This window comes from Heteronotia binoei, chromosome 3 (assembly GCF_032191835.1).
Source record: "Heteronotia binoei isolate CCM8104 ecotype False Entrance Well chromosome 3, APGP_CSIRO_Hbin_v1, whole genome shotgun sequence".
In the NCBI taxonomy this organism is placed as follows: Eukaryota; Metazoa; Chordata; class Lepidosauria; order Squamata; family Gekkonidae; genus Heteronotia; species Heteronotia binoei.
In genome coordinates this window covers 32,005,585-32,077,673 of record NC_083225.1, presented here as the reverse complement: position 1 = coordinate 32,077,673, position 72,089 = coordinate 32,005,585, and the positions used below count along the sequence as shown (strand labels likewise).

The following is a 72,089-nucleotide window of genomic DNA, read 5'->3' as shown; positions in this document are numbered from 1 at the left end:
GCAGGTTCTGGAATTTTAGGACCAATATCTTTTTAATGAGGGTCTAGTGCAGTTGTTTTTTTTTTAAAGAAAATGGCACACAATTTGCATAGAAAATAGTCCTTCCCTTAATCTAAAGTCCCACTAAGTATTATGTGGAATGGACAAAGGGATTTGATTTTGTACCCCCTGAAATAGGTGGCTCTCAGTGCACCTCCACTGTTTCCGATGGGGTAAATGGAAGCAGTCTACCAGGTGTTTTAAATTGGGCACACACACCCCAGGTGACTTGGTGATGTTATCAGTACAGATGGTGTTTTAAAAAGATCTTCCAGGCTGCATCTATTTTTTAACATAATCTTACAGTGAGTGCATAACAATACCATCCTTTTTAAACCTTTCTGCTGAAAACTGCATTTGTCATCCTTTCTTGTTGTGGACTGTTGTCTCCTTTCACAAGGTAAGATAGGCCTCCTTTGCAAAAACAAAAAACAAAAAAAACCTCACACCATCCTGTGTCTACAACCTTTAAAAACAGAACATTTTTTTAAAAAAAAATAGAGAACATGTCTGTGATTGCCTGAAACACATATATTCATATTGACTCACCCTGATACATTGCAAGGATCCAATTGGAAGGTAGTAATGTCATTGCCTGGGAAATTGGGACAATCAAAGAAAAAGAAAATATTCACTGGTGATGAAGATGACAACAATAAGAAGATGATATTGGATTTATATCCCACACTATACTCTGAATCTCAGAGTCTCAGAGTGATCACAATCTCCTCTACCTTCCCCTCCACAACAGACACCCTGTGAGATAGGTGAGGCTGAGAGAGCTTTTACAGCAGCTGCTCTTTCAAGGACAACTCCATTGAAATCTATGGCAGACCCAAGGCCATTCCAGCAGGTGCAAGTGGAGGAGTGGGGAATCAAACCCAGTTCTTCCAGAGAAGAGTCCACATACTTAACCACTATACCAAACTGGCAGCAAAAATAAGCCCACTATGTGGTGAATTCTATCTGTTAATTATTCAGAATATGAGTAGCATTTGTATGGCTGATATATCTTCTTAAGGGCATTTTTTTTTTCATGCGTACCAGGCCAATCACTTTGGTCCTTGACATTTTGCCATAAGAGGTAAGAATAAAATTGTGGCTGACACGGCAAAGCATGTTGAGTTGGACCAGCCCTACTTCCCTTGAATAGAATTCTTTGTAGTGATGGTGACATGCACCGATTTCTGCATGAAAGTCCCATTGTATATCATTGACTTCCATCTTGCAGTTTTGTCTTTTTTGAGACCCATGTAAGGCTAGATTCATATTAATTGAGCCTCATTATTTTATGTGCTTTTCATGTGGCTTATCAAAGGTGCTAAAGTCTAACCAAAGTTTATGAGGAATAAATACTCCAGCAATTGTGACTCCTATTTAGATAGGCTCTTCGTTCATGCCAAAGAGTGTACATAAATTCTTGCATCCTAAAAATCTACACTGTAATGTGTGACTGCAGTATTATGTTTGTATGATCTTTACCCTCCTGTTTTTCAGGGAAAGGGCACACAAATCATACTCATGTCTGACCGAAAACAGCATTACATTGTAGGTGTGTAGGACTAGGAGGACTAGGGCTGCAATTACACACACTAAATCAGGGGTGTCAAACTCATTTGTTATGAGGGCCAGATCTGACATAAATGAGACCTTGTCGGGCCAGGTTGGACCGTGTTGGACTGGGTCATGCGTGTACCGATTTAAGATTAGGTAACAGAGATATAAACTTTTTGAAGAGCACAGACAAACACAATTAAAGATGTTTTTAATAAATAAAACATGCTTAAAACATTAACACTTGTTGGTCTTAAAGGTGCTTTCTTTGTATTTCTCCCACGTAATCCAGGGAACTGGGCAAATGAAGCTCTGGCTCTTTCCCTCCCTCCCCAGGGGACCAGGAGGCAGAGGAGCCTTGACCAATGAAGAAAATAGGGGTATTGTTCTGTAGCTCATGTGTGATTGAGCAAGCCTTGCAAAGCAAGCTGAGATGCAGAAGGAAGCAAGAGAGAGGGAGAAGGAAGCAGACAAGAGCCAGTTGCTCGGGGGCCTGATAGGAGCCCTCCAGGGGCCTGATTTGGCCCCTGGGCTGCATGTTTGACACCCCTGCAGTAAATAATAAACTTTCAATCCACTGTCAATGTACTTTCCAACTCAATTTTACTGTGTGAACTGGCAAAATCTAGTTGGAAAGTGCGTTGAAAATGGATTGAAAATGCATTACTTAGTGTGTGTGATTAATTCTTAGACTGAGAAGAAGATATTTGATTTATACCCTGCCCTTCACTCTGAATCGGAGCATCTCAGAGCAGCTTACAATGCCTTTTACCTTCCTCACCCACAATAGACACCCTGTGGGGGAGGTGGGGCTGAGAGAGCTCTTACAGAAGCCGCCCTTTCAAGGAAAGCTCTACAAGAGCTATAGCTGACCCAAGGCCATTCCAGCAGCTGCAAGTGGAGGAGTGGGAAATCAAACCTGATTCTTCTAGATAAGAGTCTGTGCACTTAACCACTACCCCAAATTGTCCCAACAGAGGTGGGGATGGTGACAGGTGGTGGGGATGGATGGGCAGTGGGAGGAAGGGGTGAAGGGACCTGAAGAAAAATGTCCTGTCACTTTAACAGAGGTTTCAGCCAGGTGTGGAAATAGGCAGCTGGACCTTTTTAGGGTAAGGTAAATAGCCTCATCTGGTATACAACACCTGTATTAGATTTTTAGATTTTTATAATTTTTTATTGATTTTAACTACAAAGAAAAGAAACATAAGCAAGAATAAAGGGGAAAAAGTGGATACGAAATAGAAAAGACAGAGACAAGAAAAAATACAAATATGTCGGTTACAGTTCTACCCCCAAATGAAGTACCCAATTCTTTCTATTCGCAGGTATAAAATTCTCCCCATATATTTAAGCATCTTAATCTTTCATTATAGCTTTTTAACTAAACTATTACTTAAAATATAAGTCTAAACAGTTCTTCTTCAACTTGTAGAAATATAAGAGAAAAATCAAAACAGTCTCGACACAGAGCTGGCTGGCTAAACTTAACCATATTGGAAGCACAGACTAACTTGTTAATTTAACAATATCAACATTAGAGTGAGCATATGAAATATCATGAAGGCACAAGCAGACTTGTAAATTTAACAATATCATCCTAGAATAAACATATGAAACCAACATCCTTATCCTTAACAAGCTAAAAATAAAATATAATAGTTTATCTGTCTCAGTATGTACAGTTTCTCCAAACATACATATTAAGAGCAGATCTACTAGATAAAAAATAATTGTGTTACCTGCCCTCTTAACAATTGATCCAAATTAACTGTTTATTTATCTAACATTTTAACAAAACCTTTCCATCTTTAAGATCTCACATGACCTTTTAAAATCACATATCAGATCTTATTTAAAAAATCCATATTTAATTACCCACAGAGAAAACAACAAATCAGAGATGCTTCTTCCTAAGATAATTTCCATATCTTGATTTTTGCTACTTAGCTCAACCCTATTGAAAATACAAACTCGCTTATTAGTTTGACAATAACATCATTACAATGCGCATAAGAGACAAATATCTTTATCTATTAAATATCTTTATCTATTAAATGTAAATCTACCAAATTGGAAGATGATTATGTTATCTGCCTTCTTAAAAATATAGCCCAAAAATCTTTAAAATCATATATAAGTTCTTATTGTGAGTTCCATATCCAACTACCCACAAAATCTGCCAAATTGCAAATTAATTACATTATCTACCTTTTTAAAATTTAATTCAAATTAACTATTTATTTACTTAGAATTTTTCCCAAACTTTCTATTCCTTTAGCTCTTATATCCATATTATTCTAGAGAAAAGAACATTTTATAACCCAAATGTCACACTTTGTCTTTTAAAATCGCCTGTCAGTTCTTGTTTAAAATTTCATATCCGACTATCCACAAAGAGAGAGAGAGTTCAAGAATCCTTCTTCCTGAAAAATTTCCACATCTTGATTTGTTGGCTAAGATACACCTTCTCTCTCCTGAATGCAATCATCCCTCTTGGTAGCAGTAGAAAGAATTTCACATCATTTGTTCCTCTCAGCAAAACTTCAATCAGACTCAGTTTCCAGTCTTGTTTTTTAACTGTGCCATAAGGTTGCATTTTGGTTTTCCTTTGTTCATTTCACAGCGGATCACTCTCTCCTTCTAATTCCATGAACATCACTAAGATCTCTTTAGCACTCTGCTCATGTAGATTTAAGATTTCGCTAACTTTCAACACAAGAACTCCCATTTGTCTGCTTATCAACTCCATTAATAAACCAAGATCCTGTTTCAGAGAAGTAATACTCCGTAGTATATCTTTTTTATAAAACATTTTGCTAGGCAGTGCCATTTTTCTCTGTCAGCAAACTCAGTCTCTTAATCCAAGTTGAGAAGTAGCTTAAGGACCCAGTTAGTCCATCATTCCAAATCGCCTCCAGCTGTGATTTTGAATGTTATCATTTCAGTTGCAGTCAGATAACAGAAACAAATGTTTAAATGTTAAGGTGCTGGACTAGAACCACTGAGACCAAGGTTCAAATCTCTGCTTGCTACACAATTTCCTTAGCTGCTTTGGGTTTGCCATTCCCACTCAGCATGATCTACCTTACTGGGCTATTGTGAGGATAAACTGGAGGAGGAGAGAACCATGTACATAGCTCTGAGCTCCTTAGAGAAAGGGCGGGGTTAAAAAGGCAATAAATCAATAAACCAGTAGTCAAACACCCAAGAGTTCTGCAAAATCTTTAGATCCATGTGTCTCTGAGGCTTGATGATCCTAGCTAGTCCATCACAGCTCCAGATCTGTATACGGTAAGTAACAATACCACAAAGGTACCACAATGATATCAACATGAACTGTTAGTGTGACGGTAGCCACAGTTTAGAGCTCATTTCTTCATATGCACAGAATGGAGCCATATTAGCCAATCTTTTTTATGTAAGTGTATTTAAAAAAAAAAAGTTAATGGTGTGTGTGTGTGAAATGCATGATGTTCAGAGTGGAATATAATTATGTAAAATTCAAATCTAATCAAGAAAAATGCATTCACTAATTTGGCTGAGCTATAGGACACCTGTAATGGGTGAGAGAGTCCAAATTGCACTAAGAAAATAAACACCCATCGTGAAATCCCCAGCAACTGAATGACAGCAATTGCGTTTTAGAAGTTACCAGCATGATTTTATTCAACAGGGCTATTTCTTTGCATCTTTTTTCCCCTAAATTTGGCAATAACGGATACATAAAACAGGGTGCAAACCTATTCTAAGCACCTGGTTTCAAACAATCTGTTCCCTGATTATTTAATATATTCCCTGCCCATTCTTATTCACTCTGTGAATAAGGGCCGGGGGAAAAAAACCCTGCAGTTCTTTTTGGCCAACATGGTTTACCCCTTCTAAAATGAAAATAAAATCTCTTTTAAGAATTATACATTTATTTATCTCTTGCCTTATTCAGAAGGATCCTGTCACAGTATTTCACATGCCAGATAATATAGCAGCTCATTTCCTTTAAAAAAAAATTACATGCTGCATTTTTGAATGCTGCTTAATCTGAGCTCTTTATCCTTTTGCTTTTCCCCCCCTTACAGTCCCCTCATGTCAAACATTGATTGCTTTATAGCCACCTGTGTCTCCACTTCGCTTCCTCTCTGTCCTTTTTAAAGGCAAAGTTTGCACTTAATTGCCATATGTCAAGCTGAGAAAGACATTATTGAGTGCTTCTGCCTTTTTAATGTAGGCAGAAGCACTTATGTTTACTATGTTACAGGGACACCAAATGTTTTAACATCTAAACAAGTTACTTTTTTGGAGGTATTATTACTGTTATCTCTAACTGTCAAATCTTCTTGTAGTATGTAACACAATATGTGTGAAAGAGCACACATGTGGTTCCCGAGCTGCAGTTTGGCCATCCCTGCCCTAAACAAACCTAACCCTGAATCCTAACCAAATCCTAACCCTAGCCCAATCCTAATTCTAACCAAACCTTAACCCAAACCTAACCTAACCCTTAACACTAAAACCAAACTTAAACCTACAGTAACTCTAACACTAAAACACAACTTAACCCTAACCTAATCCTAACCCTAAACCCTAGCACTAAACTTAAACCTATACCTAGTGTAACCCAACCATAAACCCTAACCCCTAACCAAACCTAGCCCTAATTTAAGCCTAACACAAAAATTAAATCTTAACTGCAACCCAGACACTAAACCCTAACCAACCCTAACTCTAACCCTAACAGTAACCTAACTCTAGCCCTAAACCCTAATCTACCCCAGACCCTAATGCTAATGTAATCCTAACCTAAATCAATCTTAACCCTAAACCATAAACAAACCCACCCCAACTCTAACTAAAGCTAACCCTTAGTCTAACCCAAATTCTAACCTAATTATAACCCTATTTCTAACCTTGCATTAACTGGCTCTTACAAAGCTTCTCCTTTCACCCCATATCTACAAGAAAAAAATTGACTATAAAACTTCTATATTATTAGAAGGCTCTTGATGTGTCTTGCTACCCACTATTTCTGCCAAACAAAACTCACTTTGTAATCTTTAACAGAAAAGGGAGTCAGATTGTCCTGATCAGGCATAAATCCATGCAAGAGTATTCTTGCAATGCCTCATGGGAGTTATCATTATTTTGGGGGGAAGATCTAGGCAACCTCTTTTATGGCATCATGATGAAGAACAAAACTGCTGACGGTTGAGTCAACTAACAGCAAGGTGATCCAATGAGGGGGCTCGACTCATGTGTAAATGAGGAGTTGGATCAAGGAACATTCAGACAATGATGATTTGCATTGCTGATCTTGGTATTCCTGCCAACACACACACACAAATCACAGCTCATTATGTTTCTGTGGAATATCTGTTGTTACATTGAAGCCAGTATTCGCAACCTCCCATGACACATTACAGAAGAAATAAGAAGAGAATCATCAAGAATCTTACAACACGCTAAACCTTCAAAAAGCAACCTCACCCATGCAAAAAGATCTGCTCTGAAAACCCTCAACACTGACAAGGACATACTGGTTCTTGCAGCGGATAAGGGGAATGCCACAGTTATTCTCAATACAGAAGACTACCATAATAAAATTCAGGACCTTCTCAAGCCAGATACATACAGGAGACTTCGCTGCGATCCCACCACAAGAATACTTCGGAAAACAAATCTGTCCATCAAAGGCTCTTCAATACCGATTGAGGATCAACGCCTGCTCAGAAAGTCTGAAGCTCTGCCCCCCAGACTGTATGGCCTACCTAAGAGCCACAAACCCAATGTTCCTCTTCGACCAATAGTCAACGCCATCGGCTCACCTACCTACGCCATAGCCAAACACTTGACTGGCCTTCTTCAACCCCTTGTGGGCAACACCACCTCTTACATTAGGGACTCATCACATTTTTTGGAAAAAAATCAAACCCCTAAAACTCCAACCCAGCGATCTTTTAGTAAGCTTCGATGTCGTCTCATTGTTTACCATGGTTCCCGTCAAAGAAACCCTTGTTCAACTACAACACATCTTTCCTGATGACATCACTGCCCTATTCCACCACGTGCTCACCACTACCTACTTCCAATGGAACAATAACTTTTATGAACAGATCGATGGAGTTGCCATGGGAAGCCCCCTTAGCCCTGTCATCGCTAACTTTTACATGGAAACCTTCGAAGATACAGCACTAAGATCTGCCCTCCTAAAACCACGTTGCTGGCTCCGATATGTGGATGATGTTTTTGCCATCTGGAGTCATGGAGAGGCTGCTTTGAATAACTTTCTCCTTCATCTGAATTCAGTCCATCCTCGTATCCAGTTCACCGTGGAGAAAGAAAACAATGATCAACTTGCCTTTCTTGACGTCCTCATTACCAGGAAAGATGACGGAAAAATCGGCCACAATGTATTCCGGAAACCCACACACACCGATCGCTATCTAAATAAGAATTCCAATCATCATCCTCACAAAAAACGTACAGTTGTAAAAACCCTCATTCACCATGCATCACGCATCTGTGAACCAAGCCAACTCCAACAGGAACTACACCACCTCAAACAGTCACTTCAGGCCAATGGATACTCCCAACAAGAAATTAGAAGAGCCCTCCATCCCAAGAGACCATCCACACCAAATCCCGAGCCACACATAAATGTGGGTACAGCCTTCCTGCCTTACATAAAATCTGTCACCGACTGCATTGGCAGAATTCTCAAATGACATAATATTGACACAGTCTTCAAGCCCACACAACAGATCTGCCACATGCTGCGCTCGGCCAAAGATATGAGAGATCCACTTTCAACCCCTGGAGTCTACAAAATACCCTGCTCCTGTGGTGCAGTCTACATTGGGACTACCCAACGCAGTATCAACACCCGTCTAACCGAACACAAGAGACACTGTCGCTTGTTTCAGCCAGAAAAATCAGCTGTAGCTGAACATGCACTTCAAGAAGGAGACCACGTCATCCACTTTGAAAGAACTGAAGTCCTTTCTACGGTCTCACATTATCATACCCGCCTGAACAGAGAAGCTATTGAGATTTACAAACACCAGCACAATTTTAACAGAAAGGAAGAAGGCATTTTCATCCACCAATCTTGGTACCCAGCTCTGCAAAACACCCTACAGACTATAAATTGCAGAAAGTCTCAGAACAACCAGCAAATTCCACAGAACAATCAGCACAGTCAACCATCTTCCTTATCTTCAACCCCCTTCCAACCCTCCCAGCAATTAACACAGAACAATGGTCACAGTCAACAGCCAGCTTCCTTATCACTACCCTTCCACAAAGCCCCACCAAACAATGGGCACATCCACAAACCAATTGCCCTTTCATCACACCCCCTCCAGCCTAGAAATAGCAGCTCTCCAGCAGCCCTGGCCCCACTCAATGCACAGCAGCCAAGAAGGTCAGAGCGCCTGCTCTGGCTGCAACGCCACTGAGGATGTTCTCTGCAGCTGAGAACGAAACGTCTGGAAGGAAAACTTTCTCCAGTAGAACACGGCATTTGATCCCAAAAGATTCTACAAACTCTAATTCCAAATGTGTTTCATATAGTTGTCTTCTTCTGCCAAGGAAAATCTGATGCCCCCCCGAAGTGACATGCAGCAAGTTTGTACCTGAAGCCATTTGTCTGACTAATAGAGAAAGAAGATGGAGGCTACTCCCCAGGTCAGTGAAAGCCTTTAAGAAGAAGATGAAGAAGATATTGGATTTATATCCCTCCCACCACTCTGAATCTCAGAGTCTCAGTGTGGCTCACAATCTCCTTTATCTTCCTCCTGCACAACAGACACCCTGTGAGGTGGGTGGGGCTGAGAGGGCTCTCACAGCACCTGCCCTTTCAAGGACAACTCCTACAAGAGCTACGGCTGGCCCAAGGCCATTCCAGCAAGGGCAAGTGGAGGAGTGGGGAATCAAACTCGGTTCTCTCAGATAAGAGTCTGCACACTTAACCACTACGCCAAACTAGCTCTCTTTGCATAATGAAGGAGATGGTCCATGCAAATGATATAGATATATCTCATTAATGTGGTTGTTGCACATGAATGTCCTGTCTCAGGTATTTTTTACTCCTTCTGCCTTCTCTTTTTGACACTCTTCAGCAACTGGTTGACCACTAGGATACAGGATGATGGACCTGATGAACTACTAGGCTGATTCAGTAAGGTTTCATTATGACAATTATAATTCAAGAAGCATTTTAAGGTAGATGCTGAGCTGTTATAATTTTGTACACCTTCCAGTGATGTCGGGGTGTGTGTGACATATGCAAATGAGTTGTGCTAATGCACCTCTTTTTTCTATGAAATGACCCCTGAATAAGCCCCATGGAATAGACTTGAGTTGTATTGTGAGTAGACTTGCTTCGGATTGGTGAGATTCTTCTTTGGATTAGTCTCTTTTAATTAAACAGTTATCACGGTGGCATTCAGTGGGAACATGAGGCGGGAAGAAAGATTTTGGACTTTAATAGACACCTCCATCAGTCAACCATCCACATAATTTGTGGTCTACTATAAAGCAATCCTTTCTTATGCTCCTTGTCACAGCCTTCAACATAATCGATCATAAAATGACAGAATAATATCTTCGCATTCCCACACTAAACCGCAGACATGTCTAAAATAATTGCTCTTTATATTTTACTATCAAAAACCTTTTTTGTTCTAATTCAGGTGAAAGTACATGTCATTTTCCAGATTTAAGTCTCTCTTTTTTTTCCTTAAAGAGACTAATGGGATGTATTTCAGGTCACAGTACAATCTGGAGCAAGGATTTCATTTGCCTTCCACATCCAAGAGATTTCCATAAGATACAGTACAGTAACATAAGCCCTGAATACATGACTCTTCTGTATGTTCAGTGTATGTGTGGGAAAAAAGGAAAGTGTGCTGGCCCTGTCAGTATGTTGCTGAATCAAGCAGCCCTGTGTCTACATGAGAGGCAGCTGTTGTGTAGTGGTTAGGAACGGGGACTCTAATCTGGGAGAACCAGGTTAGATTTCCCACTCCTCCACATAAAGCCAGCTGTGTGACCTTGAGTCAGTCTCAGCTCTCTCAGAGTTCTCTCACCTACCTCACAGGGTATCTGCTGTGGGGAATGGAAGAGAAGGTAATTGGAAGCCTCTCTAAGACTCCTTTGGGTAGCAAAGGGTGGAGTATAAAACCAACTCTTCTTTTTCTATATGTGGACATTGCCTCCATGTGTAAGCATATGGGATCCAAACTAGTGCAGAGGGGCTACAGTGCTGTACTAGTATCTGGTAGAGCCAGGTTTGAATCTCCATTCCATCATGGAAGCTTGCTGGGTGACCTTGGGCCAGCTGCAAATTCTTTCAGGACAGCATACCTCACAGGTTGTTGAGAGGATAAAATGGAGAAGAGAATGATGTAGATGCCTTCCCGTCCTCTCCTCACAACAAAGCACTCTGTGAGGTAGTTGGGGCTAGACAGCTTTGAAAGAACTGTGACTGTGTCCTCCTTGAGAAGAAAGGTGTGGTATAAAGGAAGTATATATATATTTTTTTAAAAAAAAATGAGGCACCATGATGATGAGCTAGTAATTGTGTGGAGGCAAGGAGAAAGGCAAACACACTCCTGAATGCGTAGGTGAGTCATGTGTTCAGAGTTACCTTTATAGTTGGGTCCAGGTAGAAAAACATTTCCATTCATTCAGCCTCTGAAGTGCCAGAGGGCACCTGAGGGAGTCTGTTGGCAACAATACTGGTGTGAGAATTCTGAGTTCAGTTACTGAGCCTTGCCTGGACCAATGTAAAGTGATTTTTGAAGTTGTCTTATTTTATTTATTTGTATTTCTCCTCAGTAGGCTTAAATTGTTCCACTCTCCCAGCTTAGACCATTGTCTATCATGGCCTGTATTGTCTCTTCTGACTGACAACAGCTCTCCATTGTCTTCCTAATGGTCCCATCACCTGATACCTGATTTAAAAAAAAAAAATTGGGAACTGAGCCACAGGCTTTCTAGAAGCTTTCAAACCAGATGCTCTACTACTGGTCTACAGCCTTTTCTGCTAACTCCAAGTAATACTCCTTTAGTTTGTCCATTTGCAGTGAAGTGTAAGAATGAATGAATGTTATCTTCACAATTATTTCAGAGTAATAGTAATCTATCTCAGAAAAGGACTGAAAATGAATTCCTTTCTTCGCTATTCTGGTTATTTCTCACCACATACAGGCAAAAATAAAACTACCGCTGTTTACTTTGGGATATTCATTCAGCATTTGATGGTTCTTCTTAGTAAGTGTCAGAAACTACAGTGTCCTAAGACTCATTTTTAATATTTACTACCACATAATGGTATGTGCCATCCAATTCACAACTGATGGAAAAGACTTTTATAGTTCAGCATTCACTCTAGGCATTTAGAGTACATTCCTAACCAGAATTAACCAATGAAAGGGATTGTTGTCCATGGAGTGCTTGAGTGGGACATCCTCGCATCCCCCACCAGTGCCACTCAATATGCCCCCTTCATTCCCCCATGTGAAGGGGGTCAGAGGTTTGCCATGGGATTAGTAAAAAAAAAAAAATGACCCTTGCTTCTATCAGCAAAATTCCACCCTGGGATCCAACCCAACATAAGTATTCTATTAACTACTGAAATACTTCTAAAAACAGTACATCTTTTCATTAAACAAGTGGGTTAGGGGGTACAGAACTGCTGAAGAATCCTATCATTTTGTTTTAACAGCTACAGAATGAAAAGTTTTGTGTTCTTCCTTTCCAAAGCTATTAGCATAATTGGAAACGTCGGTAGGCCAGAAAGCATTGCCATTTTAATAAGCTATTAGAAATATATTTTAGCAGAATCTTGATCCTTTTTAAACAGAAAAAAGGTATTTTCTGATAATACACTTCTGAAGCTCTATTTATATGAGATTTACTCTCTCTTTTTTAAAAAAAAAATGGATCTAGTGCTGTTTGCTCTGTGTAGTAATAGATAAACACGCTGTAGAAACAAATTACCTAAGCGGAACACATTTGTGTCCCCAAGGCTTACATCCCATGAACAAAGGACTGTTTATTCATTCTTTTTTAGAATGGGAAGTCAATTCATTCCATCTAAATAAACAGCATTATGCTCAATTCTCACTTGACCCACATAATCCTCCAACAGCCCTTGGGTGAATATTCCAATTTAAGGTGGGAAATGGAGCTGCTTGAATTACTCTTATCAGTGGCTATCTCAGGGGTGCACTGAGAAAAGTGCAGGCATCCAGGCAATTATTACCATCCGTCATTTATAAAAGCACTTATCATCTTTGCTTCATTCACCCTCACAGACAGTTTGCGGGGGAGGGGGGCAGTCATTGTGGGTTTTTTTTTTTTCAGATGTTGGGAGGGGAGGGAGCTGAGAGAAAGGAAGTTGCCCAAGGGCACCCAGTTGATTGATGATACACACAGATATTGTGTTTCTGGGCTGAGGTGTTGAACTTTATCCATGCTATAGGGCATATTAAGGCATGTAGATTAATGCAGTCATTGTTGACCATTATATAGTTCCCTGATACAGCAAGTAATTAATAATGCATTGCTGTAATGCAAGAGTCACACCCTTCTAAGTCTACTGAAGTTAATGGTTTTAGATTCCTATTTGGAATTGCCTTGTAAATTGTGGGGTTCACTGTCAAGACACTGGACTGGACGATCCACTGATCTGATCCAGAAGGATTGTGACCATTGATCCAAATAAAGCCAGATAGGATCCCTTCGCAATGCATGCATATAAAATACATAACCCAGCATATAAACCAGGGGTCTCCAACCCCCTGGTCCATGGCCTGTGAGCAACCGGGCTGTACAACCCTGCCCCCATGGCACAGCGCAGCCCTGATGCCCCACCCCCCGTGCAGCACCTCTTCCTCCATCCATTTTCACAAGTTTAAGGCCAAGAAAGGAGCAGTGAAGTGTTGGGTCGTTACTTGTGCAAGCTTCGGGTCATTACCGACCCATGGGGTGACGACATCACATCAGGACATTTTCACGGCAGACTTTTTATGGGGTGGTTTGTCATCGCCTTCCCCAGTCATCTACCCTTTATCCCCAGCAAGCTGGGTACTTTATTGTTTGCTCTATTTGGAAATAGAAGAGAATAATGGGAATAGAAGGACAATAGCTGGCATTCCCAGAGCTCTCAAAATATTCTTAGTGAGCCTCAAGTAGGAACTAGTTTCATTTTTCTCCCATAAACCTTAAATCTCTATTTCATTTTACCTCTGCACAAATTAAACCTAAGTGTCTTTACTTCTGTACCATTTTCTGTTTCCATGGTCAAATAATTCCCATAAATACGCATATTGTTCAATAGTTGAACAACATTGGAATGCTTTGTGGCAAAAGACACCATTTACATCAAAGATATTTGCTATCAAATCTGAATTCCTCAAAACCATAGCTATATGGTACTTACCATAGAAATTTTATTACATCTCCAAGGAAAATTCACTCCTCTGCTGGAACAGTGGCAAGATGGGCACCTACTCGCACGGCTGGTAGGCATGTAAACACAACCAACCATATGGTGACACATTCAAAAAACAAATATACAACATCACAAACTGTAGTGTCCTGCTCAAAGCTGAAACATTCCTATTGAATATGTTGCAGGACTGTGCCATCCCTCCAATAAGACAGGAATGAACCAAAATAGTATGTCCTACTGTAAGAGTAGTAAAAGTCAAATAATGGAAGAATGCACATTCACAAATAGCCTCAGACTGGTTTTGCATCATGGATAAAATAAGTGATCCTCTAATACAATCAGAAAAATGGTCCCTACATATCTAATTTTGGCCAACTATGGTTTCCAGTAGTTGAATATTTATCATTTATCGATACTTCAAACCAGCTCTTGGATCTAACCCAAATTTTATTGTGATTATGGTAACTATGTTTCATTATTTGACTGTATTACCTCTCCAAAAACTCATCAGTTCATGTTATTGTTCCAATCTTTGTATTTGTTTGTTACTTATTGAACTTGATCCCTTCATCTGATGAAGTGTGCTTAGAGAGCACACGAAAGCTTACGTTCTGAATAAAACTTGGTTAGTCTTAAAGGTGCAACTTGACTCCTGCTTTGTTCAACTGATTCAGACCAACACATTTTTAATAGATAATTGTCAAGAGTCACTCCATCTTTGTTCCTCTTGCCATATGTATCTGAATAGCTATACAATGCTAACGCTGTGCTTTGCTATGCTGGCTTTGAAGCTTTTTGCTGCTTATCTGAAGGGAGGGTGGCATGTCTGGGAATTGGCTAGTTACTACGCAACCAAGGTCAGGAGAGCTGGAGAGATGCAACCAAGGGGCTGATAATGAACACCTGGGGTGATGAGAGCATAGCAGTGAACCCGTGTAAAATCCCCCACTTTAGTTTGGCGCGCTTGGCTTGAATTATAATGGTCAGAGCAAAGGTTTGTAAGAGCAAGGAACTGGTGGGAGACTCAGTTCCGACAAGGCCTGTATTTGCTCATGATGCTGGAATAAAGATCTTTAACTATACTTGTCTTTTCCTTGCCTCTGGGCCTGACAATAATTACCAAATATGCCTCTACAGCCATTTAATATGAAGGCCGAGGCCTCCTCACTCAGATTTAGATAAAGAACTCATTCATGCCTTTATATCTCAAGTGCTAAAATCCTATAATGCACCCAGTGGGACTTCCCTTGAAAACGGCCAAGCTAAAGAATAAAAATGTGTCTGCCCTAGAGCAGCATGCACCAACAATGGCATCACTTCCCATGATCCTACAGAACAATGTGAGGCACAGGTCCTGCCTTCCCTATGCTCAATCATAACCTCTAATTAGCCACGCAACATGCTGGAACACCTAAGAGAGCAATTCTAAACACAGTTATACTCTTCCAAGTGTACTAACTTCAATGGATTAGAAGGACAGAACATTACCACCTGCCTAGACGGAGCAGAGCATAAGGCTATCAATGAATTACACCAAGTTCTTAGTTTTGTGCAGTCATCTACCTTTAATAGCTCTGAGGGGAAATCCTACAATCCACATTACCACGGACTGTCTCTACTTAGTTAAGGGGAATCCAAGTAAACCTGTTTTTCATTGCCAGCAGCTTCATTTTCACTTGAATATTGGTCCCCATGTTTACAGACAGATGGATACTCATACTCACGGATATGTATAGATGGATACTGGTATAACCACTGCAGGCTCAGAAGAGCTTTCAAGTGGTCTTTCAAGAGAAATATACATTGTGCTAGACCCACAAGCTTCTCTCAGCAGCCCCGTTATCCTCCCAAACACACCCACAGGCAGACAGTATGGCTACCCACTTTAATAAAAGTGCTAGATTTCAGGCTGCCCTCTTGGATCTTTGTTACTTATTGTCATCTATATCTGTATTTGCTTATTATTCTTCAATAAAATGATTTCAAACACATATTTTCAGTGTAACAATATATCTGCAGTATACATTATGTGTGCATCATATATATAAAAGAGGCAGCATATATAATTTGCATGCAAAAACCAAACAGTATACACACACAATACAAAGGAATCTACAAAGTCCAATGTGACGACCAGAGAACCAACTGTAGTTAAAAATCTGGAAATAATTCATCTTCCCTTCAAAAGACACAGGACACCCTTGTCCTTGGCCTAGAGAGAAGCAGATCAAATAATGAAATACAACAAACAATAAAAATCCACAGCAATAAATCATCCAATATGCATGCAAAGCTTTTTGAAGTAAGGAAAAGAAAGCCTTGCAGGCCTTTGAAGAATGGTGAACAGGATCCAGAAGTTGTAGGTAAACTACAAAGCGTGCATCTCTTCGAGTTTTCATTCTCTGTCTTTGATAAACAGTGATCACTTTAACCATGTGGTTTTACTGTCAATCTTCAATTCAGAATATTCTTATAGTAGAAGGTTTGTGGAAGTGCACAAAATCAGGTTGAAGGTCGGGGATTATAGGTTTAAGTGCTTCTCAGTGGAACAAATTAGCTACACTTAACTGAGCTGTCAGGACCACCATTCAAGTGGCTGTGCTATTTGTATACCCCATGAACTTACTCCCTCTTCACAAGTTACAAGGAATGCAGTACGACCTTTACAGTGAAGACATGTACAATGAGCCATATGTGTGATTTAAACTCCACATTTATCCAGGGACAGGTTTCTGGTTTCATTTTTAAAGCAAATGTAGGTTGGGTGCTTTTTTTGTTTGTTTTACAAACAGATGTATGTGTGTTCACTATACCAGGTGAATGGGGCTTCCATCTTATGGAAATGGACCCTTCGCGTACTACAAGTTAGCAAGCCAAATGTCATCCACCAGCCTGGCACTTCGGTCCATTAGCTGCCAACACGCTTTCTCCTGCAGCCAGAGCCAGACTTGCCACTAGGCAAACTAAGCTATTGCCTAGGGTGCCGGGCTTCTGGGGGCATCGAATTGGGCACTTCCCATATGACTAGGTGACATTGGGGGGGGGGTACCAAAAGTTAACCCTGCCTAGGGTGCCAGACAGTCTAGGGTCGGCCCTGCTTGTAGCCCCGAGTATACTGGAAAAACAAGAGGTGTTTCAAGCCGCTGGAAGACATGGCTATGGAGAGCGTTTCAGTAAGGGGAGTGGAGGATTATTAGGAGAGAACATTTATAATACAGTCTCAAATACACAACAATAGCTTTGCCCAATACATAAACATACAGCAGATAAATAATTCTCCTTTTATCTCTCATTTGCTCATTTACTTGAGGAGCATCAGCGGAAATGTCCCTGATGATGAGAGACAAACAAAGGGTAAAGATAACGGATGCATAACCAACAGTTTTTGCAACAGAGATCATTATAAGAAACTCACACAAGATAACTTCAGGGTATCTCTGGGTAGAAACAGCCAAACACTGCTGTCTCCTCGGAATTCACATGGGTGGAAATGATGCACATGGAATGAGTGCTCTGAGGATCAATCTTTGTATCTCCCAATAATAAATCTAGTTCTAGAGTTCTGAACTTAAAACTTGTCTAAAATGCCTAATGAAGACAGAGGGTGGCTGTTTGAATGAGGGTGAGGATAAAAAGCAAAAACGGCTTGTTACATTAAGAGCATAAGAAGGACCAATGATCTGGTCCACCTGGACTCATCTCAACCAGTGTCCTGCCTTCCACAGCAGCCAACCAGATACCTTTGAACAGGGCTTTTTTTTTTTTTTTGTAGAATCAGCCCAGCAGGAACTTGTTTGCATATTAGGTCACACCCCTTGACATCAAGCCAGCTGGAACTGCATTCCTGCTCAAAAAAGCCCTGTCCCTGAAAGACCTACAAAACAGCTACATAGGCCAAACCCACTTGTGTTCACTGATTTATTCAGAACCTGTGTAATGTCATGTTTGCAAGGGTGGAATTCTAGCAGGAGTTCCTTTGCACATTAGACCATATGCTCCTGATGTAGCCAATCCTCCAAGAGTTTACAGTAGGCCCTGTAAGTTCTTAGAGGACTGGCTACATCAAGGGGATGTAGCCTAATATGCAAAGGAGTTCCTTTTACAAAAAAAGTCCTGACAATTATAAACAGTAAAGCCCCTTTCAGACACTGCCTCCACATGTACTGGAAGCCCAGTAATCATGTGTATCAGAAGCTCATACTACTTGCAATGGTCTCAATATGCACAGTCACCATTTTGTCTGAGAAGGAAGACACACATGTGTGATAACATGCTACTGGGTTCTGGTTAGTGCATACCAAAGCTGTACATGCATGCAAAATATATATATTCCCCCTATTCAGACAATGTGGCAACTACAAATGTCAGGAGCATCATGTGTGTTGTGCCATCCTTCTCATACCCTGGGCATTTGTATACGTAATATCTGAAAAGGGTTTCTTCTGAAAACAGATGAAGTGTTTTGACACACTAGGAGGCATACCATGACAACCCCTCCATGTTTGCAGCCACAGATAGGCAGAAAAAAAGGGAGCCCCCCCCCCCCCTCTCTCACACACAACAGGATTCCATGAAGACAGATTCAGGTAGCTAGCTGGATTAGTCAGAAGCAATAGAACAAAGTTCGAGTCCAGTGGCACCTTTGAGACCAACAAAGTTTTTTGGGGTGTAAATTTTCATGTGCTTGCACATTTCATCAGATATAATGAAGCTATCTGATGAAGCATGCATGCACAGGAAAACTTATACCCAGAATTAAAGTTTGTAGTCTTAAAAATGTACTGGACTCAATTTTTGTTTTAGGATTCCATGAATTGTTGTTAAACTGCATTCCACTGAGGGGCAGGGGATGAGTCGCCTAAACCAAAAGATGTAATCCCATGGTAGGAAACATATTCCTTTAAAACACATACACTATATACACTATATAATATTTACAAAGTTTGTGTCTAAGGGTGTGTTCATTACACAGACAATTTTGCAAAATGCCTTCCATTTCACCTTTTCTTATTAGCTGTGCCAAGTAGCATATGACATCCAGATGACAACAAATCTTTGTTCTTTTTTTTTAAAAAAAATTATGGCCTCCGGTACAAGAATGCCCTGTCAGTTTCTATGGAAGACATTATTAATGGAAGCTGCCCTTGACAACATTTCAACCTCAGAGATAATGGAGATCATATTTCCTCAAATAGTTCTATTGTATGAGAAAATATGTTTCCACTAGGCTGCTGATGCAAATGTCATTTGGTAATTTCCGGAGTATGTCATTGCATATGACTATTTGTAAACCCTAACTGCTGCAGTCAAGAGAGGGTCTCTCAACCACATATTTCTGGCTAGGTTTTTCCTCCCTACTTTATCATGGTATTAAAAAGGGACATAATTAGAAATAATATCTTATGGAGAAGTACACAGCAGGAATTTGGAAATGATAATTTACTCTTCAAGACTGAGCCCAAGCAATGGCTATTTGTGAATGTAGGGTTGAAACCAGCCAGCTTTGCTTCTAGTGAAAAAAGGAATGAGGGATCCCTCTGACCACCCAAAAAGGCTATGCCAAGGATTATCGGACTGCCCTGACAGGGATCATCAAGCAAGCCTGATCTTGTGAGATCTTGTAAGCTAAGCAGGCTTGGTCCTGGTTAGTATTTGGATGTGAGGGCTTTTTTTTTAATAGAAGGAACTCCTTTGCATATTAGGCCACACACCCCTGATGTAGCCAATCCTCTTAGTACAGGGGCTACAGTAAACTTCAGGAGGATTGGCAAATATCAAGCAATATCAAGCTACACCTCTGAATGCCTCTTGCCATATGTCAGCTGTGCCTTCACAGCAAAAAGAAAGAAAGAAAGAAAGAAAGAAAGAAAGAAAGAAAGAAAGAAAGAAAGAAAGAAAGAAAGAAAGAGAAGATGAAGAATTGCAGATTTATACCCCGCCCTTCTCTCTGCATTAGAGTCTCAGAGCAGCTTACAATCTCCTTTGTCTTCTCCCCCCACAATAGACACCTTGTGAGGTGGGTGGGGTTGAGAGCAGTTGCTCCTTTCAAGGACAACCTCTGTGATAGCTATGGCTAACCCAAAGCCATTCCAGCAGGTGCAAGTGAAGGAGTGGGGAATCAAACCCTGTTCTCCCAGATAAGATGCCACGCACTTAACCACTACACCAAACTGGCTCTCACAAGCTATGTGGGTTAGGGTGCTGTAATGAGGGAGAATATTAAATGAGATTCTATTTCTAAAAAACCTGCCTGAATCTGAATTATAGTAACTAATCCAAATCAAAACATAATTAGTTTTGACAACGTATTAATTTAATGTATGGTCTACCTTTGTTATTGAGATGGAAGCATTCTTATATGACAGTTATTCTGCTCTCTCTCTCTCTATCTCTCTCTTGCATTTTTAGCAGGTGGCCAGAGAAGGAAGACAGTGACCCGGCAACATGAGCTTGACAAGAATGTCATCCAACCAGAACATTTAGCTGATTTTTCTACCAAACCAAGATTTGCCCCATAGGGTTTTGTGTGTACAGTTTTCTGACTGTCCAACAATTATTGAACTCTCATTTACTCTGAGACAGTGTTATATGCCTATCCAGAAAGTGAAACAAAATTATATAGTACCCTTTACTGAGGCCAACCCAAATGACATTGTTCAAGCTTTCAGGTTCTATAGAATCTTTTCTCTGGCAAATGTTACAAACATTTAAAAATGAAGAAGGAAAACAGTAGATTTTCCAGAGCCAGATCTTAAGATCATGTGGTATGCTGAAAAGCTCACCGTTTGATTGCTGTAGATATTAAATTGCAGCAATATTAAATTAAATTGTGCATCATGAGAAAAAGAGACAAATAATGGAGGGTCCTCTCATTTGAAGAAAAAACAACAGAGTCCAGTAAGATACAAATTTCACCCTCCCAAAAGGTTTAAAAAGAAGAAGAAAATTTCAGAATGGATTGAGGGAGGCTAAACTAGGTATTAAGAATGATAATAGCTACTGCCATTAGGTTGTATCTGACCTGGTTTCCCCCCCCCCCCCAGTGAATAAGGGAAGCTAGGATCTCTTTTGACGACTGAGGGGGGCATGCTGGGGATCCTGAGATCTACATGGACAAAAGCCACATGAGATGGATCAGTAGTAAGGAGGAGTAATGAAAAAAATATTGAAATGCTGGATGGATCATAGCTGTCATCATGCCACACAGTAAAGTCATGAGAGGATCTGTGATAAAATTTCTTGAAAATATTTAACTACACTGGAAAGCTATTCCAGGGCCACCAGTTTTGACTGGGCATAGTGATTTTAACCCTTCCTCTCCAGTTTCCAGATACACACTGCTTCTCCCATACAGGCATCGTGTCTGTCTTCATGCCTGAACTAATAGTCATCCGGGAGGATTTGTCAGGAAATGGTGTTAGTGGAAGGATTAACCTCTCCCCTCACTATTATGATTCTGATCCAAATAGTTTTCTGACTCCCTCAGTCATGACTGTTTTTACATCTATTTATTTTACTAGAGATTTTTAATCTCACTTTTTTTCTAACACAGAACTAGCATGAGCAAGAGGAGCTAAAAAAACAAGAGGCAATGATTCAGTTTAAAAAAAAAAAAAACCAAACTTACAAAACAAAACATTCAAAAAAAATTAAAGATACTGGAAGATCTGACCACAGATTTCTAGTTGTCCCAGTTTCCACTGATGGTAGACGGGAGAACTAGATACGAGGGTGCTGATTCTTGGCAGAGTGTGCAGATGAGATGAAGGGATTCTAGCCTATGAACACAAAGCAAGCTGTGACAAATTAGGCCTTGAGAATGGCTTTGTCTGGGATTTGATAGCAGGTGAGATCATATGGGCAATGTGTGGGTTGACATCAGCTAAAAAGAAAAAAAATAATTTCCTCTGTCACTGAACCCATGTCATGGCTGGTTAAAAGTGTCCCAAGAAATTTAGGTCTGGGCTTCTGATAGAGAAGGCAGGACAAAACATGATGAAGAAAGTCCTTCACTTTTGGGAGTCCACAGGGACATGGGCACTGGGTCACAGGTTTTTGGTTGTGACACTGACTACCTATTAATGTCTCAAAAAAAATCCATCAAGAAGAAATTATGGAAAGGCTCTCAAAAGGATCAGATATGGTGCCCACTGGCAAGAACCCTAGGCCAAAATGCATTCCCCCCCCCCAAAAAAACCCCAGCCCATTAAGGTGGCTTTTAGTGTAGTTTGGAAGCAGATGACTGTGAAAGCTATTCTATGTGGATGCAAGGTAGTATTGGAAAGTTAAGAGGCTCTAGTATGATCCTATTTGATCAATCCGAACCGTGGCGAAAATTTCGAGCTGGACAGAATACCTGTCAAATGCAGCATCTCAAATGAAAACCCAGTCACAAAATATGAAATAGTCCGGCAAGGAAATTTTGTGCAGTCAAATGTCTTTTAAAACATCTAGTAGGTACAAGAGAGAAAGAAAATGAAATCACTCCTGTGGGGAAAAGGCACCAATATTGAAACAATTTTGATATCATGGTGTCCCGCAACCCAGCAGGTATAAAAGCCTTCTAAGTCTTACTGCAAATGGCTAAACGTACTCTTTCTGACCGAAGCAGGCACATAAAATGAATATATATCATTATCTGGTGAGCTGCAAGCATTACCCAGGAAGTCTAAGCAGATCGTAACTGTAGGAAATAAATCATAGTTCCTACAGAAGTTGTCAATATTCTAGAAGAGCTACAGCTGTACTTTTGAATCCCACCAACAGTTAACTTCTGACAGCTCTGAATGGTTCTTTGTGACTTCCGCTCCGATTCAAAGCTGAGCTCCTGGACAAGTTCCAAAGGAGAAGCATTTCATTGCTCTGACTGCGACATTCTCCAGGCACACATTAAGACAGACTCTGACATTTCTGAAAACAAATTCCTACAAAAGAATGTCCAGCTTCTCTCCATATTGATGGCAATCTATTCAGCTATCACGCTGTGTATATGTATCTGTCCATCCACACATATACATGCATGCACATTTTTTTTTTTTTTGGCCATCAATTCACAGCTGACTTATGGTGACCCCATAGGATTTTCAAGGCAAGAGGCCTGCTTCTGCATAGCAACCCTGGTATTCCTTGGTGATCTCCCATACAAATACCAAATAGGGCTTAGCTTCGGAGATCTGATGAGATCAGGGTAATCAAGTCAGGGCACACGCACACAGTGCTACTATCCACCTGATTTAAAATCTGTCTCTGTTTTAGTTGCCTGACTGCAAAGTAGCATTTGTAACTTGCATATATTTATATTGTGCTGTTTACTGATTTATTTTAGAATGGAGGTAGGGCATCCTCTATTGTCAACATCATTATATCAGTGAGAATACAGAAAAGAATGACTTTCAGAGTATCAGTCTGTCTTATTCTGGCACCTGGCTGCTTACTTTAGAGTTTAAAGACATCAGAACGAGGAGAGAAACACGAGAGATACATAAGTTTGGAAGATTTCCATATAATAGAATTACATAAATGATACTTTTGCTAATGCATACGGACGTACAAATTGTTTATTGTTTTCATTTTTGCATTGCCTATTTCACATTTTTTTTCTTTTATTACTTTTTACATCACTTATATATTAAAAGTTTTTAATGCCGTTTGTAATGTATTGATGAAGAACTCATAAATTGATAGGCATAGCCTTTAAGGGAAAGGTTTCTATTAGCTTTTGTTAGTATCGCCAGATGAGGAAAACAAAGGCTGTAGTTTTGTCCCCAAAAGGAACAACCATGAAATAAATGTGAACTTTCAAATTGAACCATGAAATGGTTACAACTCTAGTAAGAATGTAAAAGAATCTATTTGGTTGGACATGAAAATTGGTGAACCCTTCAGATTCTTTTAAACTGCAGGCTAAAATAATCATGTCAAACATCCATTGACCGATTTACTTATTTATTAACATTTTTGCTTGTTAAAAATGCTTTTACTTCACTTTTACCTGCAAAGTGGAACCTGAGGTGGCTTATAATAAAAGTCACTCTAAATATGAATACATGAAACTGTGTTAGACTGAATCAGACCATTGGTCCATCAAAGTCAGTGTTGACTGTTCACACTAGCAGGGGTCTCAGGCTGGGTTTTTTAGCATCACATGATCCTTAATGTAGACTGCTGGGATTGAACCTGAGACCTTCTGCATGCAGAGCAGATGTTCTACTATTGAGCCACAGTAGTATATATATCTGGATGTGACTCAGACAGAGCAAGTCAAGAGTAATTTTCCATAGGGCAGAAGTCCACCCCCCCCCCAAAAAAAAAACACAGGACAGAGATAAGCAATTAGTCTTACCTGACTCTAGCTGGAGTGCCTTTCCTCTGGAATATGTCTGACTTACTGATGAAATTCTACAGAAAAAATTAGACATCAGTATTAATACCTGCCATTCACTAGCCTTCCCTCCACACACCTGCTGCTCTGCTGGTACAGCTGGCACAGCCACAGGTGGGGGGAGGAAGCTAGATTAATTGTTATGTCAGCAACTGGAGATGTCACCTAATGTGATGTCAGCGACTACTTCATGGCTACAGCAGAAACTCTACTGAAAGGATTTCTGATTTCACTTGCTCCTGGGCAGATTTAACACATTTCAAATTCCAGATTTAGAAGAGTCTGTCTGGGATTAGAATAATTCTGAGCTGTTGTTTCCCCCACCACCACCCACAAAGCCTATGAATCATTTATAATAACGTGGGCAGAAGAAGCAAAAAAAGGCAAAAACAAAAAAAAAGACAGAATGAAAAAAGATTCTGAATGATTTCACTGACAACTGGGTCAAAATGTACCTTTGAAACTACATGATGTTTATGTCAAAACCACCTGCCAAAGTTTTTTTGGTGATAAGGGGAAGTATGAAATTGAATGTTCAGCTGATTATAACGATTTGGCCCCTATGGTGTTGAGTATTACCAGTTTCCCAGCAACACCATAGGATTGCAAATAGAGCTTTTTGAGTAATATTGGCAAGTTTGAACCCTTTGACAAATCAATTTCCTTGATTTGTTTCCTCTGGAGACATTTTGTTGGTCTTGAGGTCACTTTATTCAATTGGCCTTCACGGATTTTTTTTTTTTTTTGCCAGAAAGCTCACACAAATTCAGGGAACTGCCTACCATACTGAGTCTGAATTAACAAAACTTGATGCAAAACTGTCTGGACATTCATTTGAAGTTAAGAAAAAGACTACTTGTTATTTGGTTTTTGCTGAGCTGGCAAGCAATAGAGGGGATTCATTATTCACCCAGCACAGCTTGGGAAATCCTTGTACTTTCCCATTCTTTCACAAAGAGTTAAATTTGGTAGTCATTTCCATCATATGGCAGATACAGACACAATGAATTTACCTTATTTTGGGTTTGCACAATAATTTAGTTCTTGGTGGGCAGGTCATAGGAATCTGGATTAAGAAGAAGACATTGGATTTATATTCTGCCCCCACTCAGAGTCTCAGAGCAGCTCACAATCTCCTTTATCTTCCTCCCCCACAACAAACACCCTGTGAGGTAGGTGGGGGCTGAGAGAGCTCTCTCAGAAGCTGCCCTTTCAAGGATAAGCTCTGTGATAGCTATGGCTGACCCAAGGCCATTCCAGCAGCTGCAAGTGGAGGAGTGGGGAATCAAACCCGATTTTCCCAGATAAGAGTCTGCACACTTAACCTATGCCAAACTGGCTCTCTAGTGCAGAATTCACATGCCATTGGATGTATTATTATAAACAATTAGATGTATCTGAAACAGAAAATTGGCCAGAGAAACAGTTGAGCCTTTGGATGAAAAAGGAATGAAAAATTGCTAAAGGAAGATGTGGAGATGATAAAGTATATGAATTATTTGCATCTGTGTTAACTGTGGAAAGCGTGGGGGCAGGTACATAGGCCAGAGTAACTATTTTCAGGGAGGGGGTCTGAAGAACTGAGTAAAATTGAAATGATGGTTCTAGCCTATTGGGGAAATTTAAAAACAGTAAGTTTCCAGGTCCTGATGGACTACACCCCAGAGTTCTTAGGGAAATTGTTGATCTACTAACCGGTATATATGACTTCTTACCAAAACCTGCTACCATACCAGAGAACTGGAGAGCAGTGAATGTTACACAGCTGTGTTTTTGTTTTTTTAGAAAAAATGGGGAATTGCATCCAGTTAGCTTAAGACTGGTCTCAGACAAATGAGTAGAAACTATAAAAAAACATGCCGAGAAACAAAGGGCAAATCACCATGGCTTCTAAAAATGGAAGTCCTGCCTCACCAACCTTTTGAAGTTCTTTGAAAAAGTGAGCAAACATATAGATATCAGAGACCAGATAGACATATACGTGGACTTTTAAAAGGTGTTTGACAGGAAGGAGGAGGCGGAAGAAGAGGAGGAGGAGACTGGATTTATACACCACCCTTCACTACCTGAAAGAGTCTCAGAGTGGCTTACAATCTCCTTTTCCTTCCCCTCCCAACAACAGACACCCTGTGAGGTAGGTGGAGCTCAGATAGCTCTGACAGAAACTGCTCTTGAGAGGAACAGCTCTGTGAGAAGTTGTGACTGACTCAAGATCACATCAGCAGAAACATATGGAGGAGTGGGGAATGAAACCCAGTTCTCCGAGATAAGAGTCCATGCACTTATTACTACACCAAACTGGTTCCTGAGCAGGCTTAGCAGTTACGTGATATGAGGCAATGAGTAGAAATAAATGGACTGTTCTCTCAGAGGAGGGAAACAAGCAGTGAGGTCCCATAAAGATCGGTATTGAACCTGGTCATGTTTAATTTGTTCACAAATGATCTGGAACGGGGGGGGTGAGAAGTGCAGCGGCCATGTCTGCCCATGACACGAAGTTATTCAGGATGGTGAAAACCAAGGTAGTCTGTAAAGAGCTCTAGGAGGATCTCCACAAAACAGGTGAGTTGGTAACAATGTGGCAAATTAAGATCAGTATTTGTGAGTGTTGGCTGATGGCATACTGTAACCAAAAACCCTCTCAGTTTTCAGCACATGCCAATGAGGTTCTGAATTTGCTGAGAGTGAGAGGGAAAGAGATCTTGGGGTCATAGTGAACATCTCAATCAAAATGTCAACTCACTGTACAGCAAATAAATTCTATGCTGAGAATTATTAGGAAAGGGATTGAAAATAATTCAGCCAATATTATAATGTTCCTCTACAGAGCTATGGTGCAGCCTAATTTGGAATAATATGTGTAGTTCTGGTTACCATTTCTCAAAAAGAACTTCGTATAGCTGGGAAAGCATAAAAGAGGGCAACCAAGATGATTAATGGCTTCAAGTGGAGCATGGTTCCTGTGAGGAACAGCTGAAGAGTCTAGGTCTTTCCAGTGAAGGAAAACGCAAACTTAGAGGAACATGATAGAGTTTTAAAAATCAATGCACAGTGTAGACAGAGTGCACAGAGAGAATGTTTTCTCCCTCTCCCAAAATACTAAAACCTTGCGACATTTAGTGAAATTGATATGCAGTTGACTCAGGACGGACCAAAAGAAATACTTCTTTACTCGACAAGTGATTAAAATGTGGCATTCACTGCCAGAGGATGTAGCAATGGTCACTGGAATACGAGACTAGACAGGTGGGTGATAGGTCTATCAATGGCTTCTAGCCATGATTACTAACGGAAAGTTCCACATTCAGAGGCAGTACGTTTCTGAATCTCAGTGCCAGTAGGCAACATCAGGGGAAGGCCTTGGTCTTTATGTCGTATTGTCGGACCTCCAGAGGAACTGGTTGGCCGCTGTGTGAGACAGGATGCTAGACTAGATTGTCCACTGGTCTGATCCAGCAGGACTCTTCTTATGTTCTTGTGTCTTTAAAACAGATTTTTACTCAACAGCTGTTAATCCTCTCCCCCGCCCCAACTCTCACAGATAGTATAAGGAGGTGAGTATGAAATGGACTATTGTCCTTTTTGATGCTGACCTTGAAGGAGTCCTTAAATAGAAGAGAGAATAGGCATGACAGCGACTTTCAAGGAAAACAACAGGTTTGAATTCTGAAAGGTCCTGAACCCTTAAGGGATCCACCCCTCCAATTATGATTGGCTTTTGAACTCCTGTTCTAAACAGCAGCAGGAGACAGTAACTTTCAATGGATTACTTCCTCATCACACACAGTCTTTTTTTGGAGAAAATAACAAAACATCCTATGGTGTAAAGCTAAGAATAACCTTCAGCAAAGCTAAGGTCAGCAGTTTGAGTTCAGATCCAGAGTTCCCTGATGGCACTCTCACAAAACCTTTTTTTAAAGAAATAATACCACAGCATGAGGGGAGCTGTTTTTGCATATTGTAATGAAGCTGCCATGCAGTTGAGTTTGTCAGGTCTGTGTTGGAAAATACCTGGAGACTCAGGAGAGGGGGTGGATCCAGGAGAGGGCGGGGTTTGGGGTGGGGCCTCAGCATGGTACAATGCCATAGAGTCCACCCTTCAAAGCAGTCATTTCCTCCAGGGGTGATAAACACAACTGGAACTGGTGTACTCAATGGATAATAAAAGCAAATCACCAGAAACAATGTAACTTTCACAAAACAGTGTACAAATATATTTAGTGCAAACTGAATTGAACAAAAAGGACAGAACACTGAGTATACAGTATGAATAATGTCCCCATAAAGTCTTTCCACAGCCTGAAAGTCAGCTTCTTCTAATGAACACAGGGGTGAGCAAAATCCTTTGAACTCAGCATTCAACTCCAAATGGCATGGAGGAAGTAAGGAGGAATCGCTTATTGCAGGACTCCTCGCGATTTCGACAGAATATACTTTATCAGCCTCCTTCTCTCAACGTTATGCGGAGCACCTGTAGAAGAGCATGCGTTAATCCATGTGTAAAGAACATTTAGTTAAGGCGCCAAATTGTCTTTATTTACTTATTTAAAAAAGTGTATACCATCTTTCTCCCCAACAGGAGATAGAACTCACATTGTTTTATCCTCACAACCACAGACATTTGAGATAGGCCAGGCTGACCATGTGTGACTGGCCCAGTAAGCTTCATGACAGAGATAGAGATTCAGACCTCAGTCTCGTGATCCTAGTCTGACCCGCTAACTACATCACCATGCTGGTATGATGCGACAGCGAAGGACATATGACCTACTGGAGCTCTAGAAGAAACCTCACAAAATTTCACCTCAATCAAATTAATTCAGTGAATTATTAAAGCCTGCAATTATTCTGATTACATACACAGAAATAATTGGATGCAGCGATGACTGCAATTTAGTAGAAATCAGAGGGATGGGACACAAAAACCAGATAGTGGCAAGGGCCTCCATTAATAATCTATTCATCATGGCTTCCTGTGCTGTCCTGGTCAGAACGTCAAATGTATTTCTTATGGAAAAGCAGTCTGGTCCAGATTCCATGGGTGCCTTCTTGGTATTCAGTACAATTTGATGTGTCAGCATGGCTGGCTGATATGAACATTCTCATTGGAGGAATGTGTTGTTTCAAAGGGGTTCCATTTGCAATTTTTTAAAAAATAGCCAAATCTACATTTGCAAAAAGTACTTTTTAAAAAGGGGGCACTAAGTAACACTTGTATTCACCTGATAGGGACAGGATTCAGTCAGAATATGGGGTGACTCGGTTTGATAAAGGTTTTACAATTGTCTTTACCCAAAGGTAGAGTCTAAATAAGAGCCCCTTGGCGGAGAGTGGTAAAGTTGCGGTACTGCAGTCGGAGCCCTCTGCTCATGACCTGAGTTCAATCCCAGTGGAAGCTGGTCCAGGCAGCTGGCTCCAGGTTGACTCAGTCTTCTATCCTTCTGAGGTCGGTAAAATGAGTACCCAGATTGCTGAGGGGAAAGCGTAGATGACTGGGGAAGGCAATGGCAAACCACCCCGTTAAAAGTCTGCCGTGAAAACATTGTGAAAGCAACGTCACCCCAGAGTCGGAAACGACTGGTGCTTGCACAGGGGGCTACCTTTACCTTTTTAGAGTCTAAATTAGCCGTTATCAGCCAGTAATGAAATGCAGGAATCATGATGGATTGTTCTCTGAAATTCTCTCTTCAGTGTACTTAAACAACTGAAAAGTCGATGTGGTTGGGAAAATATTTTTTAAAAGGTATGAGGCAACATCATACCCTAAACCTACAGCTCTTCCATGCCCTGAGTGGACAATTTGGGTCAACATGTTCTTTTTCAATAGATCTCTTAGAAAACAAAAGAAAGCCAACAAAATCTCTGGAATGTGCATATTAGAAAAACAGATGGCTAAAGGGGAGGGGGGGAATGACATCTTTATATAGAACCATGAATGTGGATGAATAGGGGACAGCTGTTTACCCTTTTGCTCAGAACTACAGTTGAAAAATACCTGATGACTTTATTTTAATGTGCAGTTGACAATGCGGCACTTCAAACAATCAAGATTCCCACACACACACCCCCCCACACACATAGCATAATTTGTTATGAATCATGCTTCTAAGTTTGTTTACTCTGCAAACTATTCTGAATTTTTGGATGTCATTTACCTTTGCAACATTCATATTTTCACCCTCCCCCAATTTCTTACATATATTCCTGGGCTCTGAGAAAAGACTGAAGATACCTGATGTATTTCTATCACTGGACCTAAGTAACCCTAGAAAATGTAAGAATCATCTTGCTGCATTAGGCCAAGGTCTGTGATGAATGGGGCTGTGGCTCAGTGGTAGAGGATTTGCTTGGTAAGCAGAAGGTCCCAGGTTCAATCCCCAGCATCTCCAACTAAAAAGGGTCCAGGCAAGTAGGTGTGAAAAACCTCAGCTTGAGACCCTGGAGAGCCACTGCCAGTCTTAGTAGACAATACTGACTTTGATGGACTGAGAGTCTGATTCAGTATAAGGCAGTTTCATATGTTTATATGTGACTATCCTCAGTTTTCTGTCCTTAGTAGGGCTGCCAATGGCCCCCAAGCCCCTCTCAATATTCCTTCTGGTTCCCCACCTTACACCATCCAGATACAACTCAAACACGATATGAAAACCATGTACTTGGCTAGTCAAGCTCTGTGAGCTCCGTGATTAACATAGCCCTATGCATTTTGACTCCCTTTGCAGATATAGTCACCAGCATCTCTAATTTGAAGAGATACATGTAGGTTCCATTCAGCAATCGTACTGATACTCATATACCCATTCTTCATTTGTTTAATTTATCTAAGGTAGTGATCCTCAGTCCCCACCACCTTTTGTGGCAAATTAATTCTATTTTATGCGGTACATAAAATAACCCTCATTCATGGGCTTTTAAAATGGGGGCACTGTCCAATTTCTGCAGTATCGCAATCTCAGTTCTAAAATCCTTGCTTCAGTTCTTGCTGCTTCCTTGCACAAATGAAACCTGTGAATATCTGGGGTACCATTTTCTGTTTCCTTGTCCAATTATTTGTCTTCATTAAAATTAATGTGTTTTCATTCCCCCCTTTCAGTCATGAATAGGAGTGTTAAATGTTTAATATGTAATTGGGTTCAGAATGGCATAATGTGAAATGGCTAAAATACCATAAAATGGGGAGGAGGGGACAAAATAGGAATACCAGCAGTTATGCCAATAAAGGTTTTTGGAATTGGGAATACCAGCAATGAAAACAATCAGAATGAAAATATTCTGTGTCACAAACATCTGGGGAAAAGGAAGGAGGTCTCCTTGAACAATCTTCACCTGGATGACCCAGGATAGCCTAACCTCTTCAAATCTCAGAAGCTAAGGAGGGTCAGCCCTGGTTAGTATTTGGATGGGAGATCGGGGCTTTTTTGTAGCAGGAACTCCTTTGCATATTAGGCCACATACCTCTGATGTAGCCAATCCTCCAAGAGCTTACAGGGCTTTTAGCACAGGGCCTACTGTAAGGTCTTGGAGGATTAGCTACATCAGAGGTATGTGGTTTACTATGCAAAGGAGTTCCTGCTACAAGAAAAGCCCTGGAGATCACTAAAGAAGTCCAGTGTTGCCACCCAGAGGCACTCAATGAGAAACCACTTCTGTTCATTTCTTGCCTTGAAAACTCTATGAGGTCACTGTACATTGATTGCAACTTGATGGCACTTTTCACCACCATAGTTGTACAACTTGCATCAGAAGCAGGTTGTCAGTTCCGAAGTGGGAATTTCCTAGTGATCTGGGGGTGGAGCCTGTAAGAGCTTGGATGAGTTGAAGGACCTCAATGGGGCATAATGACATAGAGCCCATCATCTAAAGCAGCCGTTGTCTCCATGGGAACTGATCTCTTTAGCCTGGAGACCAATTGTAATTCCAAGAGATCTCCACCTGGAAGATGGACACCCAAGTAAGAATGTTACAGCTACGGATTTCCCCTGCATACAAACGCAAGGAGGCCCAAAATGACATCTGTTTCATTCATGCATTTCAAAAAGCTTTTAACAATACAAGATGGCTGATTACAGATTGGCACTTTGGGCCGACTCAGAGACACCTCTGAAGTTGGCCCAAAAAATCCCTCCACACACAAACATCTGCTGGGCGTCCCCATCCCGCACTCACTCCGTCCTTCAGGCTGCTCCACCTGACTCAAAAAGCTACCACTGTGAAAGTGGTAGCAAATATTTGAACCAGCCGCCAGTCACCAGATTGCCATCTGCACAGGGAAGGGCGCACGCCAGGTGACTTGATGATCTGGAGCTGTCAAGCCGCCCCAAGCTGTTCCTTTTTTTTTTTTTTTTTAGAGAAACCGATCAGAGCGCTGGTGCGCATGGTGCCACCCCCACCCCCCAGGGAAAACAAAGGAATCTGGTTTCCGGGTAGCCTTCCCGTGCAGTGGCACCCAGCTGCCTCACGAACGGGATGCCGGCAGCATGCGAGTGAGACTAGGGAGGCTCCGGGATGGCTCTTTTTGCACCGGCCTACTTCGGGACGCCTCCCAGCCACCCCAGAATGCCTGTCTATTCTCAGCCAATTTGTGCCAGATTTTTTAGAAATGTTACATATGAACATATGAAGCTGCCTTATACTGAATCAGACCCTCGGTCCATCAAAGTCAGTATTGTCTACTCAGGCTGGCAGCGGCTCTCCAGAGTCTCAAGCTGAGGTTTTTCACACCTATTTGCCTGGACCCTTTTTTGGAGATGCCAGGGATTGAACCTGAGACCTTCTGCTTACCAAGCAGATGCTCTGCCACTGAGCCACCGTCCCTCCCCATATTTTGTTAGTTATGCAACAAAATATTTTACTATTTTTCTCTCCTGAATTGTCTTCATTAAGTTAATCAAATGAACCAACATCCCGAGAGAAGAAGAAAAATCATTTCCATGTAATTTACAAGTCTCCATAACTGTCCTCACTTTTATGAAGCACTATCATGCTCCCACTTTGACGCCGTATTCCAGGACAAAAAAAAAAAAAAATCCCTAAACATTTTTGCCTCAGCTCACAAGAAAGAGTTCCTAAACTCTTCATTATCAGTGATCCTTTTCCATATCTTTCCTATGTCTGTGATTTCCCCCTCCCCCTCACCTTTAGAGACAGAAGAAATGTGAGCACAACAGTACACAGATGGAAACTGTCTGACTGTGAAATCTTTCTTTTATTGTGTTGTTTTTCTTTTTTGCTCTGCAAAAACTAAGTCTGAACCAGAATGCCAGCACTCTTAATGATTACATTAGCAAAAAGCACGGTATTTTGTACATCATTCTGAGGTACTAATATGACCACATTCTTCAAACAGTATAAGAGACAATTGACTTAAGGGAAGGCCAACTAGACTTATCAAATGTATGAGCAATGGTGAGTTCTTTTAAAAAAAAAAAGGTTTCTGCCTATCCTCTAATTTTTTGTTTAATTTTCAAATGAATTAATTTCCCCCTTGTATACACAGGCACACACTCAGAGAGATCTTTGAAGCAGTTGGCTGCACAGGTGAATATGGGGACACCTAGTGGTGGTACCTCAGGATAAATTTCCTTCAACAACAAAAAAGAATCTTTACATCTTCAGATTATATTTAACATAGCACAATGTACTGAGTTTTATTTAACACACACACACACATACCCCTTCCTTTTTTCAAAAAGCTCAGATTATCTTACAACAGAAGTTCACCTCAAGGCACTGACTAGCTAAGACCGCCTTAGTTTTAACAATCCAGCAGCAACATATTCCCTCAGACCATGTTCTGTGCTCCAGATTTGCTGTTGCCCATACCTGTCAAGCAAGGTCCAGCCAGTTTATTTTTTAACCAAAAGGTCACAACAACATAAAATGTCAAACCAGTTCCATAAACAATAGAGAATGTTTAGGTTTTTTTTTTTTTACAATCACCAAAATTAGAAAACTATGCGGTACAAATATGATGACACATCCAAAAATCTGTTCAATAAAGCAGAATCTCATTCCCTTCATAAACATCCCCCCCCCCAGGTGAACAATTTTGATTAGTTTGGTTTTGATTATATTTGCCAAAATAATTTATGGTACTTTTTAAACTACATTTTTATATGAGATGATGAAGAAGATATTAGATTTATATCCCGCCCTCCGCTCCGAATCTCAGAGCGACTCACAATCTCCTTTCCCTTCCTCCCCCACAACAGACACCCTGTGAGGTGCGTGGGGCTGAGAGGGCTCTCATAGCAGCTGCCCTTTCAAGGACAACTTCTGCCAGAGCTATGGCTGACCCAAGTAGGCTTCCCAATCCCCAGGTCCCAGAGGGGGATCCCCCGGTTTTACAGGCTTCCCCCCTCCCCTAGCCAGCTGGCCGGCGGGGGAAGCCCCGCCCCCAGAGCCATCATGCACCTCTATGAACGATTCCCATAGGGAATGATGGGGAATTGATCCGCGGGTATCGGGGGCTCTGGGGAAGCTGTTTTTTGAGATAGAGGCACCAAATTTTCGGTATAGAATCTAGTGCCTCTCCCCAAAATACCTCCCAAGTTTCAAAAAGATTGGACCAGGGGGTCCAATTCTATGAGCCCCAAAAGAAGGTGCCCCTATCCTTCATTGTTTCCTATGGAAGGAAGGCATTTAAAAATTTGTGCCGTCCCTTTAAATGTGATGGCCAGAACTCCCTTGAAGTTCAATTATGCTTGTCACACCCTTGCTCTCAGCTCCGCCCCCAATGTCTCCTGGCTCCACCCCCAAAGACTCCTGGCTCCACCCCCAAAGTCCCCAGATATTTCTTAAATTGGATTTGGCAACCCTAGACCCAAGGCCATTCCAGTAGGTGCAAGTGGAGGAGTGGGGAATCAAACCTGGTTCTCCCAGATAAGAGTCCACACACTTAATCACTACACCAAACTTATCCCCAAACTATGTATCACCTTTATTCTCAAGAGCCTGCTAAGAATGGAAGCATTTCTGAAGTGATTTCTTCATCTTAAAGATATATGAGGGGGTCATGTGTAGTTTATCGGTTCACTATTTTAGCAATGTCACCATGTGTTTCCTTGTTCGGTTACAAGATGGTGCTTCATTCACTTTGTTTCCAGCTTTCCTATGTTTGAGTGGGAGGCTGAAATTCTGGGCACATTATAATACTAATACTAAAAAGGTACATTATAATACTAGCTATGCATATTTGGGGACAAGGGGTATAGATTAGGGGTGGCCAAACCTGCTTAACATAAGAGACACATAGAATAAACGTCAGGCGTTTGAGAGCCACAAGACATGAATGTCAGATGTTTGAAAACTGGAAGGAAGGAAGGAAGGAAGGAAGGAAGGAAGGAAGGAAGGAAGGAAGGAAGGAAGGAAGGAAGGAAGGAAGGAAGGAAGGAAGGAAGGAAGGAAGGAAGGAAGGAAGGAAAATAGATGGGGAGGGGAGGGAGACATGAAAAGAAAGCAACTTTAACTTTAAATGCATTCTCCAAGCCACCAGCTGGCTTGGCTTGGACAAGTGATATAAAGAAACAAGTGCTTTCTCCAAGTTGGCCAACGGGGTGGGGGCTTTGAGAGCCACACGATATGTGTGAAAGAGCCACATGTGGCTCCTGAGCCAAAGTTTGGCCACTCCGGCATAGATAATAGTAAGAAGACATTACGCAGTATTTAAAAATCACTTAAATATTAAATTTAGCCTCTGTCCTCAATGGGGACCCAAAGCCGCTTACATCATTCTCCTCTCCTCCATTTTATCTTCACAACAACCCTGTTAAATAGGTTATGCTGAGGGTGGGACTGGTCCAATGTCACCCAGCAAGCTTCAAAGGCAGAGTGAGAATGAACCTGGGTCTCCTGGATCCCAGCCTGTCACTCTGACCACTATACCACACACTGGTGTGTGTGTTTTGGGGGGCAGTGATGGTCCAAGGGCGCCAAGGCGGTCCAAGGGCTTCTCCTCCAGCATGGCCTTAAATGATAAGATGCACATCGTGTCCTGGCCAGCAGGGCCCAGGCACGGTGTGTTGTGTTCATGCGGGGGGAGGCAATGGAAAGGGAAGGAGAGCGAGGGCACTGCACGGGGGAGGGAGGTGATAAGAAGAGAAAGGAGGGGCAGGCAGAGGAGGCAGGCAAATTAGGCACTTGCCTGGGGCATCAGGAGGGAGGGGAGCCCAATTCGTCACACCCACCTTCCTGGCGCCCTAGGCAACTGCCTAGTTTGCCTAGTGGGCAAGTCAGCCCTGGGGGGGGGGGCACATGTGTTCATCATGTTCATTCTTCTTCCAGGAAAGGAAAGAGGTGTTCAGCAGTGAATCTTGACAAATGAGGAATTCAACTGCATTCCTAATTAATTCGGTGTATCCAGATGGCATTGTATGATTTTTGCAAACTGTGTCTAACAAGATGTTCCCTATTGAATGAGACAAATCAGCCAGCTATTACATGTGCTGTTGTTTTAGATTTATCTTTGAATGTGTGAAGCTCTAATTTGCACAACTGGGGCACCTTCGGGATGAGGGCTTTTCATAGTGAAAATGGTTTTGAAGAAAGGGTTAAATTCCATCCTGTCCATGATCACTCCAGGTACTTCCATCAGCAGAATAAACCCAGAGAATCCAAACCAGCATGAGAGAAATACATACCTACATACAGTAAGTGCTCAGTGAAGGGATCTCAAGGCTAGTTAGAAGCAGAGCTGGTTTGCCTTCTTCTGCAGAGTCTACTTTGGTGGCAACTCATCCAAGTACTGACTTTGTTTAGTTTCCAAGATGGGACAAGACAGAGCTTATGCCATGCCCCTTCATCCCATGGCAGGACCGGTGGCCCTTAATTTCTCGTGCTGTGGCATATTTTTCTGTAAACAGTGTGTCAGGCTACGGAGAAGTCTGGTTTCCGGTCCCAAGTCTTCTCAAGGCAGCCAGTTATATGTTTAAACAACATCTCTCATAGTTCATCCGGCTAATTTCCAATATGCATTCCTGTGTCATTCCATAGGGTTTTTCATGCTTCATTAATGAGGAAGGGCTTTCTCTCCTTGCCTTCTCCCCCGCTCACTGGTTAATTGCAGTCAGCTAAAATACTGACAATCACAAGCAACAGAATAGCAGAATTACGGTATTTGTACTGGACACAGCTCATTCCCATTTGTACATAATTGTTCTTAAGCACCATTTGTTACAGAATGTTGAATTTGTCAATTGAATTCTTCGGCTAAGTGCTAGTTTCAAGTGTAATTTATCCATTTGCTTTTGCTCCTGGAGCTGACCTAAGTAGAGTCTCTCTTTCAAGGCGTCGAACAACTGTCTTTGCTTATGAAAAGTACGTTTGTGTACTTTTTATCATATCAAACCCAACATTGTGAAGTTGCAATTATAATGCATAGTCTTCTCCTCCCCCACTAATCTGTATTGACTACCTATTCAGAGAAGAAAATGTTTATTGTGGGGAAGTCGTTTGATTTTAAATGGACTCATTTATTTGCTTTTTTCTGCTGCTGAATGATTGTTACTTTTTTAGATGCTCTCTTTATTATAGATTTTATTGTAACATGAATATGCTTTAACAGTATAGCCACCCTAGAGTTCAGAGCAGGCGTGTTAAACTCATTTGTTGTGAAGGCCGGATCTGACATAAAAGAGACCTTGTTGGGCTGGGCCACGTGTGTACTTATTTAAGCTTAGGTAGCAGAGATATAAATTTTATAAAGAACACAGACAAATATACTTTTTAGAAAACTTAAAACATGCTTAAACCATTAGCATTCATTGATCTTAAAGGTGCTTTCTTTGTATTTCTCCCATGGGATCCAGGGAGCTGGGCAAAGGAAGCTCTGGCTCTTTCCTTCCTTCCTTCCCCAAGGGAGGAGCCTCAGCCAATGGAGAAAATAGAGGTTTTGTTCTGTGGCTCCTGTGCAATAGAGCAAGCCTTGCAAAGCAAGCTGTTATTCAGAAGGAAGCAAGATATAGGGAGAAGGAAAGAGCCAGTTGCTTGGGGGCCTGATAGGAGCCCTCTGGAGGCCTGATCCAGCCCCCAAACTGCATGTTTGACACCCTTGGACTAGAGAGTCAGCTCAGAATTTTGGAGATCCGGGTTTTGAATCTTCCATGGTTGATTGATTCAGATTTATGATGATCTGGAGGACTTTCAGATGAATGTATAAAATAACTCCACTAAAGAGCATCATTTTTGATGTCATTGGTGGTAGCACTAAGGGCACTATTTTCTTAAGCCCCACAATATGGGGGTTTCTCTTCAGTCGGCTGGTTGAGGTTCTGAGAAGCATAATCAGAACTGGTAAGTCTGAAATTCTGCAGGAAGTTCCCACACACAGAGCTGCTGCATTTTAACTAAAGTGAAATCCAAAACTGTTCCACCAGGCCTTTGTGAGGCAGCGGACGCCCATAATACATTGTGTCTGGCCTCCCTTGTTGCAGTATTCCTGTGCTTATTGGGCCTATTGAGATACCATCACTTCCAGCTCTGCTTACACTATGGCCTGATTAGTTGCCTTCCACCTGAAATGGAGTAATTTTATTGTTTTAACTGTTTAAATTTATTTCCAATTTTATTGTTATTGTTTAAGTTTGTTGTAATCTGCCCTGAGCCTGCTCAAAGGATAGGGCAGACTAAAAAGGTAAAGGTAGTCCCCTGTGCAAGCACCAGTCATTTTCGACTGTGGGGTGACACTGCTTTCACAACGTTTTCATGACAGACTTTTTACAGGGTGGCTTGCCATTGCCTTCCCCAGTCATCTACGCTTCCCCCCCCAGCAAGCTGGATACTCATTTGACCGACCTCGGAAGAATGGAAGGCTGAGTCAACCTGGAGCCGGCGACCTGAACCGGCTTCTGCTGGGATCGAACTCAGATCATGAGCAGAGGGCTCCGACTGCAGTACTGCAGCTTTACCACCCTGCGCCATGGGTTCTTATGATCAGACTAGAAATTAACAAAATAGAAATAAATAGAAATAAATAAAACAAATCTTGGCATATCAGAAACTTCTTATGACAGTTAACATTTTTGAGAAAAGTAGTCATGTTTCTGCCAGGAGTGAGGATGGCGTTTCAGTATCCATAACCCCATATCTTAATTGACACTGCATTTGCTTACATTTCTCTCTTGGCGTCTTCTCTCTCTTTCTTTTTTGTCTTGATAACTCTCCCTTCAATTACTTAAATCGGGGAAGCATTTTTTGCTTGTTAATGTATACAGCAGGGGTGGCCAATGGTAGCTCTCCAGATGTTTTTGCCTACAACTCCCATCAGTCCCAGCCATTGGCCATGCTGGCTGGGACTGATGGGAGTTGCAGGCAAAAACCATCTGGAGAGCTACCATTGGCCACTCCTGGTATACAGTAATCTTGCGTACAGGAGGGAAGTTCAACAGCTGTCCCTTTGGTGTAAAGTAAATAATCTTATTTTAAATATAAATAAGACGAAGGAAATTATAGTGGATTACAGGAAGAGTAGTTTGGACACCCAGCCGTTGTTTATTGATGGTGTTATGGTAGAACAGGTGACAGAATGGAAGTTTCTGGGAATTACCATGAAACAGGATCTAACATGGGGGGCAAATACTTTAGCTCTAGAGAAAAAGGCCCAGCAACGACTATACTACTTAAGACTCTTAAGATCACTACAACTGTCAGGGAGTCTGCTGGTTGCCTTTTATCGTAGTTCCATTGAGAGCATTTTATCTTACTGCCTCTGCGCGTGGTTTGGGAGCTGCACGGAAGCAGAGAGAAGGGTGCTCCAAAGAGTGACGAGAAGAGCACAAAAGATTTGTGGATGTTCTCTCCCCTCATTGGTGGATCTGTATAATATGGCATGTAAAAGGAAGATACAAATGATCCTAAGGGACCATACACATCTGGGCCATTTGCTTTTTGAGATCTTACCGTCAGGTAGACGATATAGAGTGTTGAAGGCTAGGACAAACAGATTTAAGGACAGTTTCTATCCAAGTGCTGTGGTTAGGTTAAATGCAGGGTTATGAAGGATTATCTGTTTTAGATGTATTTAATGGTTTAAATGGTTTTAATGGTTTTATGAATGTTTAATGGTTTTATGAATGTTTATTTAATGGTTTAAATGGTTTTAATGGTTTTATGAATGTTTATCCGTTTTAGATGTATTTAAATGGTTTTAATGGTTTAAATGGTTTAATGGTTTCAGATGTATTTAAATGGTTTATGAATATGTGTGTTTGATGTGTTGGTATGTTTGTGGAAGAGCACCTCATTTCGTTGCTCTCTTTTTGTTGAGAACAATGACAATAAATTCATCTATCTATCATCTATCTATCTTCATTCTGGACAGTCAAAATGATGTAATGGTTAAAGTCTCAGTCTAGGACCTGGGAGATCCAGGTTCAAATCTGCACTCTTCTATGGAAGTTTTCTAGGTGGCCTTGGGTCAGTCACACACTCTCAGCCAGACCCACCTTCCAGGGGTGTTGCAAGGATAAAATGGATGGGAGAAGAACAATGTAAGTCACTTTGGGTCCCCACTGGACCCATAAATGAATGGACTACTGTAACTCGCTCTAAGCAGGCTTGCCCTTGAGACTGATCTGGAAACTCCAGCTGGTGCAGAATGCAGCAGCACGATTGGTGCAGAATCAAGCAGCCGGCTGATGCTGCGCAGCCTGCACTGGCTACCTATCGAGTACTGGATCCGCTTCAAGGTTTTAGTATTGACATTTAAAGCCTTGCATGGCCTAGGACCGACATACCTGTGGGACCGTCTCTCCCTATATAAGCCCTGAAGGCCATTGTGATCAGCCGGCCAACATCTTTTGACCATCCCTGGCCCAAAGGACATCTGGCTTGCCTCGACCGGGGTCAGGGCCTTTTCCAGCCCTGGCCCCAACCTGGTGGAATCAGCTCCCTACAGAGATTCAGGCCCTTCTGGATTTGTTACCATTCCGGAAGGCCTGCAAAACAGAGCTGTTCCGCCAGGTCTATGGTTGAGGCAAACAGACGTCCTCACCCTACTGCACCATCCAACTGGCCTCCCAGTAATGACTGCCACTTCATTTGGGGCCAATACTGTTGACATCTTGGGGCAACTTAGGCTGCCCATGATAATTACGCCTCAAGAGCTTATACCATCCACGCCATCTTAAATGATTGACTTAATGTATTGGTTTAATTATTTTAACTATTTTGATGTTTTATTGTTGGTTTTAATGTTTTAGCTTGTTGGAATCTGCCCTGAGCCCTTCAGGGGAAAGGGCGGGCTATAAATGAACAAAATAAATAAATAAATATCGTGTGTGGCAATCATTTGCTTGCAATGGACCATTTTCACAATTCTGATTGTTTCTCATAGGTGCTCACTGAGTCTTCCAGTAATGAATACGTTATGTATATGTCCCACTAAAATTGGTGCGACTGAGATAAATCTGCCCCTTTGTAAGTCGATGGTGCGGCTTCATTTGGAGTGTTGTGTAGAATTCTGATCACCACACCTCAAAAAAGATATAGCATTGGAAAAAGTGAAGAAAAGGACAACTAGAATGATTAAAGGATTGGAACACTTTCCCTATGAAGAAAGGTTAAAGTGCTTGGGGCTCTTTAGCTTGGAGAAAGATTGACTGAGGGTTGACATGATAGATTTAAAAGATTATGCATGGGATGGATAAGGTAGACAAAGAAGTAACTTTCTCCCAATACAAGAACGTGTAGACACTCAATGAAATTGCTGAACAGTTGGGTTAGAATGGATAAAAAAGTACTTCTTCACCCAAAGGGTGATTAACACATGGAATTCACTGCTACAGGAGGTGATGGCAGCTACAAGCATAGATGGAATTGGATAAACATATAGAACATAGGTCCATCAGTGGCTATTAGCCACAAGGTATAGATAGAACTCCTTGTCTGGGGCAGTGATGCTCTGTATTGTTGGTGTGTGTGTGTGTGGGGGGGAACAGTAGGAGGGCTTCTAGTGTCCTGGTCCCACTAGTGGACCTCCTGATGGCACCTGTTTTTTTGTCCACCGTGTGATAGAGTGTTGGACCAGATGGACCATTGGCCTGATCCAACATGGCTTCCCTTATGTTCTCATGTTCTTAAGCACTCCAGGGCATACTTCCATAACAATGCATTTCTTCACTCGTTCATCTTCTAATGTGATATGTGCCATCAAATGCCAGCAATGTCCTTCCAAATCTCTGAATTGCACATACAGTTCAGTCTGTACACAAAAGACTAAATGGACGTCAATCCAACATTAAAAACCACAACACTCCAAAAACCAGTGAAAGGACCCTGTAATCCTCCAGGTCATTCCATTGCTGACCTAAGATTGGCAGTCTTTAAACAGACACATTTCAAAGGAAGATTACCATGCAAGTGCTAAATTTGAGCTCATTCACAAGTTCAGAACAATCCCTCTCAAGGGATTCTTTTGGCTCACTACAGATGCTAATTTTCTGCCCCCAAGAATTTTTTCACCACTCTCATCAAGCTGATTACCATGTGCATTCTACCTTTGCATCCTGAGTTTCTTTTGGGAAACATCTCCTGCACCTTCTGACTGGGACAGTGCCGTCCCTAGGGTGCATGGTCCCCCAGGCAGGCTCCCTGCCCACCCCCCCCCACCGCCTTCCCCCTCCCTCCACCAGTGGAGAGCCAGTTTGGTGTAGTGGTTAAGTGTGTGGACTCTTATCTGGGAGAACCGGGTTTGATTCCCCACTCCTCCACTTGCAGCTGCTAGCATGGCCTTGGGTTAGCCATAGCTCTGGCAGAGGTTGTCCTTGAAAGGGCAGCTGCTGTGAGAGCCCTCTCCAGCCCCACCCACCTCACAGGGTGTCTGTTGTGGGGGAGGAAGGTAAAGGAGATTGTGAGCTGCTCTGAGACTCTTCGGAGTGGAGGGCGGGATATAAATCCAATATCTTCTTCTTCTTCTTCTTCTTCTTCACCATGCATGCAGCCCCTGAAGCTCACCATGACAAGGTTGGGCCCTACTGGCTTTGAGGCAGCTGTACATTTTTTGAAGCCAGCGTGGGAGAAGGCTTCTCCCCCCTCTTTTCTGGAACCAGAATGAGGGGGAGTGAAGCCTCTTCCAGTGTTGGCTTCAAAAAATGTGCGGCTGCCTTGAAGCCGGTAGAGCCCAGCCTTGTTGCAGCGAGCTGGGGGGGGGGAGTGTGGCGGAAGGGAGGGGGTTGACTGTGGTGGCAGCAGCGAGGGGAAGAGGCAGACTAGATGGTTGTCTCAGGCATCGGGGGGAGCCCAATTTGGTGCCCCCCCCTCCCAGCACCTAGGCAACCACCTCGTTTGCCTAGTGGGTGAACCGGCCCTGGACTGGGATATAAGGACCCAAGAGTCTCCATTTCAGCTTGTACCTGACAAAGGAAGCTTTGACCCTCAAATATTCATACCCCGCAAAATCTTGTTGGTCTCTAAGGTGTGACCGGACTCGAATCCAGCTTTTCTTCCTAATATAGTTTACCCACCAGTGGTGCCCGGCTTGGCTTTTCTGCTCACTTGCCGGCTGTTCATCTTGGGCTCGCTTGCCGTCTCCCTCTCTTAATCATTGTCATTTCACTGACATTTAGATGGATTCTAACAATGGCATGCTGGGGAAACTTTCAGCATCCCATGCAGCCACATGAATTATCTGATGTACAAGATTGTCACTTCAGGAAGCAAAATAGCTGGAACTAGCCTTGACCATATGATCATTCTAACTACTGCAAGCTGTTCGACGCCATTCATCAGGTAACTCCTGCAAACTTGCATCTGTCAGCTGGGAGAGGGGGGAATAAATAAAGGTGGGGCTTTAGCAGTGGAGGGGGGAGTGGGCTACCCAGGGCTTTTTTGTAGCAGGAACTCCTTTGCATATTAGGCCACACACCCCTGACATAGCTAATCCTCCTGGAGCTTGTAGTTGGCCCTGTACGAACAGCCCTGTAAACTCCTGGAGGATTGGCTACATCAGGGGCGTGTGGCCTAATATGCAAAGGAGTTCCTGCTACAAAAAAGCCCTGGGGCTACCTATTCCCCATCACCATCTAAATCACTCACACACAGCTGCTATTTGACCTACAGGAGAAGACAAAATGAATTGGACCCAGTAAGCTTTTTTGGGTTTTTTGCTCTCTCTCACCCAGTTCTCCTGCCTACTCCAGCCCCTCTCTCACATGATCCCCCCCCCTTTGGAGTTCCCATCATTTTCAGCAAAGCCTTTCGGGGGCGGGGTCAACCACTCCTCTCCTTGTCACCAGAGTAAAAACTGATTGGATCCAACTAAAAGGTATCATAGTTTGGTTTTAGGTGGGGAGGAACACAGCATAACACAACACAGGGCACTCAAAAGCAAGAATCCTAACTGTGGATGCAGCGGACTCATCAAGTATGGGTCTTGCGTTCCTCTTATATAGCAGTTAATAATGCCCTCCGTTAGTTTAAGATGGGGTCATTTCGAAGAAAAAGAGGTGCCAGAGCTCATTAGCACAACTCATTTGCATATGCCACACACCTCTGACATCACCGGAAGGTGGACTAAATTATATCAGTTCAGCCTCTACCTTAAAATGCTTCTTGAATTAGAATTGTCATAGTAAGATCTGGCTCCCATTGTACTTTTTACATTACTTTCTCCTATGTGGCCTCAGTGGCATGATGAAGATTTCCATCTGTTTGGTGTATATGTTTTGGTTATCTTCCCATTTTTTGTGAGGGGGGAAAAAAAAAATTAGAAAGTTTGTCAAATCTTAAGAGTTCAGCAAAATTCTCACCAAGGGGGGGGAGGGGGTGTTGAACAATGGAGCCCAAAAGCAAGGGTTTTTTTTTTGACAGGGAGAGGTTAAGAAAGAAAGAGCACAATAACATTTACAGGTTCCGGAGCTCTGCTCCTGCGAGCTCCTGCCCAAAATGAGACCTGTGTTGCCCTGTTAATCTGTCTGCAATCAGAACCGGATCTACATATTTTTTGAGGGGAGCAAAATTTTAAAAAATGACGCCCCCTTTTGGGCCCTTTCTTTCTTATGGGCCCATAGAATAGAATGGACTCCATACCCAATTTAGCGGGTCCCTGGTGGTGCCCGGGGCAAGCACCCTCTCTGCCCCCCAGACCCGGCCCTGTCTGTAATAACAGAAAAGAACAAGAGTCCAGTAGCACCTTAAAAGACGAACAAAATCTGTGGCAGGGGATGAGCTTCCATGAGCCACTGCTCACTTCTTCAAATACATTCACAAGGTTGGTGTATTCAGGGCTGGCTCTGCTACTAGGCAAACTAAGCAACTGCCTAGGGAGCCGGCCTTCTGGGGCTACTATATTGGGTGCTCTCGTGTGACTCGATGATGCTATCAGTACGGGGGGTGTTTGTGCCAGAAGTTAGCCTTGCCTAGGGTGTCAGACAGTCTAGGGCCAGCCCTGGGTGGATTTCCATTCAGTAGTATCTCAACTTTTACTGAAATCCAAGGGCTCCAAAGGGCATCGCTCTATTTAGGATGACTCTGTCAATGCCACAGAACAAGGTGCAGGAAGAATGCACCGATGAATGGGGCATGCATGGAGCTGTACGCCTGAAATGTGCCAAGCGATCGGGGCGGCCGTTCCAGAGCAGAAACAAAATCTTGTGCATATTAATAGCAGTAATAATGTCAGGCACATGTGAGCGCCAATGTTAACAACAGCAGCAATGATAAACCAATCTTGGATGACTAGCCTATAGTTCTATAAGTTGTTATATTGTTGTTTTATTATATTGTCTTGTTTTTTTTTAAGTTGAATTGTTGATTTTTAACCTGTTGTTAGGCGCCCTGAGCGATAAGGGGAGGACGGGATACAAATCTAAACAAATGAATGAATGAATAATCCAAACAAGGACTTAAAATAACAATCTAATGTCAAACGTGATGTTCCAACTTCCAGGGATGTGTTATCTACCTAAACGCTGCCCTCCCAGCCCCAGCCCCCCATTTTTCCTGACAACTTTCCATGCCATCTTAATATGCCCCATCCAAGAGTTTGTGTCTCTGTCGCTGCACCAGCTGGAAAAGAAAAAGAAGTCACGTGAGCCACAACCCCCCCCTCCCCCCCCCCCCCCGGCAGGCCTGATTTTGCCACTCCGGCAACTGTAGCTTTTCCTCTTGCCTCATAGGGGAGGGACAGTGGCTCAGTGGTAGAGCATCTGTTTGGTAAGCAGAAGGTCCCAGGTTCTTCAATCCCCGGCATCTTTAACTAAAATGGAAGCAGGCAAATAGGCATGAAAAACCTCTGCTTGAGACCCTGGAAAGCCGCTGCCAGTCTGAGTAGACAAGACTGATGGACCGAGGGTTTGATTCAGTATAAGAAAGTTTCATAAGTTCATATTCAGGGCTTGTTTTGCAGAAAAAGCCCAGCAGGAACTCATTTGCATATTAGGCCACACCCCCTGATGCCACCATTGTTTAGTATAGGGCTTTTTGTAGAAAAGGTCCAGCAGGAACTCACTTGCATATTAGGTCACACCCCCTGACACCAAGCCATCCGGAACTGCGTTCCTACTTAAAAAAAGACCTGCTCATATATGTTCCCCGATAGCCAGACGCAGTTCCCCCCGCGCTAAGGACGCCTGTCGATGGAAAAGCATCGCAAAGAAGCCGGTTCCCCTGAACATATGAATGAACATATGAAGCTGCCTTATACTGAATCAGACCCTCGGTCTATCAAAGTCAGTATTGTCTACTCAGACTGGCAACGGTCTCAAGCTAAGGTTTTTCACGCCTATTTGCCTGGACCCTTTTAGTTGGAGATGCCGGGGATTGAACCCGGGACCTTCTGCTTACCAAGCAGATGCTCTACCACTGAGCCACCGTCCCTCCCCACCAAGCACCGTCCCTGCTTGGGAATCGTCCTCATAACCAACGTTCCCTCTACGCTGCAGAGTTCTGAGAGCAAAAAAATTCTACTTTGTGCGCTACCGGCGTTAAAGCTGTGAGCTTCTGCATAAATTAGCGCGCTCTGGGGTCGTCTTCCCTGAGCCAAGGCCAAAATGTGTGAGCCGGAGGCTAAAAATCTGTGGGTGAGCTCATGCTGCCTCAGCTTAGAAGGAACACTGGTCACCACCACAACAACAACAAAAGAAAGATAGCAAAAAAAATAATAATTTTACAAACCTTCTGGTTGTTGTCCCCCCCTCCCCCCTGCCGGTCTTCCGGCGAAGCGAGCATTCCTGAAGAATGCCAATTCGATGCCTCACACCGCCATCTATCGGGCGCGAAGCCGCTCTGCGCTGCTCTCCTTCCTCTCCCCCCCCCCCTCCCTCTTCCTCCTCCGCGCTTGTCGAGACTCCCGCAGTTCGGCTGCTGTTGTCTGTGGCAGCTTCGCCCGAGCAGCAGCCGGCAGCTCCGTCCGCGCTTTGGAAACCTCCTCGTTACGGCAGAGGGAGACGCGCTCGCCGCCGGGCCTCTCCAACTCTTCCCCTCCCCGTCGCCGCCGCCGCCTCCTGCCGCTGGAAGAAGGAGCGAGAGAGGCGAAGCCGGGTTGCCGCTTCTCGCCCTCCGAAACTCCCCCGGGGCCGGCTCTCCCCCCACTCCCCCGGCCCTTAGGACCGCTCTCCCCTGGGGGCGCACTGGAGATGCCGCGACGCGCTTGCTTTGCGCCTCGGAGAGCGGGAATGGGGGGCTAAAAAAAACCCCGCAGCTTCCCTCCAAGTCAGGCGACGGCGGTGGGGGAGAGAGGCATGCGTGGGGGGACGCCCCAGGCTCGCCGCCCGGAGGAGCAGCAGCAGCCCCAGCCGCAGGGGGCTCGACGGCGGGGGAGGGATCGGCGAAGAGAGCCGCCGTCGGGGAAGCCGGCTCCCGTGCGCCCTGCTCGCCAGCCCTACCATGTCCAGAGCGCGCTGCAAGAAGAAGAAGAGGCGGCTTAAAAGGGGCGGGCGGCTGGCCGGATCCTGCCTTCCAGCCGAGGCTTCTGGCCGTCGGATCAGCCCCGGAGCTGCCGGGGACCGGGGGGCAGCGGCAGGAGGCGAAGGGGTCGTGCGCCCGGCTCGGGACGAGGACGTCCGGCTCGGCGAGGGTGCCGTGGCGCAGGGAGAAAGTTGACCCCGCCGATGGCAAGTGTGAGTACCGGCCGGGAAGGGGAGACGGGCGACCGAGGACCGGTGCGGCCGCCCGTTCTGGGGACTGCGGAGCCCTCGTCGAGTTTCCCTCCCACGTTGTCTTCCCTTCCATTGCCTACGACTACCCCCCCCCCCTCCCCACGGCTTCCTCTCTCCTCCTCCACTGCGCCTTCCCTCTTTGCCCCTGGTGGCCTATCCTGATCCAATCCCCCCCCCCGCTTGCCAATTTGGCCTCCGCCCCCTGGCCTTCTCCTGGCGCCCTCTCCTCGTCCCCCCCCCCTCACCGCTTGGCCTCCTTCTGACCCAGATCTTCCCCGGCCCCTTCACGTGCCCTGCCCCCCTCCCCTCCTGCAAGCCTTCTCCCGCCCCCCCCTTGCAACATCAATGGGGGAAAATAAAACACACCGCCCTCTGCCAGTTTCCTTTCCCGCAGCCGTCGCCTTGGACCGACACCCTTGAAAGCCCAACGCCGCCCCCCTCCCCCTTCCCATACACACGACCGCATCCACCAACCTCCCCCCCCCACGCCATCCCCGGTCTTCTCTCGGAGCCCCCCCCCCTCGCCCCTTCTCTCCTCCCCCGTCTCCGGCTCGCCCCTCCCTGTCCCCCCCCCCCCGTCGCTTTCCCCGTTTCACTTTCCGCTGCTTGGGGAGCGGAGCTGGAGGAGGGAGCCCCTGGCACCGCCGCGCGCTCTGTGCGCGCCTATGCATGAACGTGGAGGGGTGGGGGGGGGAGGGAGACAGAGACAGAGCGAGCTCGGCGGTGTGCAAGGCTGCGCGGGTGCATGCGTGTGCGCGCGGGTGCGCCTCGCTCCGCCGGGCGAGCCCGCTTCTCTCCCCCCCCCCCACACCAGCTGCATTCTCCGCCACCGCCTTCCCTCCTCGAACCTCTGCCTGGGCGGCTTGCAACACACAGCCCACCGGACGAGCTCCATGGCTTCCAACGGTGCTCGGGCCCGGGAGATTTCAGCCTCAGTAAGTAGCGAGGCGGTGCGGGGGGGGGGGGGGGAAGCGGAGAGGTGGACCGGAGCTGCGGGTGGGGGGGGGGAAGGCTCGATCCGTGTCTCCTTGTTGCGCTTGGTCCCCCTTTCCTCTCCCCCCCCCCCTCGCCAAACACCACCATCGTTTCCAGTTCCCACTGTTGGAGCAGTTAAGAGAGAGAGCAGGTTTTTCTGCTGGCATCAGAGGCGTTTGCTTCAGTGCGGTAATCTTAGGGGTGGAACTCATTTTTTTGGGGGGGGCGCAGAGGAGATGGGCATTGAATAAAGACAGCCAACCCCCCCCCCTCCCGTTCCCCAGAAAACAAATCCAGTCACCCATTCCAAGAGCTTCTCCTTGTTTCCTTTCCTTGGCAGCCGGATGGCTCGGCTATTCCGCCTTTGCCACATTCAACTTTTTTTTATTTCCCCCCTCCCTCTTTGCCACCACCACATTCCTCCCCCCCCCTTTCTTCCCTTGGAGGGAGGGGGCAGAGGAGCGTGCCAAAAACTGGGGTGGGGGGGGGGGCTGAGGCTCTTTATCCTTGAAATAAAGCCGGGTGCGTGCTGAGAGAAAACCGCCATAAAAAAGAGAAGTCGGAAAAGGATTTTAAATTAGGAATGCATCACGCTGCCAGTTTGTGGACGAACAGCTCTGGGGAGCTGGGAGTTGATAGAAGCAGTGCCTCCCCCCATCCCCCCCCCCAGTCCGTTGCTTGATGCAGTGAAAGAGAGAGAGAAAGAGAGAGCAGGCTAGAGAGAAATATGCCTTTCTGGCTTTCCTTTTGCCCTGGACTGTTCAGCCGGAGCGCCAAGGACTTCCACCCTCCCCTGCTTAGCTTGTGCTGCAAAACCCTTGAACCCGGGCAAGACGCTTGGCGGTCTGTCCCAGGTCTAGGATACCCCCGCCCCCCCCCCCAATCTCCTGACCCCCTGAGCAGCTTTGCAAACCTTCCTCTTTTATTTAACAGGCACATAAGACAAACCCTCTTCTTCCCTTGGCTGAAGGCTGTGAGATTGCTTTATCCTGCCCCTTCGCCTCTCTCTCCCCCTAAGGTCTTCCGTGTTCGAGATTGCATTCAGACAAGTGGAGAGGGGACCTTCGTGGGGAACCAGAAAAGAGGGAAATGGGGGGGGAGGGGGTGAGAGAGAGACGGTGGTGGTGGTGGTGGGGATTGCGATTGTGTTCTCTATCTGAATGCAGTTCCAGAGACTCAATTTCAGACACAGGTCAGAAGGAGAGAAGGCTGTGTGTGCCTCAGAGAGAGAGAAAGAAGAGCATGCAAGGAGGGTATTTCCCCATCCGCCTGTCTCCAGTGCCTTCTCCTTGGAAGACTTGGAGGATGCTGACAGCCACCACTATGGCAGCTGAGAAACAGCAACTCCACTGCTCTCCTGGACTTGGGAATGAGCTGCCTCTGGGAAACCCACTTAGCTCGCTCCATTGCAATTAGGCGAGTCTCTCTCTCTCTCATTTTTTTTTTTTAAGCCAAAGCATGGGGAAGAGGTCAGTCAGAGATGGTCGAGGTTGTGGGGACAATCCTCAGGTCTGGCATGCTTGTCAAATTCCGGGGTGAATGGCCAAAGGAGGATGCTTCCCCTTCACACCTCTGTGCATGCCCCTGTTCCCTTGCTGCTTTTTGGCCAGTGCTTTGAGGGAAACCACTCCTTTTGCCGGAGGATCAATCAAAGCGAGCCATGATGACTTCCTTAAGGGGAAAAAAAAATATCTTGCCCCTAACAAGAATTCATAAATGTTCCAGCGGTGGCCAGCGCCGTCCTTTGCTTATTTATTTATTTTGGAAGCACACAAGATGACGAGGGGGCGTAGATTAAATTACTCTGCTGGAGAATTCCATCACTTCTGCTAGAACACCCCCCCCCCTTCCCTTTGATTAAGAAATTGTAGAGGGGTTTTTGTTTTGTTATGGTTGCTTTTTGCAAGGGCTTGAGTGAGCTTGTTTTAGGGAACCGGGCATTTTGGAAACATCCTTCTGAGATTTATTTTATTTTATTTTACAAAATGACCACTGTCATGTAATCACTTCTGTAAACCCCCCACGTTCTATATCATGCGGTGGCTTAAACAACAATGGACGAATAGTGTGCCTGTTTGCCTGTGGGTGGTGGTGGTGGAGGGGAGAACCGTCAAGGAAGCTGCATGCTTAGGCAAAAAATGGGGGAAGACCTCCTTGCCAGTTGCTGTTCATTCAGAAGGTTCTGAAACGGAACAGGGAGGGAGGAGGTTGGCTTGAGTGAGCTATAGGTGAGGTCGGAACCCTTCTCCAACAGTGCTTCCCTTCTCTGAAAATTAGAACGGAGTAACTAAACTGACAGCCATTTTATGTATATTTATGGACAGGATCTCTGTGTCTGCAGAGAGGGGGAGAAGCAGGCTGTAAAAATAAAAGCGAGCGAACAAAATGCCCTCTTAGAATTAGGAGCAGAACGGTGTGCTCGTTGTAACCTTATATTTGGAAATTCAGCAAAGCTGTTGTTATTTTCAATAGCAGCAGCCCCCCTGGGTGTTCTTTTTAAAAAAAGGATCCAAACTTGGCAGTTAGAAGGAAATTCTTCCAATGTGCCTGTTCCCCAATTCTTAAAGGAAAAAAAAAACTCTTCAACTTTGTCACACCTGGGTCCCTGTCCTTGTGTCACACTGGCGTTTTGTCTTCTCTTCTTCTTCCTCCGCAGGAGATAACATGTATGCTTGCTGCTCTACAGTGACTTTGGAGCAGGATCTCAACAGGAAAATGCATATCTGGATGGTGCAAACCATAGCTTTTGCTTTAACGTCTCTGGTCCTGGCGTGGGCAGAGAGCGTCGAGTATTATGGGGAAATCTGTGACAACGGGTGTCCTTGCGAGGAGAAGGACGGCATCTTGACAGTCAGCTGCGAGAACCGTGGGATCATCAGCCTCTTTGAGATCAGCCCTCCCAGATTTCCTGTTTACCACCTCCTCCTGTCTGGGAATTTGCTCAACAGGCTCTACCCCAACCAGTTTGTCAATTACAGTGGAGCTTCGATCTTGCATCTAGGCAGCAACGACATCCAGGACATCGAAACGGGGGCCTTCCATGGGCTTAGGGGCTTGAGGAGGCTCCACCTGAACAACAACAAACTGGAGATCTTGCGGGATGATACTTTTGTGGGGCTGGAGAACTTGGAGTATCTCCAGGTCGACTACAACTACATCAGCGCCATCGAGCCCAGTGCTTTCAGCAAGCTGCACCTGCTGCAGGTGCTAATCCTCAACGACAACCTCCTCTCCTCTCTGCCCATCAACCTCTTCCGTTTTGTACCCTTGACTCACCTCGATTTAAGGGGCAACCGGCTGAAGCTGTTGCCCTACTTGGGTCTCCTGCAGCACATGGATAAGGTGGTGGAGCTGCAGCTGGAGGAGAATCCCTGGAATTGCTCCTGCGAGCTGATTGCCCTAAAGGATTGGCTAGACAGCATCTCCTATTCAGCCTTGGTGGGGGACGTGGTCTGTGAAACGCCTTTCCGTTTGCACGGGAGGGATTTGGACGAGGTCTCCAAGCAGGAGCTTTGCCCTAGGAGGCTCATCTCCGACTATGAGATGCCACCGCAGACCCCGCTGAGCACCACGGGGTATTTCCACACGACCCCGGCCTCGGTGAATTCTGTGGCCACTTCCTCCTCGGCTGTTTACAAATCACACTTGAAGCCCCCCAAGGGGACCCGCCAGCCCAACAAATCCAGGGTGCGCCCCACCTCTCGCCTGCCCTCCAAGGACCTGGGATACAGTAATTATGGGCCCAGCATCGCCTATCAGACCAAATCTCCGGTGCCTTTGGAGTGTCCCACAGCTTGCACTTGCAACCTGCAGATCTCTGATTTGGGTCTCAATGTCAACTGCCAGGAGAGGAAGATAGAGAATATCTCGGAGCTTCAGCCCAAACCCTACAACCCCAAGAAAATGTATTTGACTGAGAACTACATCATGCAGGTGCACCGGTCAGATTTCCTGGATGCTACTGGATTGGATTTGCTCCACTTGGGCAACAATCGCATCTCATCCATTCAGGACCGGGCCTTTGCGGATCTAACTAACTTGCGGAGGCTTTACCTGAATGGAAACCGGATTGAGAGACTGACCCCGGAGCTTTTCTATGGGCTTCAAAGTTTGCAGTACCTCTTCCTGCAGTATAATGTGATCCGGGAAATTGAGGCGGGTACTTTTGATCCCGTGCCCAACTTGCAGCTCTTGTTTCTCAACAATAACTTGCTGAGGTCTTTACCTGGAGGCATTTTTTCTGGCTTGACTCTCTATAGGTTGAGCCTGAGGAGCAACCATTTCTCCTACCTTCCTGTTAGTGGGGTGCTTGACCAACTGAAATCCTTGCTGCAGATTGATCTCCATGAGAACCCTTGGGATTGTACATGTGATGTGGTGGGCATGAAGCTGTGGCTCGAGCAACTCAACACGGGTGTCCTTGTGGACCAGGTAATCTGTGAATCCCCTAAGAAATTTGCCCAGCATGACATGAGGAGCATCAAAGCAGAGCTGCTGTGCCCGGACTACTCTGATATCATTGTTTCCACACCCACTCCATCATCCATGCAGGGACCAGCCAGGACCACTCCCTTCTCCAACTCTGGGCAATCCAATAGCACCTCGGAGGAGGATGATGCAGCATTACCTTCTGGTGGTTCCTCCTCCTCCTCCTCTTCTTCCACGGTGCCTTTGTCGGTGCTGATCCTTAGCCTGCTGCTGGTCTTCATTATGTCTGTGTTTGTGGCTGCGGGTCTCTTTGTGTTGGTCATGAAGCGCAGGAAGAAGGTTCAGGGTGGTGACCACGCCAGCGCTAACAACTCGGATGTGAGCTCCTTCAACATGCAGTACAGTGTGTACACAGGAGGGGGAGCCCCCCATTCTCATGCTCATGCCCATCACCAGCAACATCCACAGCATCTTCACCGTGGAGGAGGAGGAGGTGGTCCGGCTTTGCCCAAGGTGAAAACCCCTGCAGGACACGTCTATGAGTACATCCCTCACCCCTTAGGCCACATGTGCAAGAACCCAATCTATCGCTCCAGGGAGGGCAATGCGGGTGAGGATTACAAAGACCTCCATGAGCTCAAGGTGACCTACAGCAACCATCACCTCCAACCCCAACCCCCGCCACCCCCGCAGGCCTTGGGGCAGCCCTCAGCAGCTCCAGGGGGGCAAGAGGAGCCCCTTCGGAGCCCCACATACAGTGTGAGCACCATTGAGCCTCGGGACGAATTGCTATCCCCTGTGCAGGATGCTGATCGTTTTTACAGGGGCATTTTGGAGCCCGATAAACGTCCTTCTTCCACCTTGGGGGGCAGTAACCTTCCTGAGTACCCCAAGTTCCCCCCAACTGCCTACACTTATTCCCCCAATTATGACCTTAGGCGTCCCCCACATCCCTACTTGCATCCTGGCCCGGGGGACAGCAGGATCCGGGAGACAGTGCTCTACACCCCCCCAAGTACTGTTTATGTAGAGCCAAACAGGAACGAATACCTGGAGCTAAAAGCAAAACTAAACGCAGAGCCGGACTACCTCGAAGTGTTGGAAAAACAGACCACATTCAGTCAGTTCTGAGACCTTTCCTCTCCCCTAGAGCATTTGTATTTAACAACCACACACGAGGAAACACAATGTTTATCTTCTCCCTTTCACATCCCCTTTCCTGTCTCTCCACCTCCTTGCTTCATTTTGTTGGAAGGTGAAGTGCCTTGGCACAGGAATTTCCAGCTTCGGGAAAAGCTATCAAAAGGGTGTGCTGATTCCATAGTTATAGTTCTCTTTCTCTATTTTGTTTTGTTTTGTTTACAGCTGCTAAGAACCAATTTGCTGGGTGAACTGGTGCAGGATTTGTTCTTTCGCTCCTTTCTGTGGCAAATGTCGTGTTAAGAGAGGCATGGGGTATGTTAAGGAAATGGGTCTTGAGTGGCTGGATGTCAAAGTGGTCATAGCAATCACTATTGCCTTTTGTTTTATGTCAGATACACACTGGTGATGGATTTGATTTTTTTTTTCCCCTTTAATTGAGAAGTACAGGGCACCGGATTCCTCGTATAGCCATGGATGTGTCTGATTGGCTTTTTTTTTTTTATAAGGTTAGCACACCTGACTTTAATACAAGGTTGTTTTCTTCTTTTTCCCCTCCCTTTTTTAAGGAAAAAAAAAAAAGGATGTATTTGTATGTTTCTGGACTTTTAAATTAAAAACGATATTACAATCTTTAAAAAAAAAAAGATCACCATAGATGTGGTCAAATCAATAAAAGAGTTCAGAGATATATGATCCATAACTGGTTAGTAAAAATAACTTATTGATGAAATATATACAAAAAATATTTTATTGTAGCACCTATTTTTATATATGCGGTAGCATTTCCTTCATTATTTGAGGGTCCAGTTGTCCCGAATGCTTACTGTTTGCACATGGTTTAACTTCCCTTTGAAACATATAATAGGGTCTCTTCGCACATTACATGTTTTAGGTAAGAAACGAAATGTAAAGTGTGATGGCGGGAAATAGAGGTTGGACAACATGTATGCTAGAAGGCTATTCTGGGCAGGGAGCTGAGTTGGCTGTGGGTCTCTATCGACTGCACACTTCGGTAGCAAAACAGAATTTGTTGCTGTGTGATGCGTGAAATGTTCCGAGCGTGTTGATGGTGTAGGAAACCACCCATGCAAATGTTTAGGTCCTGCATATAATTAGGCTTCTACTGGAGTGAAGGACTGTAGCCTTTAAGATGTATGTTGAACATCAGTGTCAAGTTCTACCGGCCTACCTGTGCCTCTATATTTGCAGGAAGCAGGTTGGGGAGAGTATTGTGAACTATTTCAGAGTGATGAGGAGCTTTCAGGATGAGGCCCAGAGTCTGTGATCTTCTCAGAAGGGTTGCACTGTCTTCTGAGCTTGATCTCCAAAGCAGTAGCGGTCTCTGGAGAATGTCAGAAATCACTATAAAATTAATATAAGTAATCACGACCAAAACCTTAAACAATCGGGTCAGGAAAAAAAGAAAAGGGGGAAAAAAGAGAAATATATGTATGATATATTTTGTTGTTGCTGTTGTTCATGAATTATTACTCTTATGAACCTCCCTGCTAAGATGACTAATTGGGCTAATTAGTGAGGAACAGATAGAAATTGTTCGTTTTAGCAGGGGTGGTAGTGGTGGTTTCTTTTCATAACTCAACCAAAATCTCTTTCTTTGACTACTGCTGTAGCCAATTTTGGGAGGTTCAAGTCAAATGCAATTGCCCTTGTACAGCTCCAGATGTGTACTGGCACTTGGGAAGACCAAATGAGGGACTGTACAAATCTATTTATCAAGTATTGATTCTTATCCCTTGGGGCAGCAGGCCGTGACAACGATATCCGTAAACACAGCATCACTGTACGATGGGACGGGTTGTGGTCTCATATGTATCCCAGCACATGTAATTTTTTAATAGTTTATGAATAAACACTTGATAACAATTTCAAATTGAAGAAAATGAAATAGTCTTTCCATGAAGTTTGGTGATTTATTTCCAGTGCTATATGTTGTACTTGCTGAAATCACACTGGATTTAATAGGAACCAATTCATGTGAATGCAGTCTTAAGGACAGTTCCCAAAGTTACTCTGTTTAATCATTTCCAGGGTACATTTCCAACACTAAATGGTTATGGTTCAGAATTGTGTTCTACTGCAGTTTCACCTTTAAATTTTGTTTCTTTTCTAGTTTTCGTTTTACATTTGTGAAATTGGGTAAGTGATATTTCATGCGGATTCTGAGCTTTGTATTATGTCCCAGGCTTTTGTTTTTTGGGGAAAAAATCAGACTTAATGGTTTTGTTGGACAGTAATCATGCCTTTTTCTTAACATGAAACAAAATGTTATTTTTTTAAAAAAACAAACCATGCAAGAACACAAGGTATGTTATTTTCCCTTCCATTAATCAGTTTGGCCTTTTTCCAAGCGTTGCCACCTTCTCATACAAACAAGAACGTTCTATGAAGTACATTTCTGAGTGTACATTTGAACATGAATTTACAATATGATTAAGAAAATGTTTCTTATTTGATCTTAAAAGAGGGACAACATTCTGTTTCCTTGACATTGAACAAAACTACCAAAATTATATATCATGTTTTGGATTTTGATGCTAGGGTTGTCATAAGTTGTTACCAAGTCCAGCTAAAAAAACAAATCCTACAGATAATTTCTCAGTTTTCACGATTGGAGGTAGAACTTTGAGCAAAGGATATATATGATGTCATGGGTCAAGTGTCCATTTTGAAGGTGACAGATGATGCCTGCAGTTTGCTTTCCTGAACATTGATGGGTTGCCTTATCTGATGTCATTCATCTTTGAAAACTTATCCTCAGAATTGACTGATCTAGGTCTTTGGCGAGCTGTTTTAAAAGTTATTGGCTTATGTTTTATAAATTAAACAGGGCGTGGTACATGCTCAGATCCTGATCTAGAGAATTGTATGATTTCAGTAATCAAGTTATTTATGTGCTGATTGCAATTATTGCTGAGACCACTACCTTTTTTTTTTTTAAGAATGACTGCAGATTTCTCCTCAACACTGCCAGTCATGAAGTTGTTAGTGGACCAGCCATTAAAAGGGGAAATCCTAGAAATTGTAATTATTCTAAGTGCAACCTGGGCCATCAAAGAGGGACTCATTGACTTCTGTCTCATCGTTGTTGATGATGTTTTCACTGCCTAAGAGCGATAAAAAGAAAAGTTACAAGTGGTGTGATTAATTCCATCTGAAGGTGAATTGATCCAGGTCTTTTGCCACAGCCAAGTATGTATGATGGAGGTATCCCCCCCTCCCCCGGGTCATGTTTTGTTGCAGAAGGCTTCTAATGAGATGTTTTTATCTCCTCCATATTGGACCATCTTGCGTAATGGCTATATAGCATGTTGCATTTGCTGTGCAGAGACTGGAATCCCAGTTGCAGTTTCTGCACACATACCTCCAGTGCTCCCTCTAAGCTGTGGAGTCCTGCGAGCAAAAATTCTACTTTGTGAGTTACTGGCATTTAAGTGGTGAGCTACAGCATAAATTAGTCTGCTCCGGGGGCATTTTTCCTGAGCTAAGACAAAAATGTGTGAGTCGGAAGCTAAAATACTGTGAGCTAGCTCACACTAACTCAGCTTAGAAGGAACACTGGCCCCAGTGTGTATGAACAATCACCAAGTGATGTTTCCTAATTGTGCTGTTGAGGAAGACTTATGTGTCACATGGTTGTCCATTTCCCATCCGTTTGTGTGAGGAGAACTCAGTAATGGGTGCTGTCGGAAAATTGTTTTCTCCATTCCTTCAGTTGAAAATGCTAAGTGGGATGTTTTATGTGATATTCTGCTCTGAGGAGTTTTTTTTCCAAATTTGTATAATCCCCTTCCCCAAATGAGCCGTAGGCTTATAAAAGAAATGGATTTATTTAGAATCACTTACCTTTCCTTGTGTTAGGTGGTATAATGTTCTGTGCATAATCCCTAGTTGCAGGCTTTGGTTGCAGACACGAACTGAAGAGAGATGTAAGGCAAGCGGGGCTGGCTCGCCCACTAGGCAAACTAGGTGCTTGCCTAGGGTGCTGGGAAGGGGGTGATGACTTGGGCTTCCCCTGCTCCTGGTGCCCATGACAAGCACCTAGTTTGCCTGCCTGCTGTCTCCTCCCACCGCCTCCTCCCTTGCGCTCTGCCCGCCCCTGCCACCGCCTCCATCCCTTGCACTCTGTTCACCCTTCTGCCGCCACCCTCGTGCTCTGCCCCCACTGCTGCCTCCCTTGCACTCTGCCCCCCCCTCTGTCTCCTACCTCCCTTGCACTCTGCCCCCCCCCCCCCGGTGTGATCAGAGCACACCTTGGCTTCCACCTGATCCCGTACCAGACGGCCAGGCTTGCCTTCAAAGACTTATCAAGGCCACCTGTGTTGAAGCCGTAGGGCTGAGCTAGGTGCGCCCTTGATCTACACCGGGGGTAGGGAGCAGTGGGGCATGCTGCGGAGGGAGGGTGGGGTCAGAGGGCAGGGGGGGGCATGAGTGCAAGGGAGGCCTGCAGTGGGGCGCAACGAGCACCCGCGGGCTGGCACTGAAGGCAAGTACTTGTTTCATCTACAGTGTATCTAGTTTGAGAGTTTTCAGACTATTCAGTGCAGGGGTAGTCTGTTAAAACGTTTTGAATGACTTTTGCAAGATTTCCATTGGAGTGGAATGAGAATGTTGAAAGAGCATGGCTTTGGAAGGTGAGGCTGTTGTTGATCTGAACTGGTCACAAACAAATAGGGATGGCTCTTGTGTGAGAATAAAACAAGTGGTATCCTGTATTCCCAGGCTCCTACCACCACTAACAACTGAAGGCCCCAAACACACAACATTTTGTTTCACTATCAAATGTCCTGTCAAAAAAAAAAATTCTAACAGACTAAAAGGGCGATGAAGTTGAGTGTGACTTAAAGGCCACCCAAATGGATAAAGGGCATTTTCAACCGAGGGTTCCAATCCATTCACCCTTGCTCTATATACTAAATGATGTAGGTTTCAGAACACTTCAACGATACAGTGTAAAACAGGCCTGTCTTGTGACTTTTCCCCAGCTCAGAGCTAGAAAAGAGACATAATACGATAGAAATTGGAAAATTGTTTCTGTGGTTAAAAAAGGAGAACTCTCTTGATTTGTATATACTGAACATTTTTTAGGGCAAGCTTTGTATTGGTTTGATCTTTTGATGAATCACCTAAAGTTTTAATGGACTCAGTATTGGCAGCTACTTTTCGTCAGTGGACTGCATGTCTTAACTGGAGGCTGAGAGCCAAAGATGTTTTTGAGACTATTTTTGGCTCAATGTTGACAATGCAATAGGGAACAAACAAACAAACAAAAAAAGTGGGGGGGTAAAGAGGGGGGAGGGATAATGTTTGTTCCTGAACTTGTATCATACCTTCTTCATTGTGGGGGGGGGGGGGTGGGGGGGGGGGGGGGCGGCGGGGGAAGGCTCCGGTATTAACATGTTGTCGTGAGAGCCAGTTTGGTGTAGTGGTTAAGTGTGCGGACTCTTATCTGGGAGAACCGAGTTTTATTCCCCACTCCTTCACTTGCTGCTGCTGGCATGGCCTTGGGTCAGCCCATAGCTCTGGCAGAGGTTGTCCTTGAAAGGGCAGCTGCTGTGAGAGCCCTCTCCAGCCCCACCCACCTCACATGGGTGTCTGTTGTGGGGGAGGGAAGGGTAAAGGAGATTGTGAGCCGCTCTGAGACTCTTTGGAGTGGAGGGCGGGATATAAATCCAATATCTTCTTCATCTTCTATGATGAGGGTTTGGTCCTACAGCTTTTCCACTTGTCTGATGTCTTCCTATTCCCCTTTTCACTGTAGTCGCTGTCCCATGTGGCTTTGTTCACAAGGGCCTTTTAAAACCTTCAGCATATAGCCTTTTTGGGTAGTCAAAAATGGCTCCCACCCCGTTTTTTTTTTTCCACTAATGAAAAAGCTAGTAGGATACGCTCCTGAGTGTTTTTGAGTGTCATTGGTAACCCATTTTTAATAGGCAGATGACTAATTAAATTAGCTTCTTTAATTGGTGGGCAGCGCCGCTTGTATTTGTGAGATAAGCCGTTGAGGTTAGTGTTAATCAAAGCAATGCCAAACATTTGTCTGTTGTTTTCCTCAACTGGTTTTGAATGTCTTTGGGGTAGGCTTTATTTTTTCTGACCTTTAGGGGCACTTTTATTCTTCTCCAAGGCTTTTAGGGGCCTTTTTTCTTCCCGGAGGCTTCTCCAAGCCTTCTGCTTTTGACAAAAGGTCTCGAGTTTGGGAAAACAAGAGCACCATCTACCTACGTATTTTCTTTTGAGATGAATCTGAGTCCCTGCCCCCCAAAAAAAGAATCTACAAGGGAAGTGAAGACAAGATGGAACAAGGTTGGTTGATTGTTGGAACACATAGGCTTGATTGCCATGTTCACTTTTGAGGTGGTAATCGCCAGATAATTTTACCTTGTCAGGTTCACATGGGGAAATAATCCACAGGAATGTGCTCTGGTGAGGTGACAGCTGGTATTTACAAAATCAGGGGAAAAGCTCCCGAGCTGACGTGGTAAATACCAGCTGTCACCACATGGGGGTGCATTCATAGGAAATATTTTCCGTGTGACGCTGACAAGGTAAAAACAGTCTCAGCACCACTTTGCTGCATCGTATGTGAACATGGGAATCAAGCCATTGATCAGAGAACGTCTCCTTCCTGCTCTCATTGTGCTCCCTGTTTCTGAAAAAGGAAAAGGAAATAGCTTCTAGCTCTAACATCAGCATGTGGGAAGGGATTATTTCATGGCAAGTGCTTACCTTTGAAATACTCCTGGATTTTCAGTCTGCCATTGAGTCTGGGAATACAGTGTACAGATCATGCAATACAAGACAGCCCCTTCTAAAAGGGTTATACACATTCAAAAACATTCATAGCTGTAACTAGTATGCAGTTTAAGACAAATCTTCAGGGTTTGTTTGGGTTTTTTTTTTTACAGCAACCATGAAATAAAAACCCTCCTTTTTAGTCACTGCAGTCATTCGTTTTCAAGTTTCTTTGTTAAGAACATAAGAGAAGCCATGTTGGATCAGGCCAATGGCCCATCCAATCCAACACTCTGTGTGTCACATAGTGGCCAAAAAACCCAGGTGCCATCACAAGGTCCGTCAGTGGGGCCAGGACACCAGAAGTGTCCTGTTCTGATTTTAGATGTGATTTTTGTTCTGATTTTAGATGTGGGCATGACTTTGGGTAGTTCATAGTGGATTTATGAATTCATTGTCAGCATGGGTGATACTTAAACAGTAAAAAGAGAATTACTGGGTCCTCTCTGAGATATGGGGATGTATGACTGTGGTGTAAAAGCCGGCTCAAACTGTTAGGCTTCCATGCAAGTGCCGTTTAAAACAAGTGTTTTCCCACAAACTAAACAACACACTTTCATTGCACTTTGCAACTGGATTTTAATGTGTGAGATGGCAAAATCCACTTGCAAGCCATCACTGAAGTGGACTGAAGCTGAATTGTTTATCATGTGTGAAAGTACCCAAACAAAGGAACAAAATCCTCTCCATGAGAAAGTTGTAATCTTTTAAACAATTTGCCATTTAGTTCAGGCTGGATGCAAAAATCATATAGAACAGTAAAATGGGTCATACGTCATCATCCCGTATACATTTTGGGTAAACTACACATCTGGTACATTTTTTATTTCACTTTTCCTCCAGTAAGCTCAAACCACTGTAGGCATTCTCACAGCGACCCTGAGGAGAAAACTAGGTAGAGTGTGTATCACCAGCTGAAGGTCAACCATTAAGCTTCATGGCAGTGTGAGCATCTGAACCCTTGTCTCCAAGATTTTAGTCTAGAAGTGGCAAAACTTGCTTGGTGCAAGAGTCACATAGAATAAATGTCAAATGTTTGATTGCCACAAGACATCATATGTTTGAGAGCTGCAAGACAAGGAAGAAAGGAAGGAAAATAGATAGGGGAGGGAGAGGTGGAAAGAAAGCAACTTTAACTTTAAATGCATTATCCAAGCCACTAGTTGTGTTGGCTTGGAGAAGTGATTTAAAGAGACAAATGCCTTCTCCAAGCTAGCCGAAGGGGCAGCTGTGGCTTCAAGAGCCAAACAATATGTGTGAAAGAGCCACATGTGGCTCCCAAGCCACAGTTTGGCCACCCCGTTCTAGTCTGACCAGGGTAATTACACGGTCTTTCATTATGCATTCTTTCCAAGCTAACAGCTCTTTTAAATGAAGGTAAATATGAAGTGTGATGTTGATATTTCTCACTTTTAAAGAGTTTTCTTAGGGTCCAGGGCTTCCTTGATGGGTTTCCACCTCCCACAGTGTTGTTTTGCACTACTTAGCATCTGAACCTAAGACATTATGCCTTATGTTTCCCTGATGGCAGCTGCCAGTGATGTGAAGCCAAGGGCAAGGAAACTAACCCCCTGCTGGCATAATTTCATTTCAAGCTTGCTCAGCTTTTCCCCTTCCAGATTCATCCCACTAGCCATGCATAGAGTTTCTACAAAAAACTCAGACTTCTTCTTCTTCTTGGGTATGAAAGCATGGTAATTATCAAGTAACACACAACACAGAGTTGTGAGATACGCTTGTCTTGATGAGTCACAACTAGAGATGGGCACAAACTTGGAAAGTGGTGGTTCGTTTCAGTTCATGGTTCGTTTGGTAGCACACTTTGTAAGTTCATGTTGATTTTTGTTTTTAATTTCCCAAACCAATGTATGGTTCATTGAATCATTTGATTCGGAGAGGGGTAGAATGACCCCCAAGTCGGTTAGAGATGGCAAATTTATGGCAAACTCTTCAGTGGATTCTCTTCTACCTGCTCTCCAAGTTTGGTGAGAATTGGATGGGGGGGAGGGTAAATTACAGCCTCCCAAAGCAGGTGCCTCTAGGTGATTTATTAGTTTGGAATGTGGTAGAATGCCCCCCCCCCCAAATGGGCTAGAGATGCCAAAATTGCAGCAAACTCTTCAGTGAACTCCTCTGTATCAGCTCTCCAGGTTTGGTTAGAATTGAATTTGCTCAGCCCCCAAAATCAGGTGATGCCAGTACAGTTGATTTTGGTAAACTTAATAATAATAATAATAATAAGCTTTTATTTATATCCCGCCCTCTCTACCGAGGCAGGCTCAGACTTATAGAAAAAAACATTAAAACAATAAGGCTGATGCAGTCCAGTCAAGGGAAATTTTCTCAGAACAGCTCAGTGACCTGGTTTTGAAAGCCAAATAAATACCAGCCACATTGGCATGAGCAGAATAGCAACCCTCAGCAGAATCACTACATTTTGTAAAAAAAAAAAAAAAAGAAGAAGAAGAAAGAAAGAAAGAAAGAAAAGAAAGGAAGGCAACAAACATGAACATTTGTAGCTCAGGTCTCTGAAAACCACAGAGGCACAAGGAAGTTGGTTTGCTTTCTGTGATTAAAAGAAATCAAATCCCATCAAAATAACAAATTAGAATTTGAAATAAAATTGTAGAAGTAAGGCAAGAAATAGAGGGCATGGGGGGGGGGGTCCCTGAAACTAATAGGTACAAACAAGTGGGTTCTGTGAATAAGCAAACACCAGCAATAACAATCTTATTTTTAGGGGGGAACCCATACCTAACACAACTTCCTCTTGGGTCTAAGTTCCCTTAAACCTCAGGAGCAATTGGCAACACCTTCCTACTTGGGAGAAACGTTTAAAGCTGTCCCACAGTGTGGGGCTGGAGGACAAAGGGGGTCCCTAAACTCTAGCGTGCAACAACAGCCAAATCAACACAACTAACTCATGCTGAAGTTATTGGCAAAGTGAAAGCTGCTGACGTGGTAATAAATACCATCTGCTCCCATGGAGAAGAATAGAAACTCCCTGATGGGCTCTCAGAGCTGCTTATCAAGCTATGGAAAGCTGCTATGGGTTTTCTAGGTCTCCCAGAAGTCCCCCTCTAGTGTTGCCTAGGAATTGATTGCATTGGTGCTAGGCTGTCTGGAAAAAAACAACCAATACTGAACCGAACAAAGCAAGGAAAATACCCGGTTCGTTTTCCAGTTCAGTCGCCATACAATGAAATGAATCATTTGGAACGAACCATGAATTGGTCCATTTTGAGCATGATTTGCAGTTTGCAGTTCGTTTCATTCCCCTGCCTAGTCACGGTTGTCTGATCCTTGTGCTAAACACAGCAAGTTGTCCATCTAGGGCCTTTGGATAAGTTGCTTTGTCCATTTAAATGTAGTTTATCAGGGAATATTTGATATGTGATGCTGGTAGTGTGAGGACTGCTTAAATATGGATTTACCCCATGCTATTACTCTGACGTTCAAAGAAGTGTGCTCATGGTATAATGTTGACAGGGCCGGCACTGCAAAGCTGTAACTGGTTTATGGAGTCTTTTAACCAGGTCATCATGTTGATTTCAGCTAAGCTGGATGATGATGGTGAAGGGTGAATGAATGATTACAGTCATTTGACCATCCATGACTTGTGAAGGGTGTACTGAAGCAATAGGCCCTGCCTATGTTATTTAGGTAATTAATTATTAATTAATTGGGAGGGACGGTGGCTCAGTGGTAGAGCATCTGCTTGATAAGCAGAAGGTCCCAGGTTCAATTCCTGGCATCTCCAACTAAAAAGGGTCCAGGTAAATAGGCATGAAAAACCTCAGCTTGAGACCCTGGAGAGCTACCGGTCGTTTGTGTAGACAATACTGACTTCGATGGACCAAGGGTCTGATTCAGTATAAGGCAGCTTCATATGTTCCAGATAGGCGTGAATTATCATATGGAAGTGTGTGTGGTAAAGCCAGGAGATCCTAAGTTCATCTGGCAACCAGAAGTTCTCACTCTTAGCAGTATGCACCACTTGGTGGCAAGCTTGACTTGATTTTAAGGCAAGTGACATTTCAGAGGTGGTTTGCCATTGCCTGCCTCTGTGTCACGACCTTGATATTCCTGGAAGGTCGTCCATCCAAATACTAGCCAGGGCCGACCCTGCTTAGCTTCTGAGATCTGAGGAGATTAAGCTATCCAGGTCAGGGCGTTATGCAAGAGTTTGAACTATTACAGCAGCATTGTAGCAGAGGGCCACAACTAAGAAAGTAGTCATAAGCAAGTCTACTTGGAATCCTGCTCAGGTCTATTCCCTGGAGCCCCCCACCCTTTAAGGACTGTGCTATAAATAATATCTTTGCAACCACCAAAAGCATTTGAATCAGGAAAATCCATTTGTTAGAAATTAGGATCCCTATGCATCTGTTTGTCTGAGTGAAGCGCTTAGGATCACATACGGAAACTCTTGTTTTGAAGTGTCGTGGAGGCTTGTGAGGGATATCATGGGAGGAAGAGAAACATTTGATGAGGGGAAGATCAGTGTATTGTTAATTTGACTGAGAGGGAGGTTCCCCTTTCGGAAAACAAAGTCAGTAGTTTTTGCTAGAAAGAGGTGAGGGAGAATTCTGAGGTACTTGAGTTGATGACAGGTTGGTTGTCTGGGAAGCCATCTTTGCAGAAGCAGTCTGAATCAAAGATGTAGAGTGGGCCTGTATCCATTTTTTTTAGTAATCTCCTTATTCAGATCTGCATTCTTCCTTGTCTTGTGAGCGATTCCGTATGTTCCTGTGACATTCCAACTTAAAAACAGCAGATCTGATCTGTAACGCTGGTTAAGTATACAGGGGTAGAACTCTAGCAGGAGCTCCTTTGCATATTAGGCCACACACCCCTGACGTAGCCAATCCTCCAAGAGCTTACAAAAAAGAGCCGTGTAAGCTCTTGGAGGATTGGCTACATCAGGAGTGTGGTGTAATATGCAAAGGAACTCCTGCTAGAATTCCACCCCTGAGAGTATATGTTCTGGATCTGTGGTGAACCATTCAAAGGTCAATATCACTTTCACTTAATTATTGCTGGAGGCTTGCTTTCTGTGGAGACAAAAGTGTGAATTAATGAGGTGACTTTTTAGAGTGCTTTAGTTCCATAAATAATTTTTCGAGAATAAAAGGACCACCTCTGTCCATATGTACTGCTAAAGTACCTCTGATCTTCAAATTTGAGATTATTAACCATTCCTCCACTCAGATTAGTGAGAAGGGTTTCTTCTCAGACCTTCTCAGTGGCTATTCCTGTTTTATGGTACGGAATTACTGAAGGACTGATGAAGGTATAACCTTATGGAGTTTGGTGGTCAGTAAAGCAGAGCTTTTCCAATGTACTTTTGGTAGCTTGTGATTGGAGGGTCAGTTACAATGATGGAGTGAAGATCTTTTACCTTGTTTAATGTATTGTATTATGGTAAAATTATATTTTAACTCGTTTTAATGGCAAAGTGCTGTGAGCTCTACTGGTCAGGAGAAAAGCAGGATAAAAACATTTGAAATAAATAAAAAAGAAAGACTAGCATGAGTCTGTCTGCCTAACTATTTCTGTTACATACAGCTGTCTTCAAGACACCGTAGTGCAAAGACCACCAGTTATTAATGTCTCAGTTGTCTATCAACAGAGACACCACTGGACAAAAATTAATGGAATTATATCACAAAAATGTCACTTTAAAAAGAAAACACACACACATCTATACTGGTTCTGTTGCATGGTTCACAATCTCCAGGTGAGGCCTTGAAATCTCCTGGAGTTACCTCTGATCTCCGGATGACAGAGATAAGTTCCCTAGAGAAAATGGCTGCTTTGGAGGGTGGACTCTATGGCATTATATCCCTCTGAGGGGCCTCATATCCTCAAACTCTGCCCCCCCCAACTCCATCCCCCCAAATCTCCAGGTATCTCCCAGTCTGGAGTTGGCAAGCCTACAGCATGCACCTTTGTTTTTTAAAAGCAAAATATCAAATAATATAGAGATTAAGTAGGTGAAAATTTTCCTACTAGTGCTGTCTGTGCTATCTGAAGTTTCACCTGTCAAATTTCTGTGACAGGTTGCTGTTAATTGCACAGGGTGGCTGGTGTACATAAGGTGACAGTTCTAATAGATGTGGGCAGGGCTTTTTGTGTTGCAGGAACTCCTTTGCATATTAGGCCACACACCCCTGATGTAGCCAATCCTCCAAGAGCTTACAGGGCTCTTAGTACAGGACCAACTGTAAGCTCCTGGAGGATCAGCTACATCAGGGGTGTGTGGCCTAATAGGTAAAGGAGTTCCTCCTACAGAAAAAGCCCTGGATGTGGGTATTACGTAGCATGGGATTTGTGCATGTGGGTGCCACATATAAAGGCAACTGAGGATGAATATATTTAGAATGATGGCCGATGTTCCTTTTGTCCTCCAAAGTACTTCTTTATTCAGATCATATAATGTTGCTATTAGTGTATCTGAAGTTTCCTTCAAAACTCGGGAGCGTTGTATATTTGTACGTGTGTGTATAATACGAGAGAGTGGGAGAAATCAAGCACGCATCTCATATGCCTAGCAATTTTTGTTATAGTCACTTTTTTCATGATTCATGTGAATCTCATAAGAATAACTATTTAAGCAATAATACTGCAGAGGCATTGAAAAGAGCTGGCCCGGATTCTATTTATAGTAAGGTCTCTTTCCATCTCCGCAGGCAGTGGAAAAGGTAAATTACATTTACAACACCTGAAGGTCTCCTTGCACTCCTAGAGAAGTGGAGAGGGAGGTTAGTAGAAAAAGAGACGGCCCATATGTTTAAAAAAGGGGAGAGCTTTTTCTTTTTCCTCCTCAGAATTGCTGATCAGGAATAGTAAGGAAAACCATCCACAGGCAAAGGAGGTGCATTCAAATACTTGAAACCAGACTCATTTATTTAATTGGATTTTAGGGGAAATAAAATGAAGTGAAGGTAGTAGTTAAATTGTTATCAAATTAACTAATTGCTTTACAATTAATAGGCCGGATACTTTCAAGCTACTTTCAGAAGAAAGATGCTACAGTTATGCCTGTATAATTGAACACAGATTTCTCAGAGAAGTCGTTTTAAGCACATCACTATGTTAAAAGTAAATATATTTACGTGCTTCAGGTTTTCCAGTGACTACGTCTAAAATGCATCTTTACCTAACTAATTTGAACTTGCTATACTCTGTTTGCACCTAGACAAAGGTCAGTTGCCGCAAAGGTCAGTTGTCAGAGCATTAACTTAAAAGTATTTGAAGATGTCATTTTTAATTTTTTGTTGTTGTTGTTCAGTGGCAGAGCAGATGCTTAGCATGTCCAAGGTCCCAGGTTCAATCCCTGGCATTTTCGGAAGGAGAGCACTGCCAAAATGAGTTGGCAATCCTGGATTAAGTAACTGACAAGATAATACTGTTTGATGCATAATATCCAGGATCCCATCCTTATTTTTTAAATAGAGTTTTTTTTATTTAGGGAATCATGCTTAAAAATAGAGAACCAGATGTGGATCTGCAGTCATCGATTATGTAACATGTGATGTAACCATTGTGATATAATGCTGTATGTTCATGCCTGCCATTACAGCATGGAAGAAAGTGGAAGTTATGGTTTACAAGATTAAGCAATAGGAAGATGTGGAACAAGTCAGCAGCAGTACTGGTTCTGAGAGCATAAAGTAGGAGTGTCGAACTCATTTGTTATGAGGGTCGAATCTGACACAAATGAGACCTTGTCAAGCTGGGCTATGTGTGTCATAAAATGTAATGCCAGGCTGCGGAGATTTAAACTTTATAAAGGACACACACAAACACATTAAAGGGGTTTAAAAAAAACCAAAAACTTAAAGTATGCTTAAAAGATTATCACTCTTGCAATGTTTTGTTTATATAACTGACAACTCTTGCTCTGAATTATTGCATCAAAATCTGGAGACGATGTCTGTGGTATACCAATCTTGAGTATGCCATTCAGGTGTTGTTCAGGTGTGTGTCTGTAAGTTGCAAATCTACTTTTGATTTAGTGACATTCATTACAGAAATCTCATGGTCAATGTTTGGAGCCTAAGATCCAGGGGAAACCATGAAATGGCTAGGCATTTTGTACATAAGTTTTTTTATGTTCTGGTCAGCCAATGGAGAAAATAGAGGCTTTGCTCTGTAGCTCCTGTGCGATTGAGCAAACTTGGCAAAACAAGCTGCGATGCAGAAGGAAGCAAGAGAGAGTGAAGGAAGCAGGTGACACTGAGTTGTTCAGGGGGGCTGATAAGAACCCTCTGTGGGTCTGATTTGGCCCTTAGGGCAGATGTCTGACACCTAGGGCTGCCAAGTTCCCGGGCTGGGCAGGGGTCCCCTGCCTGAGAAGTTCCCAACCCACTGGCTTGCATTGGGTTGGTGGCGGGGGGGGGGAATCCTTTCTCAGCATCGCTGGTGCGATGACATCACTCACAGTGACATCATCATGCCGGAGATGTCGCACACCAGCCGCTTTAGGAGCTTTTGGGAAAACTCTATGGTTTTACTGGATGCTCTAGCAATTTGGGAGGGAAAACTATGGTGTACCATAGAGTTTTCCCTTCCAAATTGCTAGAGTGTCTGGGAAAACCACAGTTTTCCCTGAAACTTCTAGAGTGCCAGCACACAGCATTGCTGGTGTGATGATGTCACTTGCGAGTGATGTCATCATGGCACATATAGTCTCTGTGTGTGTGAAAACAGTCCCCCGCCGGAGGCTGCAGGGGACTTGGCAACCCTATAGGATACCCCTGGCATTAAGTTATGGGGAGGGACGGTGGCTCAGTGGTAGAGCATCTGCTTGGAAGGCAGAAAGTCCCAGGTTCAATCCCAGGCATCTCCAACTAAAAAGGGTCCAGGCAAGTAGGCATGAAAAACCTCAGTCTGAGACTCTGGAGAGCTGCTGCCAGTCTGAGTAGACAGTACTGACTTTGATGGATCAAGGGTCTGATTCAGTATAAGGCAACTTCATATGTTCATAAGTTTGCACAGTTGCACAGTTGTCACATCTACCTACAGTGCTGGTGGAAAGTGCTGTCAAGTCATAGCCAATTTATGGTGATCACATAGGGTTTTCAAGGGAGGAGGTGAACAGAGACTGTCTGTATGTGGCAATCCTTTGTGGTTTCCTTGGTGGTTTCCCTTCCAAGTACGAACAATGACCAACTCTGCTTAGCTTCTGGAATCTGACAAGATCAGTCTAATCCAGGCCATTTAGGTTAGGGCCTTGCCTACAGTACTAATCCATAAAGCCCAGCCCCATTTGGGAGGACTTTGGTTTCCTCATAATGCAAACTTATTTCTCACATGCAATGCACCAAAATGGTTGTGCAGATGTATCTTGGGACATTCTATAGCAGCAGAAAGTAATAAGCTTCAAATATTGCCTATCTACATTCTCTTTTGCTTGTTGCCGTGTTGCTTCAATAGCTTTCAGTTGTTAGGTTTCTGTTTCATGTTTTGTTCACATGAACACATGAAACTTCCTTATACTGAATCAGACCCTTGGTCGATTAAAGTCAGTATTGTCTACTTGGACTGGCAGCTGCTTTCCAAGGTGTCAAGCAGAGGTCTTTCACATCACTTCAGTTGCTTTTGATGTTTTACATAGGGTTGCCAGGTCTGACTCAGGAAATACCTGGGAACTTTGGGGGTGGAGCCAGGAAACTTTGAGGTGAAACCAAGAGCAAAGTTGTGGCAAGGATGACTGAATTTCAAAGGAAGTTCTGGCCATCACATTTAAAGAGACTGCATGCCTTTTAAATGTCTTCCCTTCACTAAAAATAATGGAGGATTGGGGCACCTTTTGGGGGGCTCATAGAATTGGACCCCCTCATCCAACCTTTTTGAAACTTGGAGGGGAGGACGGGATTGAGGAGACGTGCCAGATGCTATGCTGGAAATTTTGTGTCTCTACCTAACCCTCCCCCCAAAAAACAGCCCTCCACAGATTGATTCTCCATTATACCCTATGGGGACCAGTCTCCATAGGGTATAATGGAGTGCCCAGAAGACATTCTCTCCTCCCCTTCTGATAACCCTGAAGTGGGGGGAGGGCCTCCAAACCTGCTCCACAGCTAGGTAGATCCAATATCATCTTGTTGTTTGAGAAGTGATAGTATGCTTTGAACCTTGCTTTAGATAATTTGTGTGAAACTATTTCATGGGATTGATATTCCTGGTAAAGATCACACCACTCAAA

The 72,089-nt window shown here is 43.7% G+C and overlaps 1 protein-coding gene and 1 non-coding gene across 3 annotated transcripts; both read left to right on the top strand.

Moving 5' to 3' along the window:
* The first annotated feature begins 48,407 nt into the window (after positions 1-48,407).
* Positions 48,408-55,965, top strand: SLITRK5 (SLIT and NTRK like family member 5). Of its 2 annotated transcripts, none has more exons than XM_060233622.1 (2): positions 48,408-48,478; positions 52,149-55,965. In XM_060233622.1, the coding sequence occupies exon 2, from the start codon at positions 52,157-52,159 to the stop codon at positions 55,049-55,051; it is 2,895 nt and encodes a 964-aa protein (XP_060089605.1). In that variant the 5' UTR covers positions 48,408-48,478; positions 52,149-52,156; the 3' UTR covers positions 55,052-55,965. The 2 variants fall into 2 exon arrangements, with proteins under 2 accessions (XP_060089605.1, XP_060089606.1); XM_060233623.1 differs by lacking the exon at positions 48,408-48,478 and adding an exon at positions 49,353-49,452.
* A 9,604-nt stretch (positions 55,966-65,569) lies between these two features.
* Positions 65,570-65,636, top strand: TRNAI-GAU (transfer RNA isoleucine (anticodon GAU)). Its single transcript has one exon. It is a non-coding gene; the product is annotated as a tRNA-Ile (tRNA).
* The last annotated feature ends 6,453 nt before the right edge of the window (positions 65,637-72,089 follow it).

What these genes read in the sequence shown, in the direction of transcription:
- SLITRK5 (XM_060233622.1), top strand. Translation starts at nt 52,157, where the DNA reads ATGTATGCTTGCTGCTCTACAGTGACTTTGGAGCAGGATCTCAACAGG.